This window comes from Patagioenas fasciata, chromosome 5 (assembly GCF_037038585.1).
Source record: "Patagioenas fasciata isolate bPatFas1 chromosome 5, bPatFas1.hap1, whole genome shotgun sequence".
Classification (NCBI taxonomy): domain Eukaryota; kingdom Metazoa; phylum Chordata; class Aves; order Columbiformes; family Columbidae; genus Patagioenas; species Patagioenas fasciata.
This window is the reverse complement of record NC_092524.1, coordinates 71,307,750-71,377,183: the sequence shown is the minus strand read 5'-3', so window position 1 is coordinate 71,377,183 and position 69,434 is coordinate 71,307,750. Positions and strand designations below refer to the sequence as shown.

Sequence of the window (69,434 nt, the reverse complement as noted above, 5' to 3'; positions counted from 1 at the left end):
AACCTCAGTCAGGAGACTGCCTCTTGACAGCGGTGTGGTTTGCACGTATAGATAGGAAGGCTCACCCGAAGGCTCCGAGAGCTCCGGCAGCGCCCGGCGCCCCCGCGGTGCTGGGCTGGGAGGACAGGGCGGCCCGGCACCGGGTGCTGGAGACGAAGCACACGCGGCGCTGCAGGGCAGCCTGGCCTCCCGGGAACTAAAATTATCATCATACAAATGCTAACATTTAACCTTTCAATTGCTGAAATAATTAATGGAAAACAAAGCATACCTTGTATCACAAGATGCATCGAGCAAGAGCAGATATATTAAAATGACACACATCAGGGAAACTATTCCTCATTACAGACTTGTCCTCTACATTTTTCTAAACCTCATAGTCCAGTCTAGGAGCCGCAATGTTGTGCTGTTTGGCCTGTTCTGGTCATGATTTATTGACTTTCCCTATTTTTCTGCGTTTATTCAGTCTCCACTGAACAGTGGTGGTTTTTTATGAACCCTGCTCAGCTGGACTCAGCTGTCTGGACCTGCCTCATTCGTCTTGCGTTCGCCGCAAATATAAGTCACAAGCCACCGTGGCTGCTCAGAAATACACCCTATTTTTCTGCAAGATAAATGCATAATTCTGCAAAACAAACACAGAAATAAAGTGTAAATATATACTTCAATATTTTTTCTGCACTTCTGATTAAATAAGAATCAACCATTTGAGACGATTCTACTCTTTTGCAGAAACGGTGTTCAGTTCCAAGCTCCTTCCGCCTGCAGTTCCAGGTGTCCATCCCGTACGCCTCCCAGCTCGCTTCCAGCTTTCTTCACTGGAAGAGACATTGAAAAGAGAGGGGAGGGAGTGGAAAATAAAACTATGTCAAATTTGAGCTTTCAGTAGAAGCGGAAACTAACTGAAGAACCCCCCCCACCTTCCACAATGAGTTTCTCCCTGCCCCGGGAGTTTTTTTATCAAACATGTCAAGGCTTTTCAGACCCAAAGTCAGCAACAGGCTGGCCAGGGCATAGACTCATTTTCATAACACAAACATGATCTCTCCAGCAGGAACGGAAACATTCGAGAGTTGTTAAACAAGTCTTAAATTCATTATTAACAACATAGAGCTGCTAATTGTGGAATTGTAATGTAAAATTTGGTAATTGCTCACTGTACAAACACTTGTGTTGATTTACAGAATGCATCTAATGACTGGCTTTTGACAGAAAGCAGGCTTGAAGTAAATCCAGGGCTGGTGAAGTGAGTGGCTCAGCATCCTCACGGAGCTTTGTAGATAAGGTTTCAAGCCAAGGCTGTGGATCCGCCAGCTGGTTGCTGCTCAAAGGGGACCCCTCGTTCATCCAGATCTTCCTTGCCCTGCTTCCACCTCGGGTGCTGCACTTCTTCTGCAGCGAAGGGCTGAAGGAGATGCCATGAGGCATTTGTTGGTACCATGTGCTGGCCTCAGTGGGAGTTTAACTTCAAAATTAACCCAAGAATAGCCTGTGGTTTTTACTGATCACATGGGAGCCATGATGAAGGTTACAGAGCAGCTGCATGTGGGTCAGTGGCTGTGCTGGTTTGGGCTGGGCTGGGGTTTGGGCTGGGGTTTGGGCTGGGGTTTGGGCTGGGGTTTGGGCTGGGGCTGCCGCTGTCGGTCCCCGGCGAGGGGAGCAGCAAAGCTGCATTGGGCCAGCAGGGTAGTTTTACACATTTTTCGTTAAACCTATGTTAAATATGGAAGTACTGCAGAAATAAGACTTGGCATTTCATGTGTGAGCTCTTTTGCACATTTTGGTGTTTCTCATTTTTGGAGATAAAAACAGGATTGACAAAATTCTCTTATTTCTACCGGAAATGTACTTAGGTTTACTGAATTGCCATGATGAATTTGCTTTAAAAACAAACCTAAAGTGACATAGAGCTAGTAAAATTTCTAGAAATGCTTTTCCAGTCAGATGAGCAAAGTAAAGGATTCTTCCTTTATTTTTTTAGAAGGAAAATGAATTCATCGTTGTTTCAGTCGTCGCTCTCTGGAAATGCAGCTCAGTACAGTCCCACCCGGGACAGCGCCAGTGGCTCGACACGCTTGTCCTGGAGATGAAGAGGTTTTCGGTGATCATACATGGAGCAGATTTTTTGGTTTGAGAACATCTTACCTATGAGAATCTGCAGTTTTCCAGAAGGTAAAGAGCTTTTCTGGCAGCAGCTCCTTTTCCTACATAGTTTGAAATCGGAGAGGGGAGTGATGAGAGAGAAAGCTGAATGAAGCCAATAGTACCTGTTTCTTTATTGTGTGTGAGATCTTTCCGTTGGAATGAATAAAGGTAAAACTTCCACTTGAATAACAGAAATGCCCTTCTGAAATCCAGCTGTGCTTTATTTAGGTTCGCATGCACAAGGGAGAGTTTGAATGAAGTTGCCGCTAGTGGATGAACAGTTTTAAAGAGAACACAATGAGTGAGAAAACTTGCAAAGAGTGGGTCAACGAAAAGATTATCCAGCAAAGGGAACTGCATCTTGGAGACAGCGGAAATCTTGGAGAAAGCAACGATTTCCAGAAGAAAAGCAAAAAGGGGTGTTTGCAAGCATGAAGAATGCTGCACGAAAGGCGGATCAGCAACACGGAGGAGAGGAAGGGGGCTGCTCTGTGTTACGGTTGGGTGAAGACTGAAGGAAACCCATGCAAGGCACACAAACCGGGGGGCTGATTCCCTTCATGGCTGTGGTTTTGGTAAGGCCGCTGAACGCTGGAGGAGGGGCTGGGAAACAGATGAGGAGCAGCTCAGACCACTGAGTTTCCTGCGCATAGAAACCAGGTGTTCACCCAAGGGTGGCGTGGCAGACCAGAGGTGAGTGTTTCAGTAACTGTCAAACTGGGAATGGTATCATTGGGTGGGGAAAAAATCGGCACTGGTTCCTGTACTTCAAGAAAGGGGGAGCTGAGGTGAAATGGGAAATGGGAATCTTTATGTTAGTCCTTGCAGTGAGCAAAGTTTCGGGAGAAATTGAGAAGAAATTGCAGCTGAAAACAAGTGGACGTGGGTAGTTTAGTATTGAAACAAGCCGGGTTTCAGAGAGGCAAATTGCAGCAGGGTTCCCCAGTCATTAACATTTTCTAAATGGCTGAACTCCCCAGGCAGGTTTATCATGGACCTGGCAATGAATGGACCTAACGCGCACGGGGGAAAATGTTGATTTGAACTTGGCAGGACGTGGTAGCCGCGGGGCAGGTGAGGAGCTGGCCTGGGGACAGGCTGGTGGGGGCTCCTCGGGGGACACGGGGCCACCGCGCTCGGTCTGCGAGAGCTGTTGTCATGAATGAGGCACACGAGCCGTGTTTGGAGAGGACGGCGGCGGGAAGTAACTCAATAGAGACAAAGATCCTAGCGCACAAAAATGGTCCCTGTTTCCACCAGGGAACGATCGCATGGGCAGGTGTGACCCTCACGTAACACAGCTCCCAGTCGTGGTGATTCCTGCTCCCCGCCAGCCCCGTCTGGCGGGCTGGCAGTTAAATTTGGTGACACAGTTCCTGTCCATGCGACCCAGCGTTGGGGTGTGGGGCCGTGGGCTCCTGTGGCACCTCCGTGTCCTGCTGCAGCTCCAACGGGACTGGAACAGTGACACGGAATGGAGCACCTGCCGGTGTTATTGCTGAGGGATCAAACAGGTGAACACCAGAGTCTTTTGGGGCGTATATTGAGAAAAGTGCTACAACAGGCAAAAGAGAACCTGCCTCAGGTGCTTCTGGGCCATTTCTCTGCTGTACGTGGAAACCTGAGTATGGTAAGCACCTTTAGGGCTTTATTTAGAGAAGAAATGTAGGGGAAATCCAAGGATGCAACTTCTCAAAGCAGAAGAACCCAGAATGCCCCCAGGGTGCTCCACTGCTTCCCCTGGCACGGGTCTGAAACAACAAAACCTCCGCCTGCCCCAGCGCCTCGATGGCCGGTCCAGGGGCTGTGGAAGGGCACCAGTGCATGAAGCCCAGCAGGAAGTTTCGTGTTTGCATTCCAGCAGCCCTGAGCTCCCTCCTACCCAGAAATCAGGTGCGCAGATTTCCAGGTCACGCCAAGCGACGGCTCCTCCGCGGGCTCACCAGCGCCGCCGGGAGCAGGCAGGAGCCGCTGCGGACCGAGGATGCTGCTCTGAAGGCGTCTGCCATTGGCAGCGCGGCATTGACACCGAGCTGCGGGAACACACGCAGGCTGCGAGCGGAGAGGCTCAGGGGCTGCCCTGCAGCAGGGCAGGTTCTCGGTGATGGGAAAGGCGTTTCTGAAGGGCATTACGTCTAAGGCAGAGAGGAGTGTTTCCAGAGCTGTCTTTCACTCGGTGCGTAAGGACAACTACTGTACCACACAGCTATCTCAAGTGCTTGGTCTTTGCCACATAAGGGACATTTTCTGGACTTATAGGTCCCATTTCCTGTATAATTTAATGTTCCTGTAAACACTGAATGCATATTCATAGTGCTTATTCATACTGCTCACTGACTTTCTAAGGGCACTGCATCTTTGCCATCTTGCCTTCCGAGTCTGTAGAAAAACAGTGGTGGAGAGTTTGTTTTTTCAGAAGTCAGAGCATCTGATTAACTGTGTGATATTCACACACCTTCCGGGCAGCAGCGCTGGGCAGGCAGGTGCTGCGCTGGGCGGCAGGACAGGCGTGCGAGCGGAGGAGGGCGATGCTCAGCACCGGGGAGCGTGGCAGCGGGTCCGGACCTCGCTGTCAGCTCAGGGGGGCGTGGGGTCCAGCTGTGGGGACCAGGCCCTGAGCGGGGAGAAGGGGTGAGCCCCGACCCAGGGTGCAGGGGTGCCGGCTCCATGGCTGTGCCGTTGGTGGGGGCCCGGGGGTGCCTGGCTCTTGGGCTCAATGCCGGCACATCGGGCACCCAGGAGCCCCAGCAGCAGCCGGGGGGGCCAGGCCAGAGCTGGCCATGCCCTGTGGGTCTGCTCCCCCCTCGGGAGGGCTGGAGTCCCTGGGCAGCGCACACCCTGCCTTTCGGAGAGGCCGAAGTGCTGCAGAGCGGGGTCTTGTGTGCAATGACCCCCCTTCCCATGGGGAGGACGGGGTGTCCCAGCGTGGGCTGGCAGTACTGACACAGGGAAAACATCTGATATCAAATCTCCTCTGCCCTGCAGAGCTTCCCAGCCTTTTCAGATGACCACCCCCTTTTTTGCAGCCTCCTTTTCCCAGGGCTCTGAGGCAGTATCGGCACCACCTTCATCCCCCAGCTCCCCAGGTGAGGCTCAGGAGCCCGCAGACGCGTGGGCTCGCGGGTTCTGGCTGGAGATGGCAGAACAGGTCTCAGTATCGCCTGACCCCTTTCCATTATCCCATGGCTGTTCTCAGCAAACGTTACCCAGTGCCTGACAAACATTTCTCCCAGGGGCTAGACAGTTAAAAAAAAAAATAAAATTCCATGTTTGGAAGCTACAATAGATGACTTTAAAGCAGAAGATGCACATTTTTAACAGTACAGATAGTAAGTCATTGGAGCAGCTTACCCAAGGGGCGGTTCGAGTTTTGTCTGTTGAAGCTGTTTTTCTTTAACTCAGTCTGGGTTCATCTCCAGAAGAACTTCAAGCAGCAGCAAAAGCACCAGCGTGTAGCTCTCAGCCCGTGCTCTGCAGCAGGTCAGACCGGGGTTATACACCTGCCTCCTTTCCTTAGGAAATACGAATCCGTGTTTGCCACCTTTGAAGGGGACGCGGGGTGCAGCACTTGAAGCTGGCTCTGCACAGCCCAGCGCTGCACTGCGGTGCTCAGGACCGCGCGGGACTGAGCAACCGCTCCTGGAGAAGTCAACACCAGCTGTGGAGAAACTTGAATTAGCAACAGGAGGAGTAAAAGGGTAATTAACAGTGACGGATCTTGACCCAGGCATCCCTGATCTCCCTGGCTCTTGTAAAGGGAGTTATTAGTCAAATACAGAGGCTGTGTGAGAAACAATTATCACTAATTACCATCAAGTCATGGCATTCTGAGAATTCTAAACGCAGCATGTGAGTCTTGTGTGATTAGAGAGACCATCAGGGCTAGGAGTTTTCTAAGGCAACTGTCTAAGTGTTTTCCATGCAGCATATTTCTGAAAACACGAGCTGACTGAGTGCCAATCGGGTGACTTTTCATGCCTTTTAATCTGAACATGATATTAAGAACAAAGCAAGCCGTCGGGCTGAGGCCAGGAGCAGGCACAGCCGCGCAGCGGGTAGCCCTGCCCGCCTCTCGCGGCCCTCAGAAACCAGCACGACGGGAATCCCGGCTCCTTGTGCCTGTTCACACGAGTCCTGCTCAGATTTTGGCTAACGCAGCGCCTGACGTGAGCCGGTGGCATTAGGTCACAGTGAGAGCAGCAGGCAGGCAGAGGTGGCCAGCAAGAGCTGCAGGGCCACGATGCGACCACCGTCCCCTGCAGCTGGTGTCCCTGCAGCCATTGTCCCCTGCAGCTGGTGTCCCTGCAGCCACCGTCCCCTGCAGCCACCGTCCCCTGCAGCCAGTGTCCCTGCAGCCACCGTCCCCTGCAGCCAGTGTCCCCTGCAGCTGGTGTCCCTGCAGCCACCGTCCCCTGCAGCTGGTGTCCCCTGCAGCCAGTGTCCCCTGCAGCTGGTGTCCCTGCAGCCACCGTCCCCTGCAGCTGGTGTCCCTGCAGCCACCGTCCCCTGCAGCTGGTGTCCCCTGCAGCCGGTGTCCCCTGCAGCTGGTGTCCCCTGCAGCCACCGTCCCCTGCAGCTGGTGTCCCCTGCAGCTGGTGTCCCTGCAGCCACCGTCCCCTGCAGCTGGTGTCCCCTGCAGCCGGTGTCCCCTGCAGCTGGTGTCCCCTGCAGCCACCATCCCCTGCAGCTGGTGTCCCCTGCAGCTGGTGTCCCTGCAGCGACCGTCCCCTGCAGCTGGTGTCCCCTGCAGCTGGTGTCCCTGCAGCCACCGTCCCCTGCAGCTGGCGTCCCTGCAGCTGGTGTCCCCTGCAGCCACCGTCCCCTGCAGCCACCGTCCCCTGCAGCTGGTGTCCCCTGCAGCCACCATCCCCTGCAGCTGGTGTCCCTGCAGCCACCATCCCCTGCAGCTGGCGTCCCTGCAGCTGGTGTCCCCTGCAGCCACCGTCCCCTGCAGCCACCGTCCCCTGCAGCTGGTGTCCCTGCAGCCACCGTGCCCTGCAGCTGGTGTCCCTGCAGCCACCGTCCCCTGCAGCTGGTGTCCCCTGCAGCTGGTGTCCCCTGCAGCCACCGTCCCCTGCAGCTGGTGTCCCCTGCAGCCAGTGTCCCCTGCAGCTGGTGTCCCTGCAGCTGGTGTCCCTGCAGCTGGTGTCCCCTGCAGCCAGTGTCCCCTGCAGCTGGCGTCCCTGCAGCTGGTGTCCCTGCAGCCAGCGTCTCTGCAGAGTGTTAGGTGGGTCTATCAGAATCCCACAACTCTTGGAAATGTTGTAGACCAAACCTCCAAGCTGGAAAGTATAAACATCAGCTTTGGAAGTGGATCCAAGAGCAGCTGGGCCGCCGAGGCGCTCGTGCCTGCCAGTGTGACACAGGGGACACAGGGGACACCCGTGCTGCGATGGGAGGAGGGACGAGCGCTCACCCTCGGCCAGGGAGCTCTCTGGTCACAGGCGCACGAGTTGAGTTGTGGGTCAGAAGTTCTGAAACTTCATGACCTGAGTGGTGAATAAGTGAATTCATGTGAAAGTCTAGTCCAGGTAAAGGGGATTTAGCCCAAGTTTGTTTGTTGTATCTCAAAATGTGGTCATAAAATAAAGCTTAATTTACAGAGTACATTGTCCTGCAAACTTGAGAGATCCAAAGGAACCGTGACACACCTGTTAGGTTTCCTGACCCGCTGTAACAACGCGCGTCCTTGGCCATGCAGGGCAGGAGCTCGGGAAGGCCAAGGCAGAGATGCGCTGCGCCGGGCAGCCGCGGCTGCGCTGGGCGGACACCGCTGCGGGTGCCTGTCTGTCCCACGCTGTATGTTGCTGTCTGTCCCACGCTGCGGGTGGCTGTCTGTCCCACACTGTATGTTGCTGTCTGTCCCACGCTGCGGGTGGCTGTCTGTCCCACGCTGTATGTTGCTGTCTGTCCCACGCTGTATGTTGCTGTCTGTCCCACGCTGTGGGTGGCTGTCTGTCCCACACTGTATGTTGCTGTCTGTCCCACGCTGTATGTTGCTGTCTGTCCCACGCTGTGGGTGGCTGTCTGTCCCACGCTGTATGTTGCTGTCTGTCCCACACTGTATGTTGCTGTCTGTCCCACGCTGCGGGTGGCTGTCTGTCCCACACTGTATGTTGCTGTCTGTCCCACGCTGCGGGTGGATGTCTGTCCCACGCTGTATGTTGCTGTCTGTCCCCCGCTGCGGGTGGCTGTCTGTCCCACACTGTATGTTGCTGTCTGTCCCACGCTGTATGTTGCTGTCTGTCCCACGCTGTGGGTGGCTGTCTGTCCCACACTGTATGTTGCTGTCTGTCCCACGCTGTATGTTGCTGTCTGTCCCACGCTGCGGGTTGCTGTCTGTCCCACACTGTATGTTGCTGTCTGTCCCACGCTGCGGGTGGCTGTCTGTCCCACGCTGCGGGTGGCTGTCTGTCCCACGCTGCAGAGCTGTACGGGACAGGGAGCGGTGAGGGTCCCACCTGCCCAGAGCGGCGCTGCAGCAGCGCGGTGTCTGCAAAAAGGAAAGGACGGTGAGCGCCAGGTGCAAGGAAAGGATTTTTAGCACCTCTAAACCTCTGAAAAGGGTGAAATCCAAGTGTGACTCGGGCCCTTGAACTCAGCGTGTGTTATGAACATAAACGAGACACAGCTAGTAAATGTAAACCACTGCAGGAGCCCAGACAGAAGAGAAAATCGGGGCTCGAAACACTGTGTCATGGTTAAACCGAGTAATTCAATAGCGCTTGGAAATTGCTGGTCTCTTCCTTATTAGATTTATCTCGCAGCTCTTCCTTCCTCCTCTCTAGGGTTCTTTTTTTCAGAATTTGCTCAAATATTTTCCTTCAGAAGATTTAATATCTCAAAGTGCAAATACCCAAACCCTGTATCATTTTGTAATTTCATACTCCATGGTTCTTTCATATGCATATCACTCATTTGCTATCCCTTTGAAGAATGCAGCTTGAGCAATGGAAGTGAAAGGAAACCCATTCAGTGTTGATTTTAATTGAACAAGCTGGGAGCGGTGGGGATCCATGCCAGCCTCCCGCTCGCTCTCTTTTCAAGAGTTATTACCAGACTTCTTTTGCCTCTGTGTCTCTGCATTTTTTTTTCCCATTAGCAACTTCCCAAAAATATTAGTTACCTTACTATTTTTCCAGTTCTGCTTGTTTGGAATGCTTATGCCTTTTAATCATTAATCATGTGCTTTCTCTTTCCATTCCAGTGGAATATTACGTTCCTTGTCTGGGAAGGAAAACATCAGACGAAATCAGACGCGCCTGCATTCAGGAGTGAAATTTCGCGGTGACAGTTGACTTTTTGTGCAGCTTTTTCCCTTCAGCGTGGTCATGGCACTGGTGAGCGTCTGCAGCCTCCAAACCGCGGCTGGAAAGTCTCTAAATTAACGACTGTGAAGACCGTAAATGAAAGGTTTTTTCCTGTGCGCATAAACAAGGCCTCTGGTAGCTCCTCCGTCTCCCATCCCCATCAGCTGAATGTGGGCCCTCAGCTGGCTGCTGGGATGTGAGAGGGGATGGGGCGTGCGGGAGGAACACTCTGAAAACGGCTTGAAATGTTGGATACGCTTTTCCACGTAAGATTTGGCTTAAGGAAAACACTTTAATCAGCAACTGGTAGAAGAGCAAACAGTTTTTCAGTCTGTTATGGAAACAAACTCTTCACATGGCTCTTACAGAGCAGCAAGCGTGGTACAGGAATTCGAGCAGGCTGGTGATGTCGATGTTGCTGTTTTCTAATGAGATGTCCCCTCAACAAAGAAGGAATAAATTGCATAAGAAAGAAACGGGAATGAGAAAGAATTTTAAAAGACTGAAACTCAAAAACCCAACACAAAGAGAGTGCAAGTGTTAAGGGAGCACGTTACTAAGGTACCAAGGGCACAGCCAAATACTGCCAGGAGAAGGGAGGGGGAGACGGGCAATGGACGCGTCCTTAGCTCAGCCGCTCGGTGCTGTGAAACAAGCCAGGCAGGTGACGCTGAGCCCTGGTGACACTGGGCGCTGGTGACGCAGGGTGGGGTGCCCGTGCTCTCTGCCAGGTGCAGCCCGTCTTGTCTGCACAGCACCAACGCTTCTGCTCAGCTGGTGGTACTTGGGCTTCAACGATTGCCAGCTGGGACCGAAGGCCTCTCGAGCAGACTCCTGCCATTTCTCCATCATCCTCCGGATCCTTACGTGCGTGTCCCCGCTTGAGAGAACCCCCAGCTCCCCCGTGCCAGGCGAGGCGACCCTGCAGCCAGCGCTGTGAGCCCCAGCGTCGGGAGGAGCCCAGCAGGTGCCTGGCTGTGCTCCCATTGAGAAACCACATTCAGCAATGGGTAAGCACTGCCCGTGGATCCTCAGCCCTCTGAGGAAGGAATTTAGAGCCCCAAACCAGCTCGTCAGAAGCAGTGTTGCACTGCAGCACTGAGTCCTTTCCCAGGACCTCTGCTCCGGCTCCCACCCAGCGCTTAGACAAGATGGGCAAGTGAAAAGCATTCCTGCATCAAGAAAAGGGCCTTGTGACTGAAGGCAAGGTCAGAACCACAAGTACCTGTATGTCCATTTACAGCTGGAAAAATGGGGTCACTCGTAGTGTTGGCAGCCTGCTCCTTTTCATTTAGTCTCTGCCCCAGCTCCGACGTGCATCAGCATTGCCCTGTGGCCTTCCCCACCGCTCCGGTCCCTGCCTGCCCGGGAACACTTGTCCCATGGCCTGGAGGTGGCAATGAAACCTGGCAGAAGGAAACAGCCTTTTCAGGTAACAGGTTTTTTGGGGTACACCGTTTTTTAAAATGATGACTGGGCTTATTCTCTATTTTTGTTTTATAGCCCCGCAATAAATCTCTTTCTTCCCATTTCATGTTTAGGGCGTCCATCAGCCACGTTTGCTCCCACCCCTGTATCCGTGCACACTGAACTGAACGCTCTGTGCTTCGGGAGCTGGGGCGCAGCGGTGGAGCAGCCGGGCTGAGCGGACGTGGCCACAGAGCCCGGTGAGCGGAGCCAGCGCCGGGTGAGGCGCCATGCAGACCCGGTGCTGCCGCCGTGCCCGTCTCAGGGGTGCGCACAGCGCTGCCCACGGCGCTGGGGTGGGGAGAGGCTCTCGCATGGCACCGCAAACCCCTCTTGGTTGTGCCTCAAGGAATTTCCCAGACATTGCTTGTGCAATGCAAAATTGTTGCGTGTTCTAGATGACTGATGGACACCCGGCATTAACTTGTGTCAGTCCTCCAGCTTATATCTACCAGTTAAAAGGTACTGAAAGATAGAAAACTTTTAAAGCCATGTGCCAACTGGTAGAAATGTTAATATAATCTTGCAGGAGATTTCAAAAAAATCCAAAGTATATCCGTGCTTTATTTTATTCCTTAAGAAGCAAATCTGTTAAAAGATCAAGATAGTGCAATTACTGTAATCATCAATTTAAATCCAAGTTGAACTTTTTTTTTTCATAGATTAAAAAATGTAAAAAAGTATGCACTTCAGCTATTAAGTATCTCTTTACTTGGTTTGCTTTCAATGGATGAACTGCGTCCACCTGAAGACAAGGGCAGCGCCAGCCCCTCCTGCCTGCGGTGGTTGGGTCCAAGACCCGGTGCCGCAGCAGGGACGGCAGAGCAAGGACCCCCCTGTGCTGGTGCTTTACCATGCGCCAACAGACCCTGGACAGAAATGCAATACAAGCTTACCTTAAATAAAATCAGAACTAATGTGAGGAAGGGGCATCCCCATAACCGGTTTGCCCGGGTCAGATTCACGCACCGCTCGCCCCGGCTGCCGAGGGCCGGAGCTGGGTGCTCCGCAGCTCCGGCTGCAGCCTCGCCTGGCGGACAAGGCGGCTGCCACCTCCTGCTGCAGCCTGTGATGCCCAGGAACTGGTAGGAGCAGTCTCTGCCATTTTTTGTACAATGCAACAGCTCCCCCATCTTACAGACTAGAGAACTTAAAATGGAAGAAAAAGCCCTGGGGAAATGAGGCGCAGGGTAAGGCGCCACGCTCGGCTGCTTCTCGGGAGGGAGAGGCTGGTGCTGCACTCCTGCCCGCAGCGCTGCCCGCTGCCAGGTGTCTGTGGAGGGATCCACTCCATGCAGCGCGGCTCTTGACATTTCAGTTATTAAGGCTTCGAATTTTCTTCTTGTAAGGATGAGTAAACACTGCAGTTTCCAAATACTTTTTGATGAGGTACAACAGCCTATCTTAAAGAGCAACATTTACTGCCTCTTGCCGTAGAGTTTTAGCACGGATGCTATGGCTTGCAGCCACCTGCTGTTGCTGTCAGCGCGATGCTGCAGTGCTGTCGCTCTCCTTTAGGGTGTACACACAGCACGCTGGATCAGCGCTCGGAGGTGCACAGCGAGAAAGGGCTGCTTGTGCCACTGTAAAGCACTTTGCTCAGTGCAGAGTGGTGTATCCCCAAATAGTCACTCCCTCAGACCCTGGCACACCCACCACCACCTCACTATCAAAAAAGAGGTATTTATCCTTTCTTGCCCCGATAAAAGTGTTCAGTTTTGCTTGCCCAGCAGTTTGGTGGTGACTCCCGAGGACGCTCCCTGCTTCAGATGCAGCTCTAAGGGAGCGTCCAGGCAAAGTCACCCCCTTGGTGACGCTCCCCGGGAGCGCCTCAGGGACAGACCACAGCAGAGGAGTGAACCAGAGGGAGGGGAATGGTTTCAGGGTAAGACCTGCAACAGCACAATAGTCACACATTGTCACTTCAGTCTGGGTCCAGAATTTGCTTTGATGTGCTCTGACATGGAACAAAATGCACTGCTGACTGCTACCGTTTGAAAGCTGCTGGGTTTCCCTCTGTTAGTAACGAGCCACGGAGCTCTGCTCGGCACTGGGTGAGTGCCCGGTTACACCAGCACAAAGAGCCTACGGGGCCGGGCCCGCCGGGCAGAGCCGTGCGGCCCAGCAGCACCGTCCCCGCGGGTGCCCAGCCCGAGCCCACGCGTGTCACTGGCGCGGTGCTCCCGGCAGGGGGCACACACGATCTGCCACAGCTGGAGCGGCTTTTTCTGGCAGCAGCTCACAGCCCAGAGCATCCCCTGCCTCTGCAGCTGCCCCGCGTCCAACCGCAAACCCCAGCAGCTGCCCCGTCGCTGCCGTGGGACAGCACCCCGATGACAAGGCTGGGGGCAGGGGGACGTGGCTGGAAGGAACATGTTGTGACCACACAAGGTCAGAGCCAGCGCTGCAGGCAGATCGGGTGAGCTGACTGGCTGTCCACACATCCGGGAGTCAACCTCTCCAGCACATCCACAGCTCCCTGCACTCCCGGACACGCCAGCGAGGAGCAGGTTCTCCACTGGGTATATTAACAAGTCAGTGATGCTATTTCAATCCCACATCCAAGATGGATTTCAGTCTGGCAAAGAAGCTGCAGCAGCCCTTGCTCAAACCGCTGAGGCTGGAGTGCAGGGTGTTCTTGTAGCTGTCTGTAAGGACACAGAGTTTCTGGACTGTGCTGTAGTGGTACCAGTTCAGAGCAGTACTGCACCAGTCCTCATGGTGTGTTTGTGCTGGACAGTAGCAAACCAACACACCCTCTAGAATAGACATGGCTCTGAGCACAAGCTTCCACTAAGCTCCCACAGGGATTTTTAATTTCCCTTTCGCCAGGAAAGCTGTACTCAGACATTTGGTTCCTTTCCCGATGCCAGCTGCACAGCTGGTATCACCATCACGCTGGCTGTCCTGCTCCTGGGACCGCAGAGAACTTACAAAGCAGCAAACGCTTGAACACGAAGCCCAAGAAGATTGTCTAGTCTGGTAGATACCAGCCAAGATAACAGATGTTTTACCATGGAGCATCTTCTTGTCTCTGTTCTCTCCGGAGGAGACAATGCTGTGAAAGCTGAATCAGGGCTGAGCACAAGGCTGTCTCCAGCTCCAAAGGACAACTGTGCTAGAACTGAGTGTTAGGGAGAGTATCTGCAGAGCCAGCTCGAGCAAAATCAGCTTACTGACATTAGCTTTCCCTCGAGAGAGTAGAAGGTCGAGAGTCATTCCCTCCTGCCAGCATTTTACCCTATCTGCTCCTGTAACAACTCAAACCAGCTCCATGAAATAGCAGTTGGGACACGGAGATAAACTCTAACTTAAGAGACCCAGCCTGGATGCCAGGCTCTGGGCAGCTTCAGAGGCTGGTGGAAGACCAGAGGATGCCTGTTGCTCTGGGACGTGTGTTCCCCCCTAGACCAGGGTCACATGCTGCTGTGGAGATCACAAAAACTCCCTTTTCACTTCAGAGTTTGCAAGAAGAGCGATTTTCTCAGGTTGCATGGACATACTGGAGCCTGGGAACACTGCTGCCTTCCCTTTTCTCACTCCCACATATGCCAGACATTGCATCCCAGGGCATGAACACCTTTTGCACAGTGTCAGCAGAGAGGTGTGAGGACTGTCACTGCTTCTTTCCTTTTCTGGGATGGGGCTTCCCCCACATGCATCTCCAGCAAAATGCCAGCGTGTCCCAGCAGCATTGCTTCCATCACCTCTGAGCACACAGAGCAGTCAATGAGTGGTCCCCTGCATCCTGTGGCAACAGTCACCCTGCGTGCTGGTCTGGCTGCAGGCAGCATCCCGAGTGCTTAGGCTGGAGAAGACGCACACCTGGGCAGCTCCAGAAGCGCAGGCAGCTGCCTGCCATCCCAACAGGAGGTTGTCTGAGGAGACGGGGCCCATCGCCTGGCGTGTGCCTCCCTCCAGGTGCAGGGTCACTGGCAGCTGACAAGGTTCAGTAGCTCCTCTTCAAGGCTCTACGGGCAGAGCTCCTCTTGCTGCTCTGCTTCTGGCAACATCACCGACATTTTCTCACAAAAGAGCATTATAGAAAGGTGTCAGTATTTTGTAGCATGAAATGCACTCTCCTCCCCATTAGAGATCCCTGTAGATAGATAACGATCACTAAATCCCTAAAAGCTCCCAAATTTATTGACCCCAAAGATAACCCAGCCTTTCCTTTTCCTGCCAGGATCATCCCCTCCTACAAGTCAGGTGTTAGGGCCCGTGTCCTCAGACCAGGCGCTCCGCGGACGGGTCCGGCGGGCCGGGCGCAGGCAGCTGCCGGCTGCCTGCCTGCGGGAGGGCGCGCAGAACCCAATTCACCATGCAGGTCAGAGCTGAGCCCGCCGCTGCCTCTTACCCTCGCGTGTCTGCTCCCGGCGCCGCGGGCTAACGCTGCCAGTGCATTTGCCGGACAAATAATCAGGTCAAAGCCCGAGCGCACCACGCAGGACTACAGCGCTTCGCCGGTCCCCGCACAGCAGCGGCCCCCGCCCGGCACCCCTGCCCCGCGGGGTTCCCGGCGGAGAGCTGGGCGGGGTCGGGCGCTCCCCGAGAGCCGCCACCGCAGCACGGCCCCAGCGCAGCGGGGCAGGCGGAGGAGCGTCCGTGCCGGTGTCCGTGTCGCTGCCCGTGCCCGGTCCCCGCCCGGCGGAGCGGAGCTCCGTGCCCAGCGCGGCGGGGGACGGCCCGGCGACACGTCTGCGCGGCGGCCAGGCTGCGGCTCAGCCGTGCGTACGGCGGGGCGGGGAGGCGCCCGGCTCCTCCAGCCCGCCCCGGCGCGGCACGGCACGGCGCGGGGGAGGCGGCGGCTCCCTCCATGCTGCAGCGAGCGGCGCGGCTGCCTGGGGCCGGGGCCAGGCGGCAGCCGGCGGCGCGGAGAATGGGCGCAGCAGCAGCCGCGGAGGGGCGAGCCGCGGGCACCGAGCACCCCGCCCTGCCCCGCCGCAGCGCCCGGCGCCGCGGCTGCTCCTCCTGAGCGCGCCCGGCGCGGCCCGCATGGCCCCGCCGCCGGCCGCCCCTGCGCGCTGCCCGGCCGCTCCGCTGTAGCTGCGCCGCCCCCGCCCCGGGAGACGCCGGCCCGGCGGCGAGGCTGACCGCGGCCGCGCTCCTCGCTCCCGTGTCTGTCCGCCCGCCCGTCCCTCCGTCCGTCCAGCGGCAGCGCCCCGGCGCGCAGGATTACGCAGCCGGGCGCGGAGCGGGAGCGCTTTGAGACGATTAACCTGGCGCAGGTACACGGCAAGGTCACCGGCCGGCGGGCGCGGAGCGGGCTGCCCGCGGCGGGGCGATGCGAGCGGGCTCGGCGGGCTGCGCCGCTGCGTGCCCCGCGCCGTCCCCCCGCCTCCCGCCTGCCGCCGCCTGTGCGTGTGTGCATGTGCGCTGCCTGCCGCTGCCCGCCGCCGGAGCCGCGCCGCCGCGCCGCATGGGGCCGTCCGCGCGGGCTGCCCTGCCCGCCCCGGCCGCGGGCAGCCGCCGCCGCGAAGCCGCTCTAGGATGCGGCTGGTGAGCGCCGGCACAGGGCGGAGAGGCGGCCAGCCTGCCCGCCGCCAGACCCCGGAGCCCGCCGGAGCCCGGCCGCACCTGCAGGGGAAGCGCTCCGGACGCCGTCCTTCCCCGGGAGGCGCCAGGTAATTGCGGAGGGCTGCCGTGCCCGGCTCCATCTGCATTGCAGCCCGCGGTACTTATTCACGGGGGACGGGGCGCGGGGGGGGGGGCGGCCGCGGCGGGGTCCCGAGCCGGCCCGGGCAGGGCGAGCCTCGCAGCGCGGCGGGCGGCGCCGGGACGGGGATGGGGATGGGGATGGGGCCGGGGGCGGCGGCGGGACGCCCCTCCCGGGAGGGCGGTGGCCGCGGGGAACGCGGGGCGCGGAGCGGCGCGGAGGCTGCGCAGAGGCTGCGCGGCGGGGCGGGTGCCCCGCGGACGGGCCGGGCCGCGCTGCCGCTGCTGCCCGCGGGACGGCGCCGGCGGCCGCCCGGGCTGGAGGAGCCGCAGGGCCGCCGGTGCCGCGCCGGCCGCCGCCCCCTCCGCGCCGCGGCGCTGCTGCTGCCGCCGCCCGGGCAGCACGGGGAGCGCCGGGCCGGGCCCTCAGCGGAACAGCGGCTGCAGCCCCGGGCGCGCAGCCTCCGCCCGCACGGTGCCGCGGGTGCGGCGGGCGCTGCCCGAGCCGGGCGGAGCCACCCCGGGCGCTCCCACCGGCGCCGTGTCGGGCTCGGCTCGGCTCGGCTCCTACGCAGGGAGAGGGAAATCCGCGGCTCTCCGCCTTCCTCTCTCCCAGCCGCTGCCCTCCTGATGGTCGCCCCGTCCTGTAGCCCTCGCCCAGGCACACACCTCTGCCCTGCAGGGCTGCTGCTTGTCCCCAGCCTCCGAGGATACGTATGCGCTTCCCCTCCTCTCCATTCTCTGTAGCGAACACTTCTCATCCACAGGAAAGCAAATGTAGGACAAGATAAACCTTTCTTTCCTGCTGGAAGATTCCTGTTAGGGGAGATGGCACAGCAGTTTTAGAGGGGCCAGTGGAAACCTCGCAGCCATGTTGGTGTCAGGAGCACATAAATGTCCTGGCTCCTGGGAGCATCTGGAGCGGAGGAGATGCCAGCAGAGGGGAGGCATGCACAGGCCCAGGCTCAGTTCAGGGGCCATCACGCCTCGGGGTGCGTATGCATGGTTGTGCTGGAAGCACTTACGAAGCCCCTTCCAGTGTTGCTGCTTGCTGGTGCAGGCTGGGAGGTGTAGGGGTCTGCAATGTGCTGAGATCTGCCATGAGAGTTAACGTCAGCACTTCCCTCTCTCATTTCTACCTGTGGCACTAACACCACTGTTTCCTCTCCTTTACGTTCTCTCGCCTGATCCATCGTGCCTCTGGGGCAGGGACTGTTTCTCGTTGCATTAAGTGTCTAGAGCAGAAGGATGTTTTAGTCTCAGTTGTGGGTATGAACATGACCTCACCATTCCCCCAGACTGGGGGTGGGAAAGCCTGGGTGTCTCCAGCTGAGCCCAGCCCTTTACAGCCTCCAGCTGACTGTAATGGAACAGGACAGGCCAGGAGTCCCTGTGCCTTGGTCATCGGGCTGCATTGGCAGTGGCTTTTCCCACCCATGCTTACATTTCATATGTTCCCAGAGCAACGTGGTGTCGGTTCATTCCTTCTGAGCATCCTTGGATGAGTGCTGGTGTATCTGGGCCTGTTTGAGTTAGGGCAGCCAGACAACAGAGCTGTGAGATGAGGTGGACCCATCCTGGGTTGTTGGAGACATTTTGGTTACTGCTGCATGTCTGTGAGTGGCTGCCTGTCCATGGAGGGGCCCTGGCTGGCTCTGGGGCACTGATCCTGGCTGCAGGTGTGTCCAGGAGCACAGTGCAGGTGTCCAAACTGATCATGTGTGCCGGGACCGTTCTGCCGCGGTATGTCGGGGCTGCGTGCTGGTGTGTGTGCGCTGCCCTGGACCTGGGTGCTCGGGGCTGTGTGTGCCTTGTGCTGCCTCGAGGACTCTGGCTGGGCTCCTGGGAGCTTGGAGACATTCCCCAAACGCTGTGGGCTGTGTAGAGCTTCGCCTTGCTGTCAGCCCATGGGTTTCACGGCGCTGCCGCGGTCTGTCCTGGCAGGGGAGGTGTGCCGGTGGGCTCCAGAGCAGGGCCTGGTGATTGCTCTGCTCATCTGGGAGTCAGATTTGATTCTGCACAAAGAACCATACCAGAGCCTGAGTGTTCTCAGTGCCCAAACACCTTCCCGATCTACGTTTCTAAATATATACAGTACTCAAGGGATTATGCATTTGTTTAAAGGCATAATAAATGCATTTAAATGCGTAAGACTGTATCAAAATGCACAGCAGAGCTTGCCAGTTAGGCCTCGAGTCACAAGCCTCACTAAGATGCTTCTCCTGGCATGTTAGCTCGCCTTTTTGCAATTACTGGTTTTATCATAGCAAGGCAGTCAGTGGAAGTAAACCGTGCATGTTTCAGGCACCTAGTCCAAGTTCAAAGCTGAACTAGTTCAGGTTTCCCAAACCACACAGGGCTGCGGGAGCGGGCTCCCTGCCGTCCGTCCAGCCAGGGCAGATGGGCTGAGCACCCCGGTCCCCTTCGTGACCAGAAGGGCTGAGCTCTGTGGTTCCCAGGGTCTGGTTTGCATTTTTTGGACAACTCTTATTGTCTGGAGAGCCTCATGTTTTCCAACAAGGTATGAATGGTGACAGGCTGCAATTGTAAGGCAGGGGAAGACGGGTAAGGAGTGACTGTCCAACCCAGGAACCGGGCTGGCTGGGTGTGTGGGACAAAGCAGGGGGAACCCGAGAAGAAATGTGACAGAGCAGCAGGGCAGGAAGGAACCAGATCTTCCCCATCAGACGCCCTGGGTGCTGCCCTGTGGTGGCTGAGCGTGCCGTTTCTCCCCGGGCTGCGGAGATGCAGGGGCAGGTGTGCCGGGGGACGGGCTTGGCAAGCCAGGGTGCCTGCAGGCTGGAGCGCCCTGGGGAGATGGAGCACCCCGAGGTGCCTGGAGGGCTTGTCCATCTGCCGGGGCATGTGGAGATGTTTCAGGCGCTGGAGAGCTAATGGCTTTCCATTGCTGATCAATATTGCCTGTGCTTTCAGATGCACTAACAGGTTCAGTTGTATAGAGCAATCTTTTGAATATTCTCTGAGCAAGCAGCTGGTCCAGAAAATCATTCTAATAGCTTTGCTATTAATGGGCCTGCAGAACTTGAGCCAAATAGAAAAGGCTTGTCTAAGTGCTATTGAAGCATTTTGGGCCAGGCATATTCCATGCATTAGGGAAGATTTGTACTCCTTTGACCAGACATCATTGTTATCTATTTATACACATCTAAATATATCCTTTGCAGTCTTCAGACTTTTCTAGCTAGTAGTAAAATTACTTTCCAATATTGTGCTATTAAAATGCGCTTGCTGACACTATTTGATGAGTTTTGTGCTAAGGGGGTGTGTGTGTTTTAAATAAAAACTATTCTTGAGGTAGTTGCCTAAAATGCTTTGGAAATAAAAGCATGTTGTCCATGTAGATGGATAGCAGAAAGAAGTATGGTTGAAGAGAAGCAATACTGGAGACATACTCAAGCTTGGAAAGACAAATCCAAGCCAGTATAAGGCTTTTGTTGCTTAAGAGCGAACCATTCTTTCTAGAAATATACATCAAATAATCATGTAGTCTGCAATGAAATAGAAACATTTGCGTCTCATTAGTCAGATATACCTTCTGGTACCCTGAAGTTTGAGGACAAAATAACAGATCTTGCAGAAGTAACTTGTGGTTTGCTCAGGTGTGTACAGGCTGGGGAGCTGGGAGGTGCCTGCGGTGTGGAAGCTCCTGCTGGTGGCCCCGTCCCGCACATCAGGGAGGGGGACCCGGCCTGGAGAGCGGGGGGAGCCCAGGGGGAGCCCAGGGGGCGGCAGTGGCGTCCCCGTCGGCAGCCGGTGGCGGAGCTGAGCTGTTCTGAGCAGCCGGCTCACCGCGTGCTGTGGGAACGGCTGTCCAGGTCCTGCTTTGGGAATGGCGTTAAGAACCAGGGGTGAAAGGCAGTTCCCCGGTTCGTGGCTGTCCTAAGTATCCCCACACCTCCCTGCTGCTCAGGGGTCAGGCTGTCTGTCCATGCATTTCTCTGGAGCAAGTGAAGGTCTTGTGGGGCTCCCGAGGAGGGATGGAGACCTCTGAGATCCTCCCGAACAACAACCAGGATGGCTCGTTGGGTTGTGGTGGTGGTAGTGTGGCTGGCTGGCTGGCCTGCAGCACGTCGTGAAATAGGAAAAACAATAGTGTTATTTTCTGTGGCAGCTCTTGCTGATGGTTCTTGGAGAGCTAAGAGAAGTTACGGGGATCGGTATTCACGGGGGAAGAGATGGGGCAAGGAGAAGGGGCAGCTCTCAGAGGAGGCCCTGACCTGGAGTCCCTGGCCAGGTCTCTTCATGCCCCGGTGGCCCAGGACAGGCGCTGTGCCCCATGGTGGCACTGGCCCCTGGGTCTGGGCTGCGCTAGCAAAGGTGAAACTGTGTGGGACCAGGAGCTTTAGCTGCAGGATGGTCCCATTCTTGAGTTGCCTGAGGGATTCCATGGTGTGGAGGGGCTCCCTGCCTGCGTGTCCCCGTCCACTGCACCGCTGTCCCCTGCTGGGGCAGCTGGGGGTGCGGGATGGACACCCGTGCCTGTGGCCTGGCTGGGCGGCCCCGCTTGTGTTCCCATGGAACAGATTACTTGACAAATAATATTTTCCCCGAGCAGGCTGAATAATACCAAAGGTGATTTGTCAAATGGCGAATTGAAGTGACAATGGGAACCCCAGTGAATGGCTTTGCTAATTGTGTAGCATGTGGCCAGCGGTAACTCTGGGTATTTGAATCTGCAAACCCCATGTCCAATGCCTTGCTTTTGAGGTTGCTCTTCTAGATGAAATTCCTCATCAGGAACCATCTGCAAAACACTTCCATGAAAACACATGGTTAGCTAGCTTTACTTTTAAGTAGAATATCTTGGTTTTGCCCTTTAAGTTTTTGTTCAGGCATGCTGGACTTCTTTTGTATTGGTGACAGATAGAACTCCTCAGTTTCCATTGTCTCAGCATTGTTACATTGCCAGGTATCCGATATTCCCTGGGTATTTATTTCTAGTTCTCTGTACTCCCTAGTCTCTGTGCTTGGCCAAGGGGACGGAGGGGCAGGAGACCTGAGGTGACACCGCAGCCCATGGCAGTGAGCTGTGGCTGTGACAGCTGGGTGCCTCTGTGGCAGACGGACTGACTGCAGCACAGCAGGCGTACAGGAGAACACGTGCAAGGAGGAAAAGGCACGGTAGAAAAAGTCAGACTGAGAGGAAGCCCCAAAATCTGTTTTCAGTACCCTGGTGACAGTGCTGCTGGTCCCAGGGTTTGGGATGGGATTTCTTTAGCAACGCTGAGAAGTGACACAGAGATGCTCTCTGCACGTGGGTGAGGTGTGGGTCAGACTCCTCTGGGCTGCAGCCGGAGTGAAGAGCTCACCCTCCACGTGAGGTCTTTGTCCCAGCGAGGAAAGGCGCGTCCCGTCAGCAGCACTGCCGGTGCTCCGGGAGCTGCCTTGTTTTTGTTTTCACCAATGTGGTTTTAAAATAGTTTACGTAAAGACCCCCGATACAGCTCTGTGGGAGCAGGGCTGAGTAAGGCGAGCAGGATTTATCGCCTTGTCAGCTGTGACTCAGTGGTTCTGCTGGGTACGTGGTGTTTCTCAAGAGATCCTTCTATGGGGGACCGTGATTCAGCTCTGCCGCACTGTGCAGAGCGGGTGTGCTGTGCTGTGGGCAGATCCGCTGCGCTCGGGGCTCCTCCTGGCCTGTCAGCGCTGCGCCTGGTCCGTGCGGGCTGGCTGCGGCGGGGCTGCTCCCGTGGGCCGGGCCGGGCTCCACACGGCAGCGCCGGAGCGGCAGCCGCTGCCTGCCCCGCCAGCCGAGCCTCGGCCGTGGCCGCGCTCGGAGCCAGCCCGCTGGTTTGCTGGCGCACTGGAGGGGTCTGTGGACCCATGGCACCCTGGTCAGGAGAGCAACATGTCCCTAAACGCCATGACCGACCCTGTGCAAACTGGCACAGGGAGCTGAGCGTCTTTCACCGCTACAGTGTGAGGAAATGGGGCAAGAACAGCGCAGTCCCCGGTTCAGGCTCTGGTGGCGTTTGCCGGTGCACGATGGCAGGTGTCCTGACAGGTGCAGTGCAGGGTCCTTTGGCATGGCCCGTGTGGGGCTGGGGATGTGCTGCAAGCAGATCCAGATGATGACCTTTCCTCCCAGTGTCACCGGTAGGTCTGGCAGCACTCAGGCCCCATACCTTGTAGCTTTGGATCCCAGACAGGTTTTCTTGCACGCCGCAGCTCCATGCTGCACCTCCGTGGCTCCTCTGTGTCAGAGCTGTGTGTGTGCCCTGCTGCGGGTCACAGTGGGAAGGGAGCCGGCACACGGGCTGGGAACAGCTGTGGTGCGCTGGGGCCTGCGGCTGCGGGGCGTGCATGCAGAGGACTGGCCCTGCGGGGGACACGTTGCTGCAGGGGCTCTGCCCGGCATCTGCAAGCAGAGTGCCCACACGGGGACCCTCCCTGCTGCTCATCGGTGGTGCCCTTAGCAGTGGTGGACTGGGTCACTCCAGATGTGTCCTCGTCCCCAGGCACGTGGCAAGGACTCCATTTAGTGACTGGTTTTGAGGGTGCAGTCTCCTTTCCAGTCCTTGTTGTTGCCTTGCATGGAGCCCCACTCTTCCTGCAGATGGGCACCGCAGATGCCCCACTTACACGTCCCCTCTCTGTATCCCCAAGTCAGCAAGCAGCGAGGAGCTCTTCCATCAGGATCTAGCACATGTTGGAAATACCCACGGGGATGCCCTGTGACATCTCCTTGATTGTCTGAGATACGAAGGTTTGCTCCCATTCCAGACAGAAGGAGGGTGTTTCAGCGCATGGTTTGGTAAACAGCCGTACGTGCACAGCCTCGTGTGCATGTGGCGATGGGTGAATACTGTGCTCCCACAGTAAGCAACTTGCTGTAATGGCTCTTCAGCCCAGCTGTTGCCCTCACAATTGTTTTTGCAATTAGAAGTTGCAGAGCAATGCTTTTGTCTTATCCTGGTGGTAAAAGCAGTGGGTTGGTTTTTTTTTTAATAGTTTCTTCAGAAAACTTCAGCACCCAGGCTGTGGTTGTTGCACCTCCAGCAGTGTTGTGGTGGAGCACTTCCCCGGAACCATCGCAGAACTGTGCCGGGCCAGGGGCTGAGTGCGGCTTCTTGTCTCGCGGCATCCCTGGTGAGGACCCGTGCATGGGCAGTGTGGTCCTTCTTCCAGACTGGCACCTAACGTACTTAGGCAGGCTTAACTCTGTACGTGAGCAATCCCTGTGCCGTCAGTAGGGCCGCCGGTGCCTCGGGGTGTTCCTGGCTCCGGGCGCTCTCAGCTGTGCCGCTGCCCTTGTTGCTGCGGCTGTAGGATCTCGCTCCGTGTCAGTCGCGGCCAGCGCCGCGCGTGTCAGGCTGCGGAGCCGTGTCCATGCCGAGGCGCCGTGCTTCTGAAACCCGTCAGCATGGAGAAGCTACTGGAAATAGTAGAGGAGTTGTGCATGCTGTTGAACACTAGGTGTTAAAAATTTAATAGAAAACCATAAAAAATCGCAGTACCTAGCAGTTCTCTGTGCAAGGTGGGAGGTTTACAGTAAAATACATCTCTGCAGAGGCTGCCAGCTTAGGGGGAGGTTTGTATTTCAAAAGAAATACATGGGGTCTTGGGGTGTCCCCTCCGACTGCTGAAAGCATGGGGTACGGGGACCCGCTGGGACAGGGTGTGCTGGCTGACACCCCCTGACCGTGCAGGTGGGGACAGCAGCGTCACGGTGCGGTGCCCGTCTGTCCTGCCACCCCGTGCGGGGACTGTTTGCGCGCCCGTGGGAAAGCAGAGCGCGCTCCAGCTCTCTGCCCGTGCTGGAGCAGCCTGACCTGTAGACGTTTAGATGCGGTGCTGGAAATGGGAGGTTACTTCCCCCAGGACTCACATTTCTGTTGTATTCATTATTGCCCATTACTGCCCTGGGTCAGGCACTCTGTTTCTAACTTGTTTTATTTAAGAAGCATTCTGCAAACAAACACCTTCTGTGGATTGAAGCAATCCCCGTATTCTTCTCTGTTCATAGAAGGAAAACACGATAAATAACGTGGAAAAAGACACGGTAGCTCCGGATGGATAATTACAGCTACCTACTAGTGCCAAATGAAGATTGTATTAATTTCTAAGGGAACAAATTAGGAACATAGTTTTAAAATGCGCTTTGGTAGTGTAGCATTGTGCAGTATATAAAAATGAGTAAAAGATAAACTGCTTAGGTAAATGCCCTTTGATTGCTTGCATTGCTCAGCCACGTGATCCGCAGCAGCTCTGCTCCGGCATCACAGCCCCTTGCTGCTCACACACAGGCTGTATTATTATCTTCCATGGTTTCGCTGAGGAGTATAAAGACCTGAACTGAATAAGCTTAATTTCTTCCAAGAAGCATTAGAGGCCTATATACAGATCATGTGACTATATTTAAATTGCATCTGGAAAGTTTAAATAATAGCAATAAATAAATAACAATAATGAGGAGCGAAACTGTGGCCAGCAGGATGCGAGACCTGGAATGTCATGGAGAGACTGGACTTGCTCATTGCCAGCTGCAGCTCACGCCTTGCCTGATGGTCAGTGATTCTTCCTAGATTTATATTGAGAATGTGATACGAGAGGAAAATGCAGCAGCATTGCGATTACCATGTGAATTGGAAGGATCACTCATATTCTGAGGGCACAGTGGGTTTCTGCTGTAGTGCTGGATGTGGCAAATCTAAACCAAACATCTCTCTGGAGCAGCACACACGTCCTCGTGAAAGTGGACGGCACCTTGTGCAGCACAGTGCAGTGCATGGCAGCGTGGTGCAGGACAGCACGGCACAGTGCAGAACAGACAGCACGGCACAGTGCAGGACAGCCTGGTATGGTGCAGGACAGCACGGCACGGCGCAGGACAGCCCGGCATGGCGCAGGACAGCCTGGTATGGTGCAGGACAGCCCGGCATGGCGCAGGACAGCCTGGTATGGTGCAGGACAGCACGGCATGGCGCAGGACAGCCTGGTATGGTGCAGGACAGCACGGCATGGCGCAGGACGGCACGGCACAGTGCAGGACAGCACGGCACAGTGCAGTACAGCCTGGTATGGTGCAGGACAGCATGGCACGGCGCAGGACAGCCCGGCATGGCGCAGGACAGCCTGGTATGGTGCAGGACAGCACGGCGTGGTGCAGGACAGCACGGCGTGGTGCAGGACAGCACGGCGTGGCGCAGGACAGCACGGCGTGGTGCAGGACAGCACGGCACGGTGCAGGACAGCCTGGTATGGTGCAGGACAGCCTGGTATGGTGCAGGACAGCCCGGCACGGTGCAGGACAGCCCGGCGTGGTGCAGGACAGCACGGCACAGTGCAGGACAGCATGGTGTGGTGCAGGGCAGCCTGGTATGGTGCAGGACAGCACGGCACAGTGCAGGACAGCCTGGTATGGTGCAGGACAGCCCGGCGTGGTGCAGGACAGCCTGGTATGGTGCAGGACAGCCCGGCGTGGTGCAGGACAGCCTGGTATGGTGCAGGACAGCCCGGCGTGGTGCAGGACAGCCTGGTATGGTGCAGGACAGCATGGCACGGTGCAGGACAGCATGGCACGGTGCAGGACAGCATGGCACGGTGCAGGACAGCATGGCACGGTGCAGGACAGCATGGCATGGTGCAGGACAGCCTGGTACGGTGCAGGACAGCACGGCACAGTGCAGGACGGCATGGTATGGTGCAGGACAGCATGACACGGTGCAGGACAACATGGCGTGGTGCAGGGCAGCACAGCACGGTGCAGGACAGCATGGTGTGGTGCAGGACAGCATGGTGTAGTGCAGGACAGTATGGCGTGGTGCAGGACAGCATGGCGTGGTGCAGGACAGCCTGGTATGGTGCAGGACAGCATGGCGTGGTGCAGGACAGAGCAGCGGGGAGAGCAGCATGCAGGTGGGAGCACAGGGTTCCAGCTGCAGCTGCATTGCCCTGTGCCCTGTCCCCTCCTCAACCTGTGGTTTGGCCAGCGGTGCAAACTTTGGGAGTAATGCTGGGTATTAAGATACAAAAGTGTGGTTTTTACACTAGAGCCTGGATCCTGAACTGACATTTGCATGCATGGGGTGTCACGGAGCAGGATATCTGAGTTCTAAGTGTGGTCTCGCTCTGCCAAGGCTCCGCTGCCTTTTCAGAGCAGGCTTTGTTTCACAGGCAGAGTTGCAGTTTACATCTACAGAGGAGGATTTCCAGGGTGAGATGATCCACAAAATCACCACAGACTGGTTTGCATTGAAGGGACCTCTGGAGATCATCCAGTCCAACCCCCCTGCTCACGCAGGGTCACAGAGCAGATCACGCAGGGTCACAGAGCAGATCACGCAAGGTCACCAGAGCAGATCACGCAGGGTCACAGAGCAGATCACGCAAGGTCACCAGAGCAGATCACGCAGGGTCACCGAACAGATCACGCAGATGGGTCCAAGCGGGTTTGAATGTCTCAGAGGAGACTCCACACCCGCTCTGGGCAGCCTGGGCCAGGCTCTGGCACCTCAGAGTTAAGAAGTTTCTCCTCATGTTCACATGGAACCTCCTGTGTTTCAGTCTGTGCCCGCTGCCCCTCACCCTGGCGTTGGACACCGCTGAGCAGAGTCTGCTCCATCCTCTGACACCCATCCTGGAAATATTTATGACATTGGGGAGATCCCCTCTCAGCTTCTCTTCTCCAGCTCAACAGCCCCAGCTCTCTCAGTCTCCTCATCACAAAGATGCTCCAGAGCCCTCAGCATCTTCGTAGCGCACTGCTGGACTCTCTCCAGTAATTCCTTGTCCTTCTCAAACTGGGGATCCCAGAGCTGGACACAGGACTCCAGATGCAGCCTCACCAGGGCAGAGCAGAGGGGGAGGATTCACCTCCCTGCAACTGCTGGTCACACTTTTCCTAATGCACCCCAGGTACCATTGGCCTCTTGGCCACAAAGGCACATTGTAGACTCAGGGTTGTCGAGCAGAACTCCCAGGTCCTTCTCTGCAATGCCGCTTTCCAGCAGGTCGGCCTGATGGGTGATGGGGACCTGATGTCCCCACCATGTGTGTTTGAGGGATTAGGCAGGATTGCACTGACGGGTCTGAGGGGCTGAAGTGCCCGGGGAGGTGGCAGCGCCCGCCTCGCCCTTGTTTCTCCTGGAAGGGGCTGGCTGTGCCGGCTCCGGATGGCGCCCACCGCAGTGGTGGGTCAGCCCGGCACGCCGGGGCACACAGCCTGCAGGGGGGAGACCCGCGGGCAGGGCCGCTGTGCCGGGGATGGGTCTGACTCACTGGTTCCTGCCGGCGGTGGTGGCTCCACAGCCGCAGGGGCGCTGCCGGTGCTGGTGCCGGTGCTGGTGCTGGCGCCGGTGCTGGTGCCGGGCAGTGCGGATCAGAGCGGAGCCCTGGCTCAGCTCCTTCCCGACTCAGCCCGGAGCCAAACGCCGACGTGTGACACTCCTTATCTCTCCAGCTCAGAAATGCAGTGCTCAGGGCATCCTGATGGATTTGTGACACTCCCGTGGGACTCTGCGCTCATAAACCAATTAGAGGATTACATCGTTATAATGTGGAGAGTATTCTTTGTTTATTAAGTAATGCAGGTATAATTCAATTAGTGACAGGCTGACCTGCTGATGTCAAGACGTGGATGCCAGCCAGGTCAGAGACTTGAGCCCTGCTTTCCAGCACAGCGGTGGCTCGTGTGAGCCCCTGAACCAGACCGGTGACAGCTGAAGGAAGGGACAGCTGCCCCCTGGGTGGCGCTCCCTGTCCTGCACAGACCTGGGGGACACCAGGGGAGGGGACGCTGCCTGATGCCCACTGTGCCACCACCTCTCCCAAATGTCTGCCCCGGTACAGGCCATGGGAACGTGGGATGGCGGGGGAGCGTGGATGTGCAGCCCCTGCGCCCGCACAGCTTCACGGGAAGAGCTGCCCCAGGTTACTGCTGAGTGCTGGATAAGGTGGGATTCTGTTAAGGCTTTTACTGCCATGTTGCTTTATGAAATGGCTTCTGTTTGAGCTGAGTATTTAGTGTTCAGCATGGCTCAGAAAGCACCACTTCACCAAATGGTGTCCAAAACGTGGTCCATCTGAGGGCATGGCGTGTGCCCACTGCACCCTGGTGTGGGTGACCATGGATGGCTGTGGGTGATCGTGGATGGCTGTGGGTGACTATGGGTGACTGTGGCTGGCTTTGGGTGACTATGGGTGGCCATGCTCCTGCCCTGGCCCCAGTTCAGGCTCTGCTGTTGCTGCTGCTCCGTGTTCCCAGCTGCCTGCAGCACCATGGCGTGGCCTTGGGAACCACTGCGTGAGTGCCATGAAGTGGATGGAAATAGGGGACAAAACATCTGTTCCCTTTGGTGGGGTCCTAAATGCTGTGCGTCTGTGCACAGGGAGACCCTTCGGGTGTGGGTGCCGGGGTCCCAGCCCGCAGTGCAGGAGGGACCGCGGGTGTTCTGCACAGCGCTGGCGTGGGGCTGCTCGGGGTCTGTGACTGGTGGTGCTTTGCATCAGAGCAGCGCACCAGCTGGGGTGAAGAAATAGCGATGTAAGAACTCCTTTACTTCAGTAAGACTACACGAGTAACTCAAGAGGAGAATATGGCTGATTCAGTGGATTTGGAGATTAAAGTTTAAACCTCAGTGAGAGGTGATTTGCTCCCAGAGGACAGGCGTACCGTGAACCTCAGCCAGCTCGAGCCCAGCGCATAGCTGGGACCCAGTGGGTACAAAAGGTGTTCCCAAGCTACCAGAACTTTCCAGAGAGACCAGGAGGTTTTGCTTTCCAAAATAATGAATACTGGTCAGAAACATGTTCTGGTTTTCCATGCGAAATTGCACTTAGTTTACAGCACAGATCGAGCAATGCCTCCCGCCTTACATGCTGGATGCAAATAATAATGTGAAAAAAGGGTGTATCTACACTTGTGTGGGCAAATATAGATATGAAAGCAGCTTATGTAGCCTGGCAGTGCTGGAGTAATATAAGCACCTGGCAGCAGAAGAGAATTATCTCTGAGGACCAAAGACGGACTCGTAAACCCTGGAATAAATGGCTCTTATTTTGTAGCACTTACTTTCTCAGTTGCACTTTGCGGGGAGTTTGCTTTTCTGCCAGTTACCGTTCGTCAGAAGGAAAACCCCGAAGTGCCAGCAGTGTGGCAGCTGTCGTTACAGCACACTGGGCGCAGGAGGTGAGATAAACAAGGCCCCAGCAGTAAACTGTTCCCCTGCCAAAAAGAGGAAAAGGCAGAGGAGGGTGGGAGGGCGGCCGTGGGTTGCAGGAGTGGAGGGGAGCGGAGCAGAGCGGGGGTGCTGCAGAGGAGGAGCTGCCCCCACCCCCTGCCCTCGCCCCCTGCAGCCCTCATCCTGCCCCCCGCCCTCATCCTGCCCTCATCCTGCCCTCATCCTGCCCTCATCCTGCCCTCATCCTGCCTTCATCCTGCCCTCATCCTTCATCCTGCCCTCATCCTGCCCTCATCCTGCCTTCATCCTTCATCCTGCCCTCATCCTGCCATCATCCTCCCCTCATCCTGCCTTCATCCTGCCATCATCCTGCCCTCATCCTGCCCTCATCCTGCCCTCATCCTGCCTTCATCCTGCCCTCATCCTTCATCCTGCCCTCATCCTGCCCTCATCCTTCATCCTGCCTTCATCCTTCATCCTGCCCTCATCCTGCCCTCATCCTGCCATCATCCTGCCTTCATCCTGCCCTCATCCTTCATCCTACCTTCATCCTTCATCCTGCCTTCATCCTGCCATCATCCTGCCCCCTGCCTTCATCCTGCCCTCATCCTGCCATCATCCTGCCATCATCCTGCCTTCATCCTGCCCTCATCCTTCATCCTGCCTTCATCCTCCCCTCATCCTGCCATCATCCTCCCCTCATCCTGCCTTCATCCTGCCCTCATCCTGCCCCCTGCCTTCATCCTGCCCTCATCCTGCCCTCATCCTGCCCTCTTACCCTCATCCTGCCCTCATCCTGCCTTCATCCTGCCCTCATCCTGCCCTCTTACCATCATCCTGCCCCCATCCTGCCCATATCCTGCCCCCTGCACTGACCCTCTGCCCTCACCCACCTCCGGGCAGGGGAAATCCCGGTCCCTCAGCAGACCGATTCCTGTCTTCCCAGGGGAATAAAACCTGTATTTCCATCCTGACCGTTTTTAAGATATTACATTTGTAAAGTCCTGATTCTTATAGAAAAACACGTTGTGGAGAAAAGCGTGTACTTTTTTGGGTGCAGGGGGAAATTAATGCTGATCTCCCAGTTGCGGTGAGGCCGTGCTGTGGTATCCATGGCAACCAGGCTTCAAAGATGAAGGTTGAAATGCAAGTTTCCCAACTTTGGTGCCAGCAGAGGCATCGTCCTTTCAGTGCCTTTCCCAGCAGACGCAGGTTCAGGGCAGCAGGGGGGACGTGTGGCTGTCCCCCTCCCAGCCCCTGTCCCCGGGGAGGGCACCGCTGGCCGGACTGGTGACACCAGTGCTGGCGCGACGGGCACCGGGGCATTGCTGCCCTGAACACTCAGCTGGTCACAGCAGCCTTGTTTTCCTGGGACTGACGCCTCCTGTTGCGGTATTTGTAACGCTTTACACCTCCCGGATGCTGCTTCTCCCCATGAAGCTCAAGCAGCTTCTTCAAATCCCTCCCAGAATTACAAGATCTGAGCTCTGTGGTCAGTCCCAGCCCAGCAGCTCCCCCCGACACTTGGTGTGAGCTTTTATGCGCTGGCAGTGATCAGCTCTCCTGACTTTTGTCCTTTCCCCATCCTTGTGGGATGCAATGTCTTATTTTCTTTTTACCTGTGCCCTGCTGCTTCCTTTAAGATGTGCGGTTGGTTAAGGCTCTAACTTTGACGTGGCATTCGTTCCCATAAAGAAGTTTGTGCACTAATATGATACAATCATGTTGCAGTAGGATGATATCTAAATACTTCTAAATGTCAGTTCATGTTGATGCATGAATGCTATTTCATCATGAAATTAATTGCAAATACATCACCTCTGGGCATCTGGGAACGATGGTCTCCGCGGTGCCCCCAATTACCAGCCGACACTTGTGCAGCCAAGATAATGGCGTATGGATGAGTTAATGGTAGTTGGAGGGGCTGAGGAGGAGGAGACCTGTTACCAGTTAATGAAGGGGAAAAAGACAATGGAGGGAAGTCAGTTCCCCAGCAAATGAGGACAGGAATGGAAACGGCAACGTGCCTACATCCCTGACTTGATGTGGAATCAATGTTACCATCCTTGCAAATGTTAGCTTCCTCTCTGCATTGTCAGAGCAGCGGTTCCAGCTGTGCTGGTGGGTTCCAGCTGTGCTGGTTGGCAGCAGCTCCCTGTGCCCAGCTGTCCAGGTGTGCTCAGTCCCTGTGCCCCAGCCCCGGACTCTCACTCCTGCTGCTCAGCACACTGAGCCTGACCTTTGGGGCTGAGGGGCTTCTGTGTGGCCACACGTGTTGCGTCGGTGAGCTGACCCCGGCTCTGCTCCCCACCTGCTGCCAGCAAGCTCGTGTGCCGGAGGGGTAACGTGGCCGAGGCTTTGGGTGAGGAGAGGGCCAGCGGGGTCCCGGCAGGCGTGGCAGCGGGGCCGTGGCTGGGCTGCCTGCTGCACAGGAGCTGTGCTGGTGGGAGCTTCCACTGCCACCGCGGCACGGCGGGGCTTCCCCGCTCCTCTGGCGTGGTGGAGCGCCCACACAGCTCTTCCTTCCTAGCACTCTCGGACTGGCTTTATCTGTGTTAGTGACAGCGAGCACAGCAGCAGCCAGCACGGCGCCTGCAGCCTGCGCCGGCAGGGACCGGCTGCGGGTCCGGGCTGCACAGCCCGGGGGGCTGATGCGACTTCCCGAGCAGCAGCTGCACTTGCAGCAAGCAAACCAGGAACAGGGCCCAGGGCGCCCGAAACACCGCTCGGTGGCGTTTTGTCAGTGCAGCGGGCTGAATGCGCCCACCCCCCGCCAGTGCTGTCCCGTCGAGTGGTGACGGAGGTTTGCATCGACCCATGAGCCCGGTGGGTCAGGCATGCCGGGCGGGCTGGCAGTGGGGAGCAGGGCAGGATCCCGGGTGCCAAGAGCCGTGCGGAGCAGGGCTGGGGCAGCGGGCAGGGCTGATCCCCCTGCTCAGGGTGGCCTGGAGCAAGAGGGAGGGAAGGGGTGTTGTGTAGCCCTCCTCACCTGCAGCGTTGCTGGGTGTCCTGAGCCTGGTGAGGCTGATGCTGTGGGAGGAGGAGGAGGGTGAGCGCGGGGGGGTGTCCCGGATGCAGCAGTGCCTGTCGGGACAGCGCGCTCCCGTGTCCCTGTCCTGGAGCACTGGCAGCCAGGCAGCCGGGCGCTTCCTTCGGCAGGGAACCTCCTGTTTGCTGGGCCACAACGTCTCGTGTCTGCAGCGGTGATGATGCTTGTGTCCCACACAGTGCCCACCTTTCACGTGACATCAGTGTATTCCTGTGTGTTATCACAGAGGACAGGGCTGGCGCTGAATCCTTCCGCTGCGAGCGTGGGCTGCTCTGCTCTTTCATTAGACTCGGTTACTGAGGGGCAGCAGGCTTCAAAATGGAATCACTTTGCTTTGTGAAAAGTCTTTTCCAATATATTTCCAGCTGTGCCGTGGTGGGTGCATGTGCTGAGTGTCAATATGTCGGAAGGAAATTGCACATAAAGACAGCTCTTTAGACTGAGAAGATGCAGTGAGGACAGTCAGAACTCATTCAGAGACTGTGCGAAAGGCAGGCTGCTGGGGTGTCACTAGGAGATATTGCTCCGTGCTTTGGGGATTTGTTTGTTTGTTTTTCCAGGTGCATACGTAAATGAGAGTTTAACTGATTGCAAATAGCAAAGAAGTACATTCCCCTAATTTGAATGGGTAAAGCGGAGTGAAGCATTGCATTACTCCTTCCTAGTGGTGTGCGCTGTCTTACGCTGTGCCTCCGCTGCGCTGCTGGGTGGCAAACACGTTTTCCCCATGTCATCTCTGAACGGCAGCGCCTGGCAGACCAGAGCGCGCCTGTGCTGCGCGGTGCCAGCCCCGTGTTCTGCAGCGCGCTCCCCGCTGCGCCGCGCCCGGCGGCTCTGCAGGGCCGGGGGCACCGGGCAGCCTCCGCGGGACGGGTGAGGTCGGGTCCCCGGGGCTGGCGCGGGCCCGGGGGCAGGTTGCTGGAGCAGCTCATCGCAGGCATTCTCTGCCTCCCTCTCAGTTCAAACAGAATATTTTCATGGCTTCAGGGTTCCTGCTTTCCTGAGTGGTGTTCCCGGAGCTCTCCTGCCTGCTGTTTCTAACACAGCCCGTTTGCGGCTGCTCTTCCCCCAGCAGCTCCTGGGCGGTACCCGTGGTGTCAGGGTGGCAATGGACCTGTTGCTGATGCCTCCAGCAGCTTCCCCTGCTCACAGCTGATCCGAAGCGGCAGGGTGATGCTGGGCTGCTGCTGCTGCCCGGTGCTGGTCCTTGGCCCGTCACTGTCACAGCCGAGCAGGTCCTGGTGCTGGCACAGGGACATACCTGGTGTCCAGGTGTCACCTCAGGAGCCGGCCGGGCTGCCACTGCTGCCTCCGACGGGTCCTGGGGCACTGTGGCTGCTCTTGGCGCTTGCAGTCACGCAGGTGACACTGCCAGAAGAGGGATTTGTGAGTAGGAATGGAGCTCTGAGGGGCCGGGTGGCTTGGCAGGCGTCTGTGGCAGCCGAAGCGCTGGCTGGAGCGGCTCGTCCGGCCCGGGCAGGTGCCAGACTCGCGCCCGCGGCACGCCCGGCCGGCGCGTGGGCAGCGGACGTGGCACCGGTATCACCGCAGAGAAGCCTTTCGTATCAGTGAAGTGTGCAATCCTGACTGTAAAGCGTAAGTGCAATAAATAGAGGGCATCTATCTTTCAAAAGACTTAAAAGAAAGTCCTGTTTCTGGGAGAGATGTAACATTACGGCACTCTCACGATCGGTGGCACTTGAAGTGCTGAGTGGCGAACTCAATTGAAAACGACTGTCAGTGCTGTGAGCGCCGGAGTGCGGCCCAGGCGTTGCCTGCTCCTGCCTGGCCCCGCGCGGGGAGACCGCGGTGTTTTGTTTTTCCCCGTCTCCCCCACCTCGTTTTTAGTTGCAAAATTTAAGAAGAGCAGAGAGCATAAGAGAGAGAAAAAGGATGACTTTGACATCAAAGCTGGAAAGTGTTGGATTCCTTATTAAAAAAAATATTTTCAGTAAAAGGCTTTCTTACTGAAAGAAATCCAATCAGCATCAGTTCTTTGCACCAGAATTTAAGTGCATGAAAAAATATTTGCATATCTCAGCCTTCAGTGCAACAGGAGGCCTCAGTTGCTTTTGCTTTTCTGTTGCTTTCTTTAGTACAGTGAACCTTACAAGAAAAAAGCAACAATTAGCAGCAGAAGTCGCAATGTTGGCAAAGGATGGGGGCAGGCTCAGGGTCGCTGCGGGAGGTGCCGCGTTCCTGGCGTGGTTTCCAAGGCCCACGTTGTGTCCCAGCCGGTCCGCTGGGAACCGGCAGCCTCTGTCTTGGGAAACTCCTTGGAAGCTTTCTGAGTAAACTTCTATGCTACAAAATGCCATTGTTTGGAGTACAAAATGCTCCACTCCACGTGGTTCAAGTCTGATGGCTCTTTTCTTACACCTGGGGCAAGTTTTGGCGTGGCCTGCCCCAGGCTTGGTGCGGTCCCTCGGCAGCTGCTCCGTGAGGAGCCGGTGCTGCGGGTGCTGTGGGGCAGCAGCTCCTCGGGGTGTCTGTCCGTCTGTCACCCCCATGTAGATCTGAGGGATGTGACCTGGAGAGCGTGTGAGTGGTGGCCGGTGCTGCTCCCTGTGCTGGGGACACGTCCAGCCCGCTGGGCTCTCCGGCGCGTCCTCCCGCCTCCTCTCGTCAGGCTCCATTCTGACGCGGTGCTGGGGTCGATGAGCGTGGTGCCACGTGCACCACACCACGGAAAACACATTCCTGTGCCCAGGAGCCTAGGAACGGGGAGGGGCAATGCCTTTCTGAAGAGGACATTCTGGGGAGAGCAAAGTACCGCCTTTGATTTCCCTGCGTAATTTAAGGATAACTCAATTAGCTTCAGTAGAGTCATGCTAATTTACCTGCGGTAGAAGTTTGAGGTTTCTTGTTTCTACAAGCATTTTTCCGCATAATGCTGCTCTTTCTCCTTTTGTGAAAAAGGAACTGTGTAATTTTCTTGGTATTAATTAAGATAAGAGGGAATTATACCTAAATGTATTCAATGGAAAATACGGAAGTTTAAAGCATGCCCGAACTCCAGATGGAGATCGCCGGGCTGGTCGCTGGTGGAGCCGGGGGTTCTGTGGCTGTCTGACACGGTGACACAGCCGGGGGTGCAGGCTGTGGAGCCTCTGCTGGTCTCATGGATTTATCTCCGTTACTCTTTGAAAACCGTGCGAAGTGGGGGAGGCCCGCGCGGGGCGGTGGGGCGGGCAGCACCCAGGGGCGTGCTCTGTGCGTTACATTCGCGTTTGGAAACCAGCAGAAGATTTTGCTCTTCTGGCAAGTGCAGGTTGCAGGGCAATTCCCGCGAGTTTTGTAACGCAGGAGTTGCCTTCCCGTGTTGGCCTGGGGGCACCGCGCTGCTCCTGCGAGCGACCGGAGCGCAGTTTGGGTGGGAAGAGCTGGGAAAAGGCCCTTGGGATCTCCCGAGGTCTCTGTCTCCTCCAAGGCTCCACCGACGGCGGGGATGGGGGCCCAGCTGGATAAAGCCGCCGCGTGGCCGGGGCGCGCGGGGCAGCCGGGGCCCGGCCTGGCTCCTCACCGAGGTGCCGCACATCTGGCCACAGCTGGGGCGGCTCAACTACGGCTCAAGAATAGGTGCGCAGCCCTCGCGAGGCGTTGCCGTGGCTGAAGCCGGGATTAGTGTCAGCTTGCGGTATGGATGGGTTTGGGGGGTGGAGGTGTCCATTTATCAAGTGTTCGTTTCACGAGTTTAACAGAAATCTTGCGACAGCAGCATGGTTGATCAATTTTTGAAGCAGCAATTAAAATCTAAACTTCTTTGCCAAAGCCTTAAGTATGTCTCTTATCTAAAATGCTCAGACACATTGCTGAGTTAAGAACATTAGGACCAAGAGACCCATTAAATTATCTGGCACAGAAGAGATAGCTATAAAATCTGCAAACTGACTGGATCTCAGCTGCAGATTTGATGGTATCTTCTTTATATACTAAGATGTAGAAAAGGAGGGAAAAGACCTTTCAGAATAGCTCCTTTGGGTTGGGAGTTTTGAAAGCGGCTAAGGATTTCTATTTCTTTTATTCTAAAAACTTGTGTAAGGTATTTTTGATCTTGTCCAGTGAAGGGAAACCTGCTTTGTGTATTTTACCTTTTCCATCCTACAAGGTGTTTGATCTGTCTTTTGGAATAAAACCAAAAAGATACTGTTCTGTCAGCCCTTCCCTGATTAATTAAAATGATCTGTGATAATTAGATTCAGAAACTGTTCAAAACTGTAACTCAGAGGTCATAAAAATAATGACTGTACAGCTTCTGTATGTTTCAGCGATGCTGTTCATCAGTGATCGGGGTCTCTGCAAGTCCTGAGCTGTGGTTTATTAAAGGAAATAGCCTCACGTTACGTTGTAGGCTTTCTTTATCAGCCAAAGTTCAGTGCTTCATCACCAGTGAGCACTTGTGTCGACACTGCCCCAAGTAGCCTAAATAACATGGTTTATTAATGTGAAGCAACAGAGGAAATGGCCAATTAACACACAAAACAACGATGCACTTGCTTAGGTGAACACCAGTGTAAAACCGCGGGCCCAGAGCAGCTGTCTGGGAGCTGGGAGTCTGGCGGGGGGCCGAGGAGCTGGGAGCTTTTGGGGTGCAGGAGGAGCTGGTTGCTTTTGGGGTGCAGGAGGAGCTGGGAGCTTTTGGGGTGCAGGAGGAGCTGGGAGCTTTTGGGGTGCAGGAGGAGCTGGTTGCTTTTGGGGTGCAGGAGGAGCTGGGAGCTTTTGGGGTGCAGGAGGAGCTGGGAGCTTTTGGGGTGCAGGAGAAGCTGGGAGCTTTTGGAGCGCCAGAGGAGCTGGGGAGCTTTCGCGGTGCTGGAAGAGCCGGGGTGCTCTCGGGGTTCCGGAGGAGCCGGGGTGGCCGGACCCCGTTGCTCCGTCCCCCGGAACCGCAGGGCTGGCGGGCGCAGGTTGTCCCGTGGGGTGAAGGGCAGCAGGTGCTGCCGGAGCCGCCGTTCTCTGCAGCCTTTCCTGAGCCGCGGTTCTGCCAGACCAAAGGTTTCATTCCTGGCCCTGCTCCCCAGAAACAATTCTGCATGCTGAGGGACTGTTTTTGCACCTCTGTATCTTCTGAGGTCAGTGGAAGTTTTCTAATTGAGATGTTAAATATCCTTGGGTCAGGTACCAGGTGCAGAAGGGAATTACATTTTGGAACAAGTGAAAGCCTGTCATTGGGCTGGACCTGGCTGTAGGCAGAGAGAGAAATACCACCAAGGCTGACGCAGGAGAGAAAGAACTTTTCAGTGATTATTTCTGTTTGCCATTTGCAAAGAAGCAGAGAGATGCAAACTGACGGAGACAATGAGATATTTTCTACTTTTACAGGAACTAAGGAAAGGTTAAAATGTGACAGTTTAAGTAAGGCATTTTAAAAGTGGCAGAACTGGATAACTGGTACTCAGGAGTATTAAAATAATTGGCCAAGGAGCTCACCGAGACAGTAATGGTTTATTTTTAACAAATCCTGGAACACTGTGGACGAACCAGAGGAATGGGAAAGGCTAATGAAAATGGATAGAAAAATTAAACATGATTGGGTCTGGGGGGAATTGTGCTGTCAGCTCCTCCTGGGCCAGATCCTCCCCCTCCAGCCCCCGCTGGTTTTGCTCTCCTCCTGCTCCCGTGTCCTCGCTATTTGCACCACAGGCTCTTCCCGCGGACCTGGTGATGTGGAGCAGTTGGAATCTCCTGCCCTTCCTGCTCCCGAAGGCACCGGCCGCGCTCAGCCCCGCTCCCGCATCCGGCCCGGCAGTGGCTCCTGCCTGGATGCTCGGTCCTGCCTGGACGCTCTGCCTTCCTGTTTCTGGAGTGTTCCCAGCTTTACAGGGGCTCAGCGTCTCTTGCTCAGCTCCCAGTTCCTCTCTGGGGTTATCCCTGAGACTTCAGTCTCCTTTCTACATCAGAAATAGGAGGTTACTTGTCTCCCATCTCTTTCCAAAGCCGAGCATCTCTGTGGCCCAGCATCTCTGTAGCTGAGCATCCCTGCGGCCGACCATCGCTGTAGCCCAGCATCCCTGTGGCCCAGCATCCCTGTGGCCCAGCATCTCTGTAGCTGAGCATCCCTGTAGCTGAGCATCCCTGTGCTGTCCTGACCCACCCCTGGCAGACAGCACTGGGTCAAGCGGCTGCAGTTCAGCACCTCTGCCCAAGTAACCCTCTCGTTTCTGTGTTTCCTCTGACTCTGCCCAATCCCCAGTTTGCTGTCTGTTGTGCTTCCAGAGCTCAGCTAACACTTTGTGCAGCTTATTATTACTTCAGTTGTTTTTCCCTATATCGGGAAACCATAAATATGTATTTCAGGGCCGTCGGTGTTTTCAAGCATGCAGAGCACTACCTCCTGAAGAAACTCCCAGCAGCAGATTTGAGCCAGAGGGAAGATTGAAAAAATAGTTTCTCCCTTATGGCACGTTGAAAGTTTATCTTTTAGGTGAAATTGCCCAACCCTGACAGATGTATCTGAAGTTTTAAAAAATATGGGTCCCACTATTTCACTGAAACTGTCATCCTTGGTAGGTGAAGGAAAATATTTCCTTTAGTAAGCCCATTGATTTCCTTTGGCTCTAAATACAGACCAAGATCCCCTGGTTTCCTGGTGCTGTTGTGTTCACATGGGCCGCAAGCTCTAGTGTTCATGTTCCAATCTGAGCCGTTTCAGGCTCCGCTTTGAGGTTCCGTGTGTGGCCGGAGGGAGCGCTGGGAGCCGCGTCCCCTCTCTGGCTGCACCAGCCTGTGCCGGGATCCGGGCATCGCCCCCCTTGGCTCTGCAGGCAGGTGTGCGCAGGTGCAGACAGATGCAGGCAGGTGTGGGCAGGTGCAGACAGATGCGGGCAGGTGTGGGCAGGTGTGGGCAGGTGTGCATAGGTGCAGGCAGTTGCAGACAGATGCGAGCGGCTGTGTGCAGGTGCAGGCAGTTACAGACAGATTCAGGCAGATGTGTGCGGGTGCAGGCAGTTGCAGGCAGGTGCAGACAGGTGTGGGCAGGTGCAGACAGATGCAAGCAGATGCGGACAGGTGTGGACGGGTGCGGACAGATGCAGGCAGGTGCAGACAGGTGCGGGCAGGTGCAGGCAGGTGTGGGCAGGTGCGGGCAGAGCACAGCCCTGCCAGGGGCTCTGCAGGGTGCTGTCCCCAGGACAAAGCCCCGAGGCCCCTCCACCTCTTGTGCTGAGGGCGCTGCCGGGAGCCGGGGCCGCGGCCGTCAGTGCCCATCCTGCGAAGGGGGATTGCTTGGGCTTCCAGGCAAGATAACGTGGTGGATTAATTAGATAGTTAAGTGCTAATAGCAATTGAGAAGACATGTACTTGCTGTATGCCCCTAAGTTTGAATTTATTAAAACTCCTTTCTGTATGGCCTATTAATTTTTGATGACTTTAGATAAATTGCACTCAGCCTGAAATAAATTAAAATAAGTGCATATAAATCATTTACTATTCTTGGCTTCTGCAAAACAAATTTCCATTTCAGCTCTTGTTGTCCTTCTTTTATTACATGTTTTCTGCCAGAGCACATCATTCGTTATTGTGATGAAAATGTTTTATCTCTGTGCGATTCCTTGGTTTTGCCTTTGAAGTGTCAAGGCTGCTGTAGACGTGGCACATCTTATATCATTTCAGCAGCTAATTTGACCACATCTATTTTGATTTACCAGTTAACAGGCCAGACCTAAATACTAAATAGGTATTCTTTCAGAAGAGAGATCTATGGTTTGTACCCAGTATTTCTTGATGTTAAATTAAACTTTAGAACTTAAAATCCAGCTTATGTTTTATGACTCACATCCACAAGCCGATGTTCAGGCAACTGTAGGGGCAACCCTAATAAATGCCCGTCTGGTTGTAGATCGTTTAATTTACTATATGTTTATGTGAGTATACAGTGACTAAAAAAAGAATTGGCCGCAGTTAATCCTGCAACAATTGCAAGATATTATTACTGGGGTAATAAATGTCCATCTGGAATAAATCATTGTTAATTTACTTTTCGTTTAATTTTGTAGACTGTGCAGAAGTGAGGAAGTGGAAGAAATGAGTGGTTTGTACAGTGCTTGATAGAGTCTACAAACTGCTCAGGCTTGGAAATCCGGTTACGGCCAACACCCCCGTTCTACTGTGGTAGGAGGCACTGGCGACCTCCCTCTTGGGTGGTGCTGTGTCGCTGCTCTTGGCTTCTCTGGATCCAGCTGCACGTGGGTTTGGTGGCCAGGGTGGCTTGGGTGCAGCCCCGGGTCCCCGCGTCCCCTTCACACCCGTCCCCTTCACACCCGTCCCCTTTCGGTCTCTGGGCTGATGCCCATCAGTGAACACAGGTGTCGGTGCAGTGAAAACCTTGGTGTTTGCTTGGTAAAGGAAACCTTGGGAATAATATTGCTACATTTTAATCACAGCAATAAGTTAGAAATTGCCAACATTAGACATCCTGTACTGACATTCGATGGCGGTCAGGAACGGATAATTTCAGGGACTTTGAGGACTGTGTGTGGCAGGTGCTGTCAGGCAGCTTGTACATCCAGCCCCCTGACTGCCTGGGGCCCATTTGCTCACCATTACTGGAGTAACTGGAGGCTGTACATCCCTGACTGCCTGGGGCCCATTTGCTCACCATTACTGGAGTAACTGGAGGCTGTACATCCCTGACTGCCTGGGGCCCATTTGCTCACCATTACTGGAGTAACTGGAGGCTGTACATCCCCCTGACTGCCTGGGGCCCATTTGCTCACCATTACTGGATACCTGGGATTCGGGTGTGGACCCCGGGAAGGGGTGTGCGAGATGCTCGTGTGAGGGGTGACTGCGCCCGTGGCCGCAGCCTGGCCACCCGGCACGTCGGGCGCCGCCACCGGGCAGGCTCGCGCCGGAGGGGGCTCCAGGCTGGCAGCGGCCAGTTCAATACCTATGTTCTGATAAGTTAAATGCTGTTTTGTTTGAACGGTTTTCACAATTATTCACTATTCACTTAGGTTTGCTCGCAGTTTTAATCTGTGCAACTAATGCCAATACCACAGTCAGCGTTTAGGAGATTGGTGTAGTGTTTTGCACGGTGATACCTCAGGAGCTGGAAAATGCAATAGCTTGGTGTTTCTGACTTGAAACCAGAATGTTTGATTGCTGAGGAGCTTGAGGAGTTTTTGTGAGAGCCCCCTGGGCAGAGCTCGGCTGTTCGGGTGAGGGGACGGGGCTGGTGGCAGCGGGGGTCGCAAAGGCAGCTGCTCGTGCTGTGTTTCCTGCGCTGCATACAGAGAAGGAAGGATTAACAATGGCCTTTTACAGAGGGGCGCTGGCAGCGGAGCGGTGCGTGTGTGAGCCAGCTGTGCGTGCCGGCTCTGCAGCCCGGAGCCGCGCGGGCAGCCCCGGCTGGGCCGTTCTGTTAGCGTGCGCTTACGCCAGGTGCGAGGGGAGAATCATGGAGGGGTGGTGGGCAACTCAGGTGGTGAGTCGGTTGTTGGTTGGTAATCACTAATGTACACTGGTTTGGAGTTGCCTTGGGAAGCTGGTCCTTCACTGGGAGGGAACTCTGCTGGACCAGGAGGATGTAGTGCCAAGACTTTCTATTGCAATGACAGGGAGGAAATGCAATGAAAAAGAAACAAAATAGGCTCTCAACTGCACTGTCTTGAGCCCAGGGTAGTTACACAGCTACAGACATAGTGCATGGGGCTTTACACTGGACAGATGGGAGCGGGAATGGCTCCCTTACCTTTTATAAGTACAAATGAAGCCAGGAGATGGTTTCCTCTAGGGGTCAGACAGCTGAAGCCAGGGGCTGAGTGCCCAGGGGAATGGCTGCAGGGGGCCGGGCCGTGCGTGTCGGGGGCTGCGGGGACCGCCCAGCCGTTCTTCTCACGGCACAGCTATTAATAAATTACAGAGCTGCAGTCGTGTTCCTGCGCTGCCGCGTTGAGTCATCCCATGTATCACCCTCGGCTCCTCGGCTGCGATACAAATGCCTAATGAGCTGCCTGTGCCGCAGCCCCGCATGTCGGAGTTCTGCTTCCTCTAGGACTTGTTCAGCATTTAATTCACTGCATTTCAAATGCATTCGTTTTAGCTGGCGATGGTGGGAGCTGAGTTGCCTTGTGAATAGCTTTCGCATGTGGCCATGGGCTCAGGGCCACGCCAGCCAGCAGGTGTGCAGAAGCATGCAGAAGCATGCAGGAGTGTGCAGAAACGTGCAGGAGTGTGCAGGAAGAATGCTGGAAGCATGCTGGGAGCGTACAGGAAGCACGCAGGACTCGCGCTGGTGCCTTCTCTGCCCAGTGCAGGGGACTCGCGGTGGCAGCTCGGTCACGCTGCTGTTAGTGTGCGGCAGGCAGCTGGTGGCGAGGGTGGCAGTCCCTGCGTGCTCAGAGCGGCTTGCTGGGACACACGTGTGTGAGAGACACAGTCGGGGGGGAGTAGCGGGGAGCAGAACAAAAAGGGAGAGCAAACCGTGTTCCTGGAAACCCCTGTGTCCCTGCCGCGTTACCTGTGCTCAGCCCGGTGTCACCAGGGTGTAGCTGCTGGTGCGGCCCGTGTCCCGAGCAGTGCTGAGGGACGGCTCCAGCACCCCTGGGAAACGTGGCACACAAAGAGCTGTGTCAGCAGAAGTGAAGGAACCAGGTGTCCGCGCGGTGTCCGTGTCCCCGGCTCCTGCTGGCAGCCCCTCGGCTGTGACCGGAGCCGTGCTCCCTTTGCGCTGGGCAGGGGACCCTCCGTTAGTTCTACCTCTTTGACGACCTGGCATGTTGAGTGTTGTCTGCTTCAGACGACATGAAACAATTCTAAAATAAAGTGATTTAGAAGCAAATAAAAGATAATTACTCTGTTTTTCTCCCAAATTTTGGAGCTTTATGAACATGTTTGTAGGCTGTACTCTGCAAGGGCAAGAGCTGGAACATTTTATTGTGTGGAAGACAGATGAGACAGAGCACAAATCCAGAACCAGAGCTTTCAAGGAACAGTATGCATTGTGGCAGGAGATGCAGCCTCCCGGTGTGCAGCGGCAGCGCTGCCCGGGGCACTCGCTCTGAGCCCGGCTCTCACCTGGCGCCTGCTGGGGCAAGGCTGGTGCTGCTGGGGGGAAACTGACGTCCCAGGGACACGGCCCTGGGTGTCCCACCGCACCTGAGCGGGGCTGGGATGGACAGGTCCTGCCCACCTCAGTGGCTCTGTCTCTGTGGAGGGCTCTGCCTTCACCTGGGTTTCCTTTACATCATTTCACATTATTTCCTGAATAAGCTGTACGGCTGTGATGAGGTGAGAGAGGTTTTTCACCCGGGATGCAGGACTGTGGTACGATATATATATGAAGGTCCTTTGAGGTCAGTGGCCAAACAGGGGATGGGAACTGAAGAGGGATGAGTAATTTTAAAATCAATAGTGGCAGGCAGAGATAATCATGTCCCACGTAGCAAGGCATGCCTGTGGAGGTTAAAGACACGCAGGAGGTCTGGTCTGTCCCTGCGAGGGGCAGATGTCTGCGCGGTCACGTTTGCTCTGGGCTGCCTTCTGCTTCCAGCATCAAAGCGCAGGATGAGATGTCCCAGTGATCCCATTTTGTGTGGCAAATCCCCTGTTCCCTGTTCACAACACCGGTGCTCACCAGGTGACTTTGCAGCAGTTGAACTCTAATACTGCAAACCACCAGTGTCCCTGTCCTTTCACACCCTAGCGCTTGGTGCTTCTGCAGGGCCAGGACAGGGTGGTCCATGTGCTTGGGCACAGGACACCCGTCCCAGCTCTATCTCTCCATTCTCTTTGAGGATGTGACAACCCCTCACTGCTTGGCTGCTTCCAGGGCAGACAGGCAACTGAGGAATGTGTAAAATTAACAGTGATAATGAGCTTAGTGTCCTTCTGATGGAGCCCAAGATGCAGCTTTTCTTGTACCGCAGCAAACCCCCAAGGCTACTTTGGGCTGTTACGTGTTTTTCCAGGTGGGTGAGGAGCTGCACACCCAAAATAGCCAGTTCTTCCCCTCAAGTCCGTGTCAGCACCCTTGTCCCCATGGGTGCCTGTGGGTCCCTTCCTCTGCTGGTCCTTCAGCAGGGACTTCAGCGCCCTCAGTGGAGGGTCTGGACCGGGTCGGCCGTTTGAGGCAGCGCCATCGCTGCTGCCTGTTCGAAGTCACGAGAACATAAACTGGGAGACTCGGGTCACAAGGACTGGTAAGTAATTGAATTGTGGTTCTGCATGTACGTTTATAAAAGAAAACATCTGAAACAGCTGACCAACTCCATGTGGAAGGTTTTTTGCGTGCGTGCTTGAAATCTGCTGGCAACTTTGTGAACTAATTGAAAACCTCAACAATGAAACGTGATAGGATATATTGTGAAATATGCCAGAGCCAGGCGTTCGGAATTAGGGCAGCCCCAGCTGTCCTGTCTCACCCACGTACCAGGACAGTGGTGGGATGTGTTTGGAACGCTGAGGGGTGGTTCAAACCCCTGTGCCGGTGTCTCAGCGGTAGCAGTGGCCGGTGACAGTCGCACTGGTTCCTGCTGTTTCCATTAGTCCCACGTGAGCGGTGGGGTCAGCCTCTGTCTCACCACCCTGGCCTTAGGGGACAGGTCCGTCATGCCCAGTAAGTGTTGGTCGGCTTCTGCCCGGAGACGCTTGTGTCCCTCCTGAGCTCCTGTTGTAGCGCTCGTGTTCGCCTCTGTGTGCTCTGTGCCTCTCACATTCCAGCTCCGTCCCTTTCCCTGGGAACAGTGTATTTTTTCTAACAGGTTAATATTTGCACTCTTCTTCAGAAGTTTATCTGTGCCAATTTAGTAAATGGTTAATTGATTAAAAAAGCAATTAAGAAGTTAATATACTGACAGAGTGGGCATTTTGTCCTGCTATAAAGTAATGACTGTTCATTATCTCAGCTGTTCAGGTGACACTGTCCCAGACCAAAGCTGAGGGCAGCCGGAGTCGGGGTCCCTGAGCTGGTTCTGGCTGCCAGCGCTGCTCTTTGTCGTGCCGGGCCCTGGCTGCACGGTGCTGTGTGCTGGTGGGTCTGCCAGCCTCCTGAGAGATGCTGGGGCATGGAGACACACACCAAAGTGGGCCCAGGCGCTGGAGAGCTGCTGCAGCCCTGGTGCAGCCATGGCCATGTCTGGAGAGCTGCTGCAGCCCTGGTGCAGCCATGGCCATGTCTGGAGAGCTGCCACAGCTCTGGTGCAGCCATGGCCATGTCTGGAGAGCTGCCACAGCCCTTCACCCCGTCTTCTGTCCTTCCTTGCCCTCCTTGCTGCCATTACTTGCTGATTTAAGCATCCTCTGCCTCTGGAGGCTCTAGTTTCCATCTTTGCTGTCCACAGTGCAGCATTGTGGTCATGTTATTTCTTTCTGGAGAAAACCAGTTGATGTTCTGCCTCAGACCGAACTGGAGAGGGACTTTGTGGCTTGGCTGAAAGGTCACTCCAGCCTGAGTTTCCAGCTCTGGCTCTGTGGCTGCCCACAGAGAGCTCCAGAGGGTGGGATGTGCTGGTGCGGCCCTTCCCCAGGAGTGCAGGCAGCAGACAGGGGGTGCTCAGCGCTCCTTCCAGCCACAGTGCCGGTGTCCCGTGCTGGCCCCGGCCCCCCGAGGGACAGCGTTTTGTGCCCAGCGTTGCTCCCTCAGCCACCTCCTGCTGAAGAGCCGCTGCCAGCCCTGCCGCCGGGTCCCGCTGCTGCCGGCACCCCAGCCACTCCCCCTTTCTGCAGCTGGGGAAGGGGCCACCTCACCCTTCATTTCCAGCGCGGTGCGAGAGCAGCAGCTTTGCTCTCCGATGTCAGCCGGGCGCATGGATCAGTCTAGAGCTTACTGATACCAGTTCTTCTTTCTCTTGGAATCTCTTTAATTAAAATAATGGTTATTGTTCACTTTAATCTTGCGAGTTTAGACCTCATTACAGGGAGAAAAATTGCCTCCCAGAATGCACTGTTTTGCACACGTATCGTTTGCAGCTTAAGGCCGGAGGGAAATGGGAGCAGCTCGGCGCAGCAGCTCATTAGCCAGCTGCCCCAGCGCCGGCTGTGCCGCGGTGTTTGCAGGGACGTCACCTCTGGAGCGCACCTGAGCATCAGGCACGCCAAAGGAGCCGGGAGCGAGCGCCATTTGATGTCCTGTGGCTTTCAAAATTCCCAGAGGTCAGCAGGGCTGCAGCTGTATTTGTTTTAAGCCCTTTAACAAAGGCTGTGCCACAGTTATCTCCTCCGTACCATGCCTCCCGGTGGTGATTAACCTGCTCAGTCCTACACCAGGTAATACAAACGTCAGGGAACCAAACCAGCACGTCCTCCTCACAAAGCCATAGGCAGGCTGGGCTTCGAAGGAGCTGCCTTGCGGCTGAGGGCTCCTTGGTGCCCATGTTGGGAGATGTTGCTCCTCATCGGTGTGAGAGGCCTTTGGGGCTGCTGGAGCACCTCATGCTCACTGCTGGGGCAAGAGTGCTCCTGGCCTGTGGTCCTGGCCAGTGGTCCTTGTCCCTGGTTCTGGCCGGTGGTCCTGGCCCATAGTTCTTGTCCATGACCGTGGCCCGTGGTCCTGGCTGGTGGTTCTTGTACGTGGTCCTGGCTGGTGGTCCTTGTCCGTGGTCCTTGTCCATGGTCCTGACCGGTGGTCCTTGTCCTCTGGTCCTGGCCCGTGGTCCTTGTCCATGGTCCTGACCTGTGGTCCTTGTCCGTGGTCCTGACCTGTGGTCCTTGTCCCTTGTCCTGACCGGTGGTCCTTGTCCATGGTCTTAGCCCGTGGTCCTTGTCCATGGTCCTGGCCCATGGTCCTTGTCCCTGGTCCTGGCTGGTGGTCCTTGTCCCTGGTCCTAGCCCGTGGTCCTTGTCCATGGTCCTGGCCCATGGTCCTTGTCCCTGGTCCTGGCTGGTGGTCCTTGTCCGTGGTCCTTGTCCCTGGTCCTGGCCCGTGGTCCTTGTCCGTGGTCCTTGTCCCTGGTCCTGGCCCGTGGTCCTTGTCCCTGGTCCTGGCTGGTGGTCCTTGTCCATGGTCCTGGCCCGTGCAGCGGCTGGGCTGCCAGCAGAGCCCCCGGGAAAGCTCTTGGCAAGGTTCTGTCATCTGGGTGTTTATGTTTTCTCAGGTGCTTTGTTTCCCATTCAGCAGAACACTCAGGCGTGTTTACAAACCATTGACCTTTGTGAAATTGAAACTCCTTGTTCTCTGCTTAAGTACTTTTAGCAGCTCGTGTGCTATATATCACAGCATCTTCATTTATATGCACCCATTTTAGCATGGCTGCAGGATGCCTTTGGTGACTGGTGCCAGCCATTTCTCCATCCTTCATCCTCAGCAGGTGCATATCATCTCCTTCTAGACTATTTTTTTCTCCCACCATGAAATTGCATTTGCAAAGACCTTGAAAATCACAACTTCTGCGGAGGCCTGAAGGGGTAGGAAGGCAGTCAATAGCTCCTGTCATGACCTCAGTGATGACAGATTATGTCTGAGCCAGGCGCCGTATCAGCAGCTGGCTCTGAGCAGCTCCTGGTGTGTGTGTTGGGTTTCCCTGGCACATGGACTTTGTGTAGCACCTCCCATCTGAACAGAATCGGATGCAGTGGAAATCGTTTGCTAATTAATTAATGTCTCCTGGATCCCACTGCTTCCGTGTGTTATGTAATTCACAGTATGCAAATGACCCTTTGTAGCTTAGACACATCAGCAGATGCTGCGCTAAGCACCATAAAACCCATTGCTCCCAAAGAAGACAGGGGCAGAAAAACCCCGGCAAGCCACACCTCTGGAAAAGAAGCAATCACAGCCTTGTGTACATGACATTTAATTCCCATGTCCCATGGATCAATTCCAGGCAGAAATTTCAAATTCATTAGCTCTTTACATGACCCCAGTTTGTTGCTAGAACTGGTGGTGGTAGTTTATTGTCACATCCCACTGCCGGACAGGGCCCTGTGGGGTATTCAGGTGGTGCTGGGCAGGGGGCTTTGGTGTGACTGTGCCCATGGGGTCACTCCAGCTGTGCCCCACGCAGTGCGGGTTGCTCCAGCTGTGCTGTGCATGGCCTGGGGTAGCTCCAGCTGTGCCCCATGTGGGCTGGGGTCACTCCAGCTGTGCCCCATGTGGGCTGGGCTCTCTCCAGCTGTGCCCTGCGTGGCCTGGGGTCACTCCAGATATACCTGAGGGCTTTGGGATGGCTCCCAGCACTCCAGCAGTGATAGCCCATGCTTGCAGTGCCATACCCAGTCAAAGACCTCATTTTTGTTGTTGTTTTCTTCCAATATGGACTTAAGAGCTGGAATCAGTAGCCATAAAAACCCATAGTCTCTAGAAGTATTAGAAAAAGAATAAATTGATAGTGCTGAAAAGCAGGGTTTAGAGGCTGATATTTTCGTTCACCCTTTTTGCAACTTTATGTTGGCTCCTCTTTGCATGGCATTGTGAATGGATTACGGACAGACTGGGCAGTAGGAGCAGTCATTATTCTCACGTTATACGTCTTTAAATATCCATGACAATTCAAGACTCCTGCTTACAGCTAGCTGTGAAACTTTATTTTATTTTAGATGAGCTTCATTAGTACATTTCTGGGATGATAATGTGTCTGAGTAATCTGATCTGTACACATATAGTTTGATCAGTCCCAAAGGGAGCCGAGTGCTTCATTTCCAACACGGGGTCCCGCCGGGGTCCGTGGCTGCTGCTGCACAAGTTCCCTCAGACACAAAGGTACTTCTCAGCGGGACTGTGCCCCCCCCGCCTGCCTGCTGCATGGGGGAGCATCCACCGTCCCACCCACCCACCCACTCCGTGGGGGAGCATCCACCGTCCCACCCACCCACCCGCTCTGTGGAGGAACGTCCACTGTCCCACCCACCCACCCACTCCGTGGGGGAGCATCCACCATCCCACCCACCCACCCACCCACCTGCTCCGTGGGGGAGCATCCACCGTCCCACACACCCACCACCCGCTCCGTGGGGGAGCATCCACCGTCCCACACACCCACCCGCTCCGTGGGGGAGCACCCACCGTCCCACCCACCCACCACCTGCTCCGTGGGGGAGCACCCACCATCCCACCCACCCACCCACCCGCTCCGTGGGGAAGCACCCACCATCCCACCCACCCACCCACCCGCTCCGTGGGGGAGCATCCACCATCCCACCCACCCACCACCCGCTCCGTGGGGGAGCATCCACCATCCCACCCGCCTGCCGCCCGCACCAGGGGACCGAACATGGAGCTGTGCGGGAACAGGCGCTGTGGCTCTCGTGGTGTAGTCACTGATGGATGATTTAATTTAGCTGGTGTGGGCACTGCTGTTCTCGCCCTTGTTTCCATCCTCTGTGAGGATCCCGGTCTGGCGATGTAAGAGATAAGGCTAATTGAACTGTCAGGCTTTCTGGGGGAAGAGTGCATGCAGCGCTGCTGGCTGCGGCAGCCGGGAAAACAGAGATGATCTAAAATTAGTCCGTGTTCCATTTTTATTTAGATCCCTGTTTTGTGGGGGCTTTTCCTGTTTGGTGTTGTGGGGTTTTTTTATTTGCATTTTTTGGCTTTGAGTGACATAAAATTAGCTGCTTCTGAGTTTATTCTGAAAATAGCATTAAGAGCTTAAATGTTAAGTGGAGATGGCTATAAACCCATTGAATTGCCATGATTTAGAGGTCGCTGAGAGTTTTAGCTCAGCAAGTGAAGCGCACAGGAAACATCCCTCGTTTTCAGTACGTGAACGGCACGATGGCAAAGTGGCTCCAGAGCCGAGGTCGGGAGCGCGTCTGGGGCCGGTGCCTGGGGTGCTGCTCGGCAGGATGAGCTCTGGCAGCAGGGGCCCAAAAGCCACCGCTGACCCCGTGTGCGGAGACACCAGCTGCTCCCAAATTGCTTTGTCGTTTGTATTAAGTGTCTGGCTGTCTGTGTATGTCTGTATGTGTGTGCAATCTTATGTATCTCTCCATTTTTCTTCTGAAAGGGAGTACAGGAGCTCTTATGTCAGGATGTGGAGAATGATCAAGACATCAGGTAACAAGATGAGGATGGCACACTGTTACCTGAACCTCAGTTTCATTATCTAACCACAGACAATTTTTCTTTGCTTAATGTGGGATTTACTTATCTTGCAGAGACTAACACACATTTGCTCTCACTTACAGGCTCTTGAACCGGATCTACAATGGAAAAACTGCTTTTGTTTCTGCTGTGCATTGGCGTAGCGGTGAGAGCGCAGATCTGCCCGAAGCGCTGCGTCTGTCAGATTTTGTCTCCGAACCTTGCCACCCTTTGTGCCAAGAAAGGGCTCTTGTTTGTTCCTCCCAACATCGACAGGAGGACCGTGGAGTTGCGGCTGGCAGACAACTTTGTTACAAACATTAAAAGGAAAGACTTTGCCAACATGACCAGCCTGGTGGACCTGACGCTGTCCAGGAATACAATCAGTTTTATTACACCTCACGCGTTTGCCGACTTGCGCAATTTGCGGGCTTTGCATTTGAACAGCAACCGATTGACTAAGATCACCAACGACATGTTCAGTGGACTCTCCAATCTTCACCACTTGATACTTAACAACAACCAGCTGACTTTAATTTCTTCCACAGCTTTTGATGATGTTTTAGCTCTTGAGGAATTGGATTTGTCTTACAACAATCTGGAAACCATCCCCTGGGATGCAGTGGAGAAGATGGTCAGTTTGCACACTCTCAGTCTGGACCACAACATGATCGACCATATTCCTAAGGGGACCTTCTCCCACCTCCACAAGATGACCAGGTTGGACGTCACGTCTAACAAACTGCAGAAGCTACCGCCTGATCCTCTCTTCCAGCGAGCTCAGGTACTGGCAACCTCAGGAATTATCAGCCCCTCAACCTTCGCGTTGAGCTTTGGTGGGAACCCTTTGCATTGCAACTGTGAGCTTTTGTGGCTGCGGCGCCTCTCGCGGGAGGACGACCTGGAGACCTGCGCTTCTCCCACGCTGCTGTCGGGCCGGTACTTCTGGTCCATCCCCGAGGAGGAGTTCCTGTGCGAGCCGCCCCTCATCACCCGGCACACCCACGAGCTGCGGGTGCTGGAGGGGCAGCGGGCAGCCCTGCGCTGCAAGGCCCGCGGGGACCCCGAGCCGGCCATTCATTGGATTTCACCTGAGGGCAAACTGATTTCAAATGCGACGAGGTCGGTGGTCTACGACAATGGGACGCTCGACATCCTTATAACGACGGTGAAGGACACCGGCTCCTTCACCTGCATTGCTTCCAATCCGGCGGGGGAGGCCACGCAGACGGTGGACCTGCACATAATCAAACTCCCCCACTTGCTGAACAGCACGAACCACATCCACGAGCCCGACCCCGGCTCCTCGGACATCTCCACTTCCACCAAGTCGGGCTCCAACGCGAGCAGTAGCAACGGGGATACTAAAGTCAGCCAGGATAAGAAGGTGGTTGTTGCGGAAGCAACATCCTCTACCGTTCTGCTGAAATTCAATTTTCAGAGGAATATACCTGGGATCCGTATGTTCCAAATCCAGTACAACGGTACTTACGATGACTCCCTTGTTTACAGGTAAGGCCGCCCATCCCGGCTCCGCGGGGCGCTGCCGTGCCGCCCGCCCCGCAGCCCCGCGCACAGCCCGGCCCCGCAGCAGCGCTGGGAGCCTCGGAAACGCTCCTGCAGTTTCCTGCTCGCAAATAAGGAAATTAGGTTGAGTGATGTTATTTTTAGATAATCCAGATGGACCTCTAATCCTCTGAACTAATCTGATTGGCAGAAAGGTTGTAAAGTTAGATGAGTTAAATGGATCTGAGCACTCTCGGCTTTGTGAAAACACAGAGTAAAGGTGTTGGTTAAACACGCTCCTCGCAGCACTTCTGGTGTGTCCGTGCTGGAGCACAGAGGTGCCGTGCAGCCGCTGTCACAGCTATCACACTGTTGTAAACTCTCTTTGCTTGGTAATTTCTGTGAGGTTTCTCACGCGGTCGCTCTCACAGGGGGCTCTGCCATTTGGGGCGTCAGGTGTCGACTGCTGCCAGCCCGAGGCAGGGCAGGCACTGCGGGCACGGTGAGCAGCCCTGCGGGGCGGCACAGCGGGGACCCCAGCCCTGGCGGTGCTCACCGCGGCAGCCGCGGCTCTGCCGGGTCACTCACGCTCCTTTCCTTCTCCCCAGAATGATACCTCCCACAAGCAAAACCTTCCTGGTCAACAACCTGGCCGCTGGGACTGTGTACGACCTGTGCGTCCTGGCCATCTATGACGACGGGATCACCTCGCTAACGGCCACCAGGGTGGTGGGCTGCACGCAGTTCACCACCGAGCAGGACTACGTGCGCTGCCACTTCATGCAGTCCCAGTTCCTGGGCGGGACCATGATTATCATCATTGGTGGGATCATCGTGGCCTCCGTGCTCGTGTTCATCATCATCCTCATGATCCGCTACAAGGTGTGTAACAACAACGGGCAGCAGAAGGCCACCAAGGTCAGCAACGTGTACTCGCAGACGAACGGGGCGCAGAGCCAGGGCTGCAGCGGGGTGCTGTCGCAGTCGGTGTCCAAGCAGGCTGTGGGGCACGAGGAGGGCGTCCAGTGCTGCAAGGCTGCCAGCGACGGCGCGACGCAGCCGCCGGAGAGCGGCCCCAGCCAGGACTCGGCCACCTCTACCTCCGCTTTGCCTCCCACCTGGACTTCCAGCGCTTCTGCGCCCCAGAAGCAGAAGCGAAAGCCGGGGCCAAAGCCAAGCAGCGAGCTGCAGAGCGAAGCTGTCAGCAGCATCGAGTCCCAGAACACTAACAGAAATAACTCCACTGCCCTGCAGTTAGCTAACCGTCCCCCCGACTCTCTCACAGGGGCCCCCACGTACAAAAGAGCACAATCAAAGCCAAGTAAGTTCCTCACTTTGCCGGCCGACGCGTCCCGAGCCAAGCGCCGGCTGTCCCTGGGCGGCGAGCTGCTGGAGTCCCGGGCCGCGGGCGGACTGCGCTCCAAGCGGAGCATGTCCATGAACGGGATGCTAGTCCACTCAGACAGCTCTGGTGTGGATAGTGGAAAAGCAACTTTCTCCAGTTCTGAGTGGATATTGGAAAGCACTGTGTGACCTTTTCTTTTCTTTTCTTCTTTTTTTTTTTTTTTAATTTTAATTTTTATTTTGATGAAAAACAAATCACCAAGCGTTGTGTGAAACTCCCTCTCCTGGGGAATTGGATTTGGAAGTCCACTGTTGTCTCGCTGATTAATGGCTTGTTCATGCGGGGTTCTGTATAAGCCACCCAGTGCACACAGGGTTTTATTTAGTTTTCATTTGATTTTATTTAATATCAAAACCGAAGGCAACATTCAGAGATTTAGAAAAAAAAAAAATAAAAAAGGAAAACCAAGAATAAGGGGTGAAAAAAGCATGAAACAGCACCAGTGCCTTCCCTGCTCTAGGACTGGCTTCCTGGTTCTGCACTAGCAGAAAACAAAAGAGAGAGTTTTCACAGAAAAAGCCTTTTATAAAGGAAATGAAATTTCCTCCAAACTAACAAATAACCACTTCTGGATCAATCAGTAAAATGCTATTTTTAAAAATGGTCAGACTATATATTTCTTTTCCGTGACAATGGTGTTGCCTTTGTTTTTAGGCAGATGCTGTACAGAAACAACAACGCGGTGTTGTTATGTTGTGTAAAATAAAATATTCACTCCGTTCACCAGCCAGCCTCGCGGTGACTGCCCAGGGCCCACGGGTGCCACCTGCTGGGTCCCACCGTGGGGGTGAGGAGGAGGAGGAGGAGGAAGGTGCCGGGATGGAGGGTCCCTCTGCTCCTGCCGGGGTCTGCCTGGCTGGGGCTGGTGCTGGCGGGCCACACAGTGCCCGGTGTGCTGTCCCTGCAGCGCGGGGGCACCGCGGTGTGACCCGCGGGCCAGGGGAGCCTGCGGGTGATGTGGGAGCAGCCCCGCGCCCCAGCTGCAGCGAGGGCATCGGTGCAGCCTGCAGAGCCCCCTGGCAGTACCATGTGCCCTGGTCGAGCTCCGGGCACAGCAAACGTGCCCTGGTCGAGCTCCGGGCACAGCGCCGGCACCACAGGGTGCAGGGGTGTGAGCCCAGCGGGGCAGAGAGCAGGGCCAGCAGGTCTACCCCGGTACAGAGCTGTAGCGACTTGTGAGCGGTATGACAATGGCCATCTCCTTTCCTAGACCTTTTGGGGCATATTTTCTGTAAACTCTATGGTTTGTTCCAGTTCTCTTTAATCCCCATGCACAGTGAAGGGACTGGAAGGTGGTCCCATCTTTAACCTGCTGTTTGATTGTGGTGCTTTGTGGGACAGAATAATTTCGGAATAATGTAAGGACGTAACATACAGCAATAGGCGATAGCAATTGAAAACCCCATGTGAGGATGGCAGACGTGCCTCTGCAGCTCTGCGTGTTCTAAAGAAAAGTCTACAATTAATATTAATTAAACTTATACAGTCATCATGTTTAAATGAGACAGTTAAACTCTGCAATGTTAGTGCATTCTCAGGTGCCAAATAATAGGTTTGATATGGGCTTTGTGGCCATTAGTGTGATAGAATAGTTAATTTTCACACTCTGTGTGCTTCTGCGTGAGGGCAGTGTAACCCAAGCAGATGCCTGAAGATGTTCTAACCAGGGCAGCCGGCTGGCCCGAGAGCACTCGTGGCAGGAATGTCCCAGGCAGGAATGTCCCAGGCAGGAATGTCCCAGGCAGGGATGTCCTGTGGCAGGAATGTCCCAGGCAGGAATGTCCCGTGGCAGGAATGTCCCAGGCAGGAATGTCCCAGGCAGGGATGTCCTGTGGCAGGAATGTCCCGTGGCAGGAATGTCCCGTGGCAGGAATGTCCCAGGCAGGAATGTCCCGTGGCAGGAATGTCCCGTGGCAGGAATGTCCCAGGCAGGAATGTCCCAGGCAGGAATGTCCCGTGGCAGGAATGTCCCAGGCAGGAATGTCCCAGGCAGGAATGTCCCGTGGCAGGAGCATCCCATGGCAGCTGCATCCCTGGCAGCCCTGTGTCTCTGCCTCTTGGGGGGACATGCACAAGGTGACCCTGTTGCTCTCGGCCACCCTGGGTCACTCTCAGCGGTTTTACTGCCTGTTGTGGAAGAGCAGAGTCTGTGTGAAGGTGGCATGAAGGACACAAAAACAAGAGGGTCTCTCTTTTTTAAGTTTTTTTGCTTCCCCTGAGAAACGCAGAGACCGAAAAGGAAATGAAGCCTCAGAATACCTTCCTGCTGGAAGAGTCAAAAACAAGTCCCTCAGGTGTGTCTGTAAGTCCTCGTTCCTCCTGAGGGGCTGTCTGCACAGGAAGCAGCGGTTGGCGCGGTGCGGGTCGGGCAGCGCCGTGTGAGCGGTGCCAGGCGCAGGACGCGGCCGCCAGTGCCGCGGGCAGGAGCTGGGAGCCGCGCGCGACCTTCCCGTGGCGCTGGGGCGTGGAGATTGCGCTAACAGTGTTTGTTTTAGTTGTGCGTTTTAGAAACATCCAATGAAAAAGCTTTATATGTTGTCTAAAATTGGACGTAAATGTGTCTAATGTTTTGTGAAAGTGCTAAAATATTCACATCTTTTGGGGATTTAGGGAGTTTTATTTTTATATTTTTAATTTTTTACTCAAAGGAATCATTTTCTAAACACTGAAGCTGAGTGTTCTGTCCACAGCGCATCTGTATGAGCAGCTTAGGAGGACCATATGTCGCTGCGTTTGATTTAGTGCTCTGCTAATGGCGTAGGAGCAGTTAAACCTGGGTATCAGAGGGTTCGTCTCTTGGGCAGAGAGGAGCGTCCCTTGGGAGCGCGCCGGGCACAGAACCTGCCGCTTCCACTGCGGCCACTGCAGCGGGACCCTGCGTTTCATGCAGGCCTGGTTCAGTCAAAGTGTGGGAAGCCTTGTGAAGGAGGAAATTCTCTGTCCTTTCTGTTCTGCAAAACCAGAGGTTGCCAACAGTTAGAAGCAGGAAGTGCTGCAATGCTCCTTGATCAGAATAGCGCTGGTGTGTTTGTGTTCATAGTGCAATACTGCGACGTTTTCTGGTGCTTCCGAAATGAAATGTGGGTTCAACAAGCCCGAGCAGTGTCCCGTGTGGGCGGTGGGTGCTGGTGCGCAGGGCAGTGCCGGGGGTGCGATGTGTCCGGGGCCGGCCGGGCGTTGCCATCCTGGCTCCACCTGCTGCTCCTTGAGGGGATGCTCCAAAACACGTTAACTGAGCTTTCAGCCGTGAGATGGTGTCTGTTTTCACAAGCACTGGAAGAGGCGAAACTACTACACAAATTTGTTTACTCTTATTAAAATTGCTGGCACACGCTTCCTCTTACACCTTTTCCTCATCCTTTAATCTGAGTGTACGCGTTGTGTTAAAGAGGGCTGATACAAACAATATCCGGATGGAGAAGCAAGGGCTTTGTTGGGTGAAAAGTTTTTGTGTTAGTTGTTTTCTGTGCTGCCTTTCCACTTGTGTTCTGGGCATGTTCTATACAGTGAATATATGGTACTGCTCCGCTCTGGGTGCCAATGTGGGTTATTTCTGCTGGGGTGTTCCCATGTGTTGGCTCAGCAGCCCCTGCTGCCTGCACTGCCGTTGGTGCTGCCTGCACTGCTGTGGGTGCTGCCTGCACTGCTGTGGGCGCTGCCTGCACTGCTGTGGGCGCTGCCTGCACTACTGTGGGCGCTGCCTGCACTGCTGTGGGTGCTGCCTGCACTGCTGTGGGCGCTGCCTGCACTACTGTGGGCGCTGCCTGCACTACCACAGGTGCTGCCTGCACTATTATGGGTGCTGCCTGCACCACCATGGGTGCTGCCTGCACTACTATGGGTGCTGCCTGCACTATTATGGGTGCTGCCTTCACTACTGTGGGTGCTGACTGCACTATTATGGGTTCTGCCTGCACCGCTGTGGGTGCTGCCTGCACTACCGTGGGTGCTGCCTGCACTACTGTGGGTGCTCCTGCCGTGCTGCCCCAGGTCTGGCTTGTCCCTGCCGGCGGCGGAGCTGTGGAGGCTGGACGCTTGCTGCCAGCAGCGCGGGTCACTCCTGCCTCCCGGGACCGCGAGAGCCCGGCTGGTTGCTGCTTTGGCACTGCACAACGCGTCTCCCAGTAACTCCTTGCGTGCCTGGCGCTGAGCGACACGCGCTGGCGCGGTGACACCGAGCTGCGCCAGCCGACAGTCCTGCCACAGCTGGTGCTCGCTGTGCGCCCTCGAGAAAGTGCAGTGTAGCCATTCCTGTGCTGCCGTGAAACTGTACCCAGAGCCACCAGGGCCCCTGCACACAGAGGCGCTGCGATGCTTCCCCCAGTAATTGATTCAGCCAGCAGAAGTAATGGTCACAGCTGCTATCACTCACTATCGCTTCCCTCGTATTAATTGAGAGGCGCTGCAGTCTCCGAGGTACCGCTCGCAGAGTGGCAACATCTGTCAGCATTGCAATGGCTCAGCAACATTTACTGTCCTGTTCTAGGGTGCTGCTTGCAACCAGGGATGTGCTATTGCTCTCCTAAAGCAGCAATAACAACAGCCATGAAATCACACCATGCTTTTCCCTGGTAATTTAGTAATCCTAATGTTGGGCAAAGTTCTGGTTTAAAAGAAGCAAACCATGGCAGTGCTAATAGGTCCCGCTTACAGGAAGCGTGTCTCCCGCCGGGCACCTGCCCACCCTGCGCGGGCAGTGGTCGCGTCTTCCCTTCCATGACTGTCCGGTTACATCAGCTCTGTAATAAGAAAATGTGCCCTGTTCTGGCTCGGTTTGAATGCAGCTGTGGTCTCACTTTCACAACAGCGCAGATGTCCACGAAACAAAAGCATTAGTGGGTCTGAAGGGGTGCGGGTTAAAGCACTGACACCCCGGCATCAGTAATACCAGACCAATAAAAGGCAAGTCCTACTGGCCTTGCTGACTGTAGACTTTTAGTGTAATTGATTTATTCACAGGAGCTGGGTGCGAAGGCTGCTGCCGCAGAAAGGAGGAAGCTTAGCTTGCAAGGAAGGAAACTAAAAAGGGAAAACAGCAAACGTAGCACGTTGCTGGCTGCAGAGACCCCACCTTGCAAGCTTTGTAGGGAATGAACAGAATAAGCTGCTGTTTTGTTGTGCTGGTACAAGCCGTGTCACCTCAGGTTCTTTCGAGCACTGCACTTTTGAAAGTTGCCTTTTATAAAGGTGAAAGTCGAGAACAAGCCATTGCGCCTGGGTTGGTGCTGAGCTGGTTTTCCTCCTGACTGCCAGTTTTACATATAGGTACCAGATTGCTTCTCCGGAGCACCCACTGTGGTTTGCGTGTGAGCCACGCAGTCTCTGCAGGGGAAATTTCCACTGGGAGAGGGAAATGAGGAGAACCAGTAAGAGCTGTGGCCCGGCCCACGGTGTCCCCGCTCCTGGGACCAGGCTGCCCCTGCCCCCTGCCCGGGCTGTCGCGGCGGGGCCGGCAGACGTGAGCCCGCGCTTGGCACGGCCAGTGTGTGGGCAGCCGGAGCTGCGACCCGCAGCAGACCGGGGATGAATTTAAACACGGTGCCTAGTTCGCATTTACATACCACAACTGCACCTTTGCATTCCCTCAGGTAAGTGGAGCCGCACCGGGGTGGCAGCGAGCGCCAGGCGCAGTGGGACCGCGGCGAGGCGGCGCAGCTGTCCCCAGCCTGTGTGCTGTGCCGTGATCGATGGAAACTGAGCGGGACCGCGGGGCAACGCAGTTAAACATCTGCACATTCTCTCTGCAGTGGTTTTCTCTTGCATGTGAACCTCACCAAGGCGAGTGCTGGATTCGCACCCACCCACGGCTCCGTTCTGGTGTTTCAGTTCTGTGCAGACCTCTGAAACTATGCAAAGGGTTCAAGGCCCTGCCATGAAAAATGCTTGGCCTCAATGAGGGCAGAAGGAAATCTAGAAACTGGAAAACTCTCTGATTCTGGAACAATGAACTTTGCTGCTTCTGTTTTGGGGTTTTGGGAGTTATTTGTTAGTTTGCTTTTCCCCCAGCAGCAGCACTGCTGTGCCAGCTCTTCCAGCTGGGGAGGCTGGCTGGTGGCTCGCCGGCCGCAGGCTGGGATGCTGGGTGCCATTGACTCTTCCTCCCTTGGCTGTGCCCCGCAGCGCTGGTGTCGGGGCTGGAGGCAGGTTCTGCCGCGGGCAGCTCCCGGTGCTGCCGGCGCGGTGCCGGGCTCAGCCGGGTCCTGCCCAGCACCTCCCAGTGCCGCTGGCCCCGCCGCAGCTCGGCCCCGGCCGCGGGGAAGGGTCGGATCCCGCTCCTTCTCCCCTCACTGTCGCTGTTTTGTCTCTTTGCACAGAAGCTGGGGCTGATCCACAGGACGCCTGCCCGCCTCCGCTCCCCGAAAACATTGCCACCGACATTCTTACTCGGCAGAAAACAATACGATTCCAACTCACCGAAGAGTAGTGTGTTGCACCACGTTCAACCTGCCGAAACCTTTACTTGAAGCTGCAGCCAAAGCCGAGAGGCCGTCGAGGTTGGCTGCGTGGGATAAACTTTCTTCCCCCGTTCACAGATTGCCCATGTCCCATCTGCCACATTAAGTCTAAATACCTGTTTTTCTGGTGTCCAAGGTTTTTATAAAACTAAAAATTATGGTGAAAAATCTGGTGGCAAAAGCTGCAGTCCCAAGTCATGTTAAATGTCGCCAGTGGTGAGCTCACGAACTGTAAACATGGTAGCTTATATCACCTGAACAAATAAATGTTTTACTATGATGGCGTGGGCATGTTGGTTGATCCGAAGGGTTTTCCTGGTGCAGGTGTCTGTGCATGGGGCTGCTCCCCCGTGCCCGTGTGCGCTGTGTGCCCGGCAGGGGACGGCGGGTCACACGTGTCCCTGCAGCGTGGGCGGGCAGGGCGCTGGGGCTCTGTGCAGCGAGCGGCAGCGAGTCCTGCCCGGCACAGCACCGTGGGGTCCTGCAGCCCCGTGTGCCGGGAGAGCACCGAGCACCGGTGTGCTGGGAGAGCACTGAGCACTGGTGTGCCGGGAGAGCACCGAGCACCGATGTGCCGGGAGAGCACCGAGCACCGATGTGCCAGGAGAGCACCGATGTGCCGGGAGAGCACCGAGCACCGATGTGCCAGGAGAGCACCGATGTGCCGGGAGAGCACTCAGCACTGGTGTGCTGGGAGAGCACCAAGCACTGGTGTGCTGGGAGAGCACTGAGCACTGGTGTGCTGCCAGCTCCTGTGCTGTGTCAGCCTAGCACGGGACAGCCTGGAGCAGGGGACAGTGGGGACCAGTTTAGGCTGCAGCTGTAGTGGGGACCAGCCAGGGCTGCAGCCGTCCCATGAGGGGACAGTGGGCACCAGCCAGGGCTGCAGCCGTCCCATGAGGGGACAGTGGGGACCAGCCAGGGCTGCAGCCGTCCCGTGAGGGGACAGTGGGCACCAGCCAGGGCTGCAGCCGTCCCATGAGGGGACAGTGGGGACCAGCCAGGGCTGCAGCCGTCCCGTGAGGGGACAGTGGGGACCAGCCGGGGCTGCAGTGTCCCGTGGCTGCACCAGCGCCTCCGGCCATGCTGCCAGCCCAGCCAGGCTGTGGGTCCCCCCGTCACGCCTCGCTTCTCAAACAGGACCAAGGGGTTTTTGTTTTTTTCTTTTCTTCGTTGTCAAGAATCCCATATGGCTCACAGATATAATTATAGCTTCTACAAAAACCATGGTGAATCAACCAGCTTGAATATAACTTCTGAAGAACAGATTACAGCCAGTATAAATATTTATTGTTGATGGGACTGGCTTCATGCGGGCTGTGTGGAGGGCAGGAGATGGGGCTGCCCAGCGCCGTGGTCCCCGCGGGTGGCGGAGCTCAGCCCCGGTCTGCCCGTACAGCAGACACTCCAGCGTCTCCCCAGGACAAGGCAGCCGGTGCAGGGACAGTCCGGGCTGTGCCGGGAGCCCCACCCCTGGCGTTCCCTCCTGCGCGTTCTCCCGTGATGGCTGCAGAGCTGGAAGCTGCACAGCCCACTGTGGCAGCCGGGGCTCACCCAGGGTCGGCGACGGGGACCCCAAGCTCTCCGGTGGGGCCCGGCACCCAGGGGCTCGTGCATGAGCAGAAAACTTGGTGCTGGTCCTGCCCCAGAGACGCCGGGGATAAACAGCCTGTGCTTCATCCAGTGCACAGGGACGCCGGGCCAAACGGAGTCTTCAGTGGGAAAAAAGGGATTTAGATCAGGAGTTGGACTCACCGCTCTTATTCTCACAAAGCGTGACTGGGGATCTTTCTGGTGCTGCACATAGCCTAGATTTTATGTGGATTATAATAACAGCACATATTGTTCTTACCTTTCTTTACTGTGCAGTGTAATTTGGGTTTGAATTCTGGAAGGGGATGAGCCCAAAACAAACTACTTTTCAATAAAACATTTAGTGGAAATTGAGTCCACAAACTCATCACCTCCCCTATTGCAGACTGCAGTGACTTCCTTGGTGAAGCTGCAGGACAACTGACCTTCCTCAGAGCACGCGGATGGCACCTGGTCTGCAGAACCGCGGGCAGAGTGACTCCGTGACTCGGGAGTGGGAGTTACAAGAAGAACTGAGAGGCTGCATCTTCCTTCTGACAACCCGCATTAGGCTGTGCAGCTGCTGAAACCCTTATTAAACCAACAAGCTCCGAACTCTTGCTGCACAGACTGTATCAGCTCTCAGGATTTCATTTCACATTAATATCATGTTATTACCCTCATTCAACGGCTCCAATTTCAAGCTTTCATGCACATAGCAGAGCTCCTTTTGCCTTGCTGATTCCTTTCTATATCTTTTTAATTAATTGTCAAGGTAAGTTCCACCTGTCAGCTCGGTGTTAGAAATCCAGCTTCCACCGTGGGAAGGGTTGCTAAGTTGTGAATCAAGTTTTTGGAGAAGGCCCTGGAAGGTGTGTGTGGCAAACACAGGAGCAGGCACCTTCCCCGCAGCTCCGCCTGCGTCACCGTGAGCGTGGGTCGGCGGCAGCTCAGGGCGCCGGTGCCTGGGACCCGCACAGGCGGGCTGTGGGTGCCCCCTCTGTCCCCACCAGTCGGGATGCACCGGGAGTTCTGAGGACAGTGGGAAAAAACCTTAATCTTTGGATTGTGGGCCACATTTTAAGTTACCACGTTTTCCAGAAATTCTGTTCCATAAGTTATCTTGCATAGACAAGATCTGAGGTGACCGGTTCCGCGTTGGCACAAGCCGTTGGATGACATTTGTCACACAGGCTCCTTAAAGAGACCTTCCCTGGCTACCAGACAGTAAAAAATGTGTGAGATAAGGACGATGTCAACACGTTATTGTCCTTTGCCTTGGTGCAGACGTTTCACTGTTGATTAATGACATGGCAACCCCTTCTTCTGATTATACTGGGAATAATATAGTCCTTCGGAATTATTTCAGGTTGCAATAGCCACTGCCGCATCTGTGCTCACACTTCTGAATGGCAGTAATTATACAGCTCTTAAACATTCATTCTTTTCTAAGTGGTCTAATATTCGTCTTCATTATTTAGGAGTATTCATCCCTAAAAAATTGTCTGACCTTTAAAGTCCTAAAACCCAACTGAATTTTAAAATATGTGGAGTCTGTGTGTGAGCCGACGTGCTGTCACTGTCTCAGAGGACAAACCTGGTGGCGGTGGGTGATTCACCGCTGGGACCAAACCCTTCCTGTGAGAGAGAAGCAGGTTTTTGTGCATCCGCAGCTTGTGCCTGGCCTTGGGACGGGTGGCGGGACCGCGTGTCCTGTCCCGCCTCGCCAGCTGCTGACCCAGCGCCTGGGGCTGGACAGGGGACAAACCCGCATCCCCGGGGCAGCGTGCGGGGACGAAAACCCGTGGGACCTCTGGCCGTGGGGGGTTTGAGAGCCCACGGGGCAAAGCCATGAGCACTTGGTCTGAGCCCAGGGGGTGGCCTTGGCCAAAGGTCACGGTTACGCTGGTCTGGGTCACTTCACTGCCGAGTTTACTTCCCAGGGAACAGCCGTGCCCTGGACAAGGTGGCACATCGCCCTGTGCTGGCTCCACCGGTGGGACAGGAGGTGACAGGAGCACCTGCAGAGGAGGGGACAGCTCGGACCGATGGGACAGGAGGTGACAGGAGCACCTGCAGAGGAGGGGACAGCTCGGACTGATGGGACAGGAGATGACAGAACACCTGCAGAGGAGGGGACAGCTCGGACCGATGGGACAGGAGGTGACAGAACACCTGCAGAGGAGGGGATGGCTCGGACTGATGGGACAGGAGGTGACAGAACACCTGCAGAGGAGGGGATGGCTTGGATCAATGGGACAGGAGGTGACAGAACACCTGCAGAGGAGGGGACAGCTCGGATCAATGGGACAGGAGGTGACAGAACACCTGCAGAGGAGGGGACAGCTCGGATCAATGGGACAGGAGGTGACAGAACACCTGCAGAGGAGGGGATGGCTTGGATCAATGGGACAGGAGGTAACAGGAGGACCTGCAGAGGAGGGGACGGCTCGGACAGATGGGAATGGCCAATCACACTGCTTCCACCACTCTGTCCACATGAGATATTTCAACCTTTTGGCTTGCAGTTGTGCATTTGTCTTAAATGGGCAAGTATAGCATGAACAATTTCGTCACATCAGCTTGTTGTTGTGTTTGGTAATGACACCTCTTGGTAGTTGTTCATGGTGAGCAGCCTGCACCCAAAACTTACTCAAGGGGCGAGTCAAGGTGGATGTGATTTTCAGGTAAACCAGTGTACCTTCCTGTGCTGTACATCAGTCCTGACACATCCAGGGCTGCTTCTACAGGACCTATCGGAAGGGTTTTTTAGGCCGAAGGACAGCAGAAATCTTTGCCAGCAGCAGCACGATGGCCACTCGGGACACGTGGCTGGCGTGGGGCCCAGAGCCTGTCCGGGCTGGCACTGCCCGCGGGAATTTCTTGTGAGTCCTTCCCTCTGCTGCCGAGGCCCTGCCCAGGTGCGGTGTGAGTTGGGGTCTGACTCGGCAGTGAAGCGGATGCAGCATCGCCAGCGTCGCCAACAGCGCCAGCAGCGCCAGCAGCGCCAGCAGCGCCAACATCGCCAGCAGCGCCAGCAGCGCCCGCAGCGCCAGCATCACCAACATCGCCAGCAGCGCCAGCAGCGCCCGCAGCGCCCGCAGCCGCGGGGCCCGTCCTGCCCGCTGCTTTTGCCTTTTGTGGACAGAGGGGAGGGCAGGGGAGTGCTGCACGGTACAGCACTGACAGCCGGCTCTCCGAGGACACTGCCACCCCCCCAGTCACCCCCTGCCTCGGCATCTCTCTCACTGTCCTGCTTAACTCAGTCTTCAGGAGACGCAGGTGCCCCGCTCCACCCTGCCTGCTCCCCTGCAGCGACAGAGTCTGCAGCCCCGGTGGATCTTGCAGCGATGGTGACACCCTTCCCAGAGGAGGTGGCACCCTTCCCAGAGGAGGTGACCCCCCCTCCCAGAAGAAGTGACCCCCTCCCAGAGAAGGTGACCCCCTCCCAGAGGAGGTGACCCCCACCCAGAGAAGGTCGAACCCTTCCCAGAGGAGGTGACCCCCTCTCAGAGGAGGTGACCCCCTCCCAGAGGAGGTGACCCCCTCCCAGGCAGGCGGGCCTGCTGGCTCACCCACTGCACGGGGCAGCACGGGCTCCACTGAAGGTATCTCCAAATCCCAAATGTGCACTTGCTTTTTCTCCCTGGGTTTCACGCGGATGGTGCTGTGTCCCGGGCCAGGAAACCCAGCACCAGCCAACGAGCCGTGCCTGTTGCAGCTGAGAGATGGGGTGACAGAAACCAGCTGTCCCACCACCAGCCTGCAGACCGGCCCATGGAACCAGGTGTAAAAGTGCCCCAGCTGGGGCTGGGGAGGGAAACGAGGAGGAGGGGTGGAGTGGCTGTGCCCGATTGTCTCTGTTTGATTGTCTCTGTGACACTGGGCCAGGACCAGCCCTGGAATTAACCTACAGAGGCTTCCCAGGAGCAGCTGAATGGATGCAAGAGAAGTTTTTCTGCTTTTCTGGGACGCAAAGGCAAGTTAGGAAAAGGAGGAGGTGGGCAGCCTGTCTCTTGGGGTGGGCGGTGAGGGGGTGTCTCAGTGCGGGGGGCTGTGTCCCGGCCGAGGGGGTCCCTGGCACGTTGGTGCAGGGCTGCCTGGTGCAGGGCTGGGAGCTCTGACAAATGTGTGTTCAAAAGCTGCTCTGCTGCCAGTAGTTTAAGTTTTCCACGCTTCAGTTCGCAAAACTTCTGGATTTTTGGGTGTGAACAGCTTCCAGGAAGCTGCAGATCCATGGCAGTGTGGATCCTGGCTCTGTCAAGTGGCTGTTTCAGGTGCTTCACAGGAAAACTGCTAAACTGTTGTGCAGGAAAAGCGGTCCTGTCTGTGCTTTTCCTTCAGACTGGGTGGGCTCAGTTCCCCTGTTTGATGGGGTGGTCTAAGGCTGTGAGCTTCCGTTTCTGGATGGTACTGAGCTCTGGAGTGCAGGACTCCTGATGCCCAGCGCTTTCCCCAGCCAGGCAGACAGCCCGCTGAGATTGTCTCCTGGGCTGTGGAGGAGGGGCTGAGACACTGGTCTGCTGGGTCTTTGTTGTGTTGTGTGTTGCTTTGTTTGTGGTTTTGTTTGGTTTTTTACTTTCTGACTGCCGTGCACTGGGAGGGGGGCTGCGCCGTGCACTGTGGGGGGGGGGGGGGGCTGCGCCGTGCACTGTGGGGGGGGGGGCTGTGCCGTGCACTGGGGCGGGGGGGGGGGCTCTGCCGTGCACTGTGGGGGGGGGGCTCTGCCGTGCACTGGGGCGGGGGGGGGCTCTGCCGTGCACTGGGGGCGCTGCAGGCACTGGGGGCTCTGCAAGCGCTGGGCTGGGTGCGCAGGGCACTGGGCTCTGGCCTGGGGTTCAGCTCCCGTGTCAGCCCACGGCTCCTTCCGTGCAGCACTCTGTGCCCCCCCGGTGTGCTTCCCCCGAGCCCCGCAGCCTGCACAGCCCTTTAGGGAGAAGATGTTCCCTGAAAGGACGTCATTTGTGCAGTTCCCCAAAACCAGAGAAAATTTAAAATCAAATATGCTTCTAGCATTTTTTCAGGTTGAAACCAGTTATAACAGTTAGGTGGAAGGCAAACACTTAAGAGAACCCTTATTTTGTAACTACCTTAAAAAACATTCTTGAAGTAAAAAAAAGTTGTAGCTTTCTGAGAAAGCTCCTTTCTTTATAAATCCACCCGTGGTTCGGGTTGCCCGGACGGCTCTCGCACAGCAGCCGTTCAACGCACACGAGCGGCAGCGGAAGGCAGGTGGCGGGAGAACGTGTGCTGACCCCCCCGGTGCTCCCGGCTCCTGCCCGTGCGCCCCGCGGTGCCCGGGAACCTCCTGAAGTCATTGAGCAGTGGTGTAAGTCCTCTCTGGTGAATAATCACGCTATAAAGGACAATGTGAAGACCACTGTTCTAGAATGTGCTGTGTTGTAGTTCCCGTCACTTGTGCTCCGTAAACTTTTGTCTGTAACCATGTTGAATAACAATGCTGCATTTTAAACAGAGTTGAAATATATTTGTGTATTTTTGCTGATGTGGATAAATGTAGTGCACAAGTATCTCTCCTGTCCCTATTAGTCCCTGACATCAAATGAACAAATAACTAGTCTAGCTTGTATGCGGAGATGTGGGTTATACTTCAAAGTGATACAGCAGGTTACATATTGCAAATAACGCTTTTGACAGGCTGCAATAAACTGAACTTTAAAAATCCCTGTAGTATAGAGGAGCTGGAACTGTGTCTGTTTCTCGCTTGGAAACAGAGGCAGCGTTTTTAGTCGTGCGCTGACATCGCCGAGGGGCGCAGGCTCTGGGGTGCGAGCGCCCGCCCGCTGTCCGTGTTCCAACCTGCCCGGCACAGCCGGCAGCAACCGCGCACGGCTGAGAACAACGTGTTGCTGGGCGCTTTAGATGTGGCAAACGGAACTGACTAATAATGACAGGGTAAATGCAGCATTTCGAGGAGAAGCAGATCGTGCTGCACCAGCAGAGGCACGTCACTGGGTCCCAGTTCACGCTGCTGCTGTAAAACTAGGACTTTGGTTTCTGGTGCGTGAGAGGTTGCCGGGGGAGCTGCGTGGAGACACCTGCTCCTGTTCATTGGTATCGAGCACAGTGCTGGGATCTGCTGGGGTGCACAGCCTCAGAGGATGGCGCGATGATAATTAACGCCGGCTCTGTGCGTGCTGTTCCTAAGGCGAAGTCTGGCTTGGATAGCACAGAGGAGGGTACCAGAAGGGCGATGTCTCAGAGGGACCTCCCAGTTCATCTCTGGTTGCTGCTGGTGGCAAAACCTGTTCCTGTATCTTGTGGCAGATCATCAGTCCCTTTCCAGCCCCAGCTGGTCAGGGATCTGGAACGTAGATGATGAAGTAAGGTCTAAACCGTGATGCAGGTGAAGAGCGGAGGCTTCTCTTGTGCGGTCAGGACACGCTGGTTCTGGTGGGAAGCACCGGTGTGATGTGTCCTGGCCGGTCTGGAGGGAACGGCGCTGCCTGGTGCAGCCAGTTGGCTCTGCTCACCTCGTGTGAGAGCTCCTGGCGTTAAACTGCGTCCAATACCTGTCTACATTCAGAGTTACCACATAAATGGAGCTACAGGTTAATTGTTCTTCCTGGATTAACAAAACCACGTGACCTTTCAAAACTTAGATAAATGTATATTTATTCCATTCTTGGGTCTAAAATACAAATCTGTATATTGCAAACACTGGTGCACCCTTCAGCTGGGCCTCCCAGACAAGCATGCTTCTCTGCTTACGAGCTGATTACCGGACAAGGATGGGTACACGTGGCGCTGGTGTGTGGGGAGGGTGTGTGACCCGGGAGGGAGCGTGTGGTGATGTGGATCATCTCTCTAGCTTTGAGATGGCATTTCCGTGGTTCCTTGGGACCGGTCCCGGGTGCTGGGTGAGCGCAGCTGGTCGGTCGGTGCACGGGAACCACTCTGCGCCAAGCTCCTGACTGCTCTTCACTGCTGGAAGCTGGAGGAAAGGCAGCATTGGAGCCCACCTACGTGTTTTGGTGGAGGTTTTATTTTATTTTATCTTCAGTAGCCCCTGTGCCTCCTGTCAGACAGATGGGCGCTATCATGCTGCGGCTTTCTGCAGAGAAAGTGTGCATGTGGACATCTCCTGTGCGGGGGTGCGGTGAGCGGCTGGGGTTCATGTGGACGCACTGACGCTGAGATTCCCTCTGCCCCCACGGCAGCGAACCCCGGCCTGTTGAGCGGGGCAGACACAGGCGGGTCCCCTTGCTCTGCTGGTGGCCCTGGCACACTCCGTGCGCCTTGTTCACTTGCGCTGGGTTAGTTGCACGCTTTGTTGTGCTCTCATCTTTGTGTTTGTTCCATGAAAACCCATCCAGCTGCTGAATATTTTCTACCTTCACCCCTGTAAATAAACAACAGTAGAAGCTGCTGTTCCGTGGTGGCAGCTGAAGTTTACAAAATGTTCTGTCCTCTTAACGTTCGCAGGGTGCTGAGCAAACCCTGCAGCTCTCGCGCTTCGGGGAGGCGTGAGTTCAGAGCTGGGACAGGCTTTGCTCTGCACCTCTGCCAGGAAGGGCTCCTGCAGCATCCTGCCAGCCATGGGCTGTGCTGGGGTCATCAGAGGGGAGTATCGGTGACACTGAGCAGGACACAAGTGCCACAATAAATGCCACGCTGGGAAGTGAGGCTGGAGGGGCAGACCCTGGGGAGGTGGCAGGAAGGGCTCTGGTCACTCGCCCATCCCCTCGGCAGAGCAGAGCAGGATGGTGCAGCACAGACTTGCAGAAGGCGCAGAGGGTTGTGTGTGCATG

At 55.8% G+C, this 69,434-nt stretch overlaps 1 protein-coding gene and 1 long non-coding RNA gene across 4 annotated transcripts in view; one reads left to right on the top strand and one right to left on the bottom strand.

Moving 5' to 3' along the window:
* Window positions 1–6,804, bottom strand: part of LOC139828160 (uncharacterized) — a 7,031-nt gene extending 227 nt beyond the window's left edge. The window contains exons 1-2 of the long non-coding RNA XR_011739498.1: window positions 5,497–6,804; window positions 1–818 (exon numbers count right to left, since the gene is read on the bottom strand). The exon at window positions 1–818 is cut by the window's left edge and continues 227 nt beyond it. This is a non-coding gene — a long non-coding RNA (uncharacterized lncRNA). The remainder of the gene's footprint in view (window positions 819–5,496) is intronic.
* A 9,575-nt stretch (window positions 6,805–16,379) lies between these two features.
* Window positions 16,380–60,370, top strand: LRFN5 (leucine rich repeat and fibronectin type III domain containing 5). Of its 3 annotated transcripts, none has more exons than XM_065838400.2 (4): window positions 16,380–16,546; window positions 50,829–52,236; window positions 52,839–53,551; window positions 59,950–60,370. In XM_065838400.2, exons 2-4 carry the CDS (start codon window positions 50,849–50,851, stop codon window positions 60,057–60,059), a joined length of 2,211 nt encoding a protein of 736 aa, XP_065694472.1. In that variant the 5' UTR covers window positions 16,380–16,546; window positions 50,829–50,848; the 3' UTR covers window positions 60,060–60,370. The 3 variants fall into 3 exon arrangements, 2 of the variants coding, with proteins under 2 accessions (XP_065694472.1, XP_065694471.1); XR_011739496.1 differs by having other exon boundaries at window positions 16,381–16,546; window positions 52,839–55,929; XM_065838399.2 differs by lacking the exon at window positions 59,950–60,370 and having other exon boundaries at window positions 16,381–16,546; window positions 52,839–56,978.
* Window positions 60,371–69,434: the final 9,064 nt, after the last annotated feature.

Coding starts and splice junctions, on each gene's coding strand:
- LRFN5 (XM_065838399.2), top strand. CDS start 50,849: ATGGAAAAACTGCTTTTGTTTCTGCTGTGCATTGGCGTAGCGGTGAGA. Junction 52,237..52,838: donor GATGACTCCCTTGTTTACAG/GTAAGGCCGCCC, acceptor CCTTCTCCCCAG/AATGATACCTCCCACAAGCA.